The 72,089-nt window shown below is 42.2% G+C and overlaps 1 protein-coding gene across 3 annotated transcripts; it reads right to left on the reverse strand.

Moving 5' to 3' along the window:
* Positions 1-2,578: 2,578 nt before the first annotated feature.
* Positions 2,579-60,555, reverse strand: LOC111566130 (DNA-binding protein SATB1). 3 transcript variants are annotated; one of them, XM_023266550.3, is made up of 13 exons: positions 60,146-60,555; positions 47,119-47,357; positions 43,988-44,164; positions 42,929-43,055; positions 38,958-39,006; positions 33,084-33,195; positions 31,913-31,990; positions 28,402-28,901; positions 25,721-25,933; positions 22,232-22,303; positions 21,677-21,832; positions 6,666-6,872; positions 2,579-4,689 (listed from the first exon to the last, which is right to left on the reverse strand). In XM_023266550.3, the coding sequence occupies exons 2-13, from the start codon at positions 47,330-47,332 to the stop codon at positions 4,054-4,056; spliced, it is 2,541 nt and encodes an 846-aa protein (XP_023122318.2). In that variant the 5' UTR covers positions 47,333-47,357; positions 60,146-60,555; the 3' UTR covers positions 2,579-4,053. The 3 variants fall into 3 exon arrangements, with proteins under 3 accessions (XP_023122318.2, XP_023122314.2, XP_023122315.2); XM_023266546.3 differs by having other exon boundaries at positions 38,883-39,006; XM_023266547.3 differs by lacking the exon at positions 60,146-60,555 and adding an exon at positions 48,536-49,542 and having other exon boundaries at positions 38,883-39,006.
* Positions 60,556-72,089: the final 11,534 nt, after the last annotated feature.

Genomic DNA, 72,089 nt, shown 5'->3' on the forward strand with positions numbered 1-72,089 from the left:
TCACGGTAGCAAAAAGTAGGTAATGGATTAAAGTGAAAGTATTGTTTTGAATGATATCGAAATGTACCAATCAAAATGTGACTGAAGCACCAAGTATGCCAAATCATGTTACAAGTTGTTAGAGTCTTTCATCTGTGCTTAAAAAATCAAGGTTTGTATAGTTTATATGGCTAGTGGTGATATAATGATCACTTAAAGAAACAATACAGCAAAGTAAAAATACTCCATTTTAAGTAAAAGTTGTGTGTGAAAAATCCTGCTAATGTTAAAGTACAAAGCAGCAAAATGTAGTTACACTATGAAAGTATGAGTCCTGGTTTGGCCCTTTGACTGATACATTAATACACAAAACATCATTAGATTATTAATAGTGAAGCATCAGTGTGTCAGCAGCATGTTACTGGTAAAGCTGCTTTTACTTATTTATATCCAGTTTTATATACTGTAAATAAATCTGAGGGTTCGTGACATGATTAATAGAAGAGGAAAGAAGAAAAAGAAAAAGTTCTGCAAGACAAATCTTTTTAGTTTTTGTCTAATTTTTGGTAAGATATTAGATCATTTGAACATTTATTGAAATCATGTGAGAAGTTTAGAGAGAGAAAAATCCCTTTTTGGTGGCGCTAAACTGTGAGTGCAACGACACACTGCTTTCTTTAATGGGCCAAACATGCTGGAAAACTCTGTGTCGTATTTTAAAAACTTCAATCTTCATCCTGTAAGAATGTAGTGGGGAAGAAAGTGTAATATTTCCCTCTAAAATGTAGTAGCAGCAAATGGAAATACTCATGTACCTAAAAATTAGATGTGGGTATAGTACTGGAGTGAATGTTCCACTGAGTTATTTTCCACCACTGCTATGTGTCTTATTACGAGGTTAGATGAAATGTACGTCCTCCGTGTGTTTTTGCATACAGTCGGTACTTTCTCCAGCAGCTAAATATACACACCTGTGAATCTCACTGGGTTAAAATTAAACTTTATTTGGCGTTTTGACCTCAGTCGCTCCACCCAGCCCTCTGCCAACCGTCTGCGTCAACCAGAGCCTTTATGTGGAAATAGTTTATTTGCTCTGACACTGAGGATTTCTACAAATATCACAAGAAGATACTGTATCTGCTCGGCCTGCTTCTTTTCCCCCCACACTGAAGTGGTGTACCACAGCATGATGTGGCATCATCTATAGATGCTTTCTGAGAAACTTATCTTGTGTAGCCTGCTAATTTTTTAAAATAAGCTCCAGCATGAGGCGCCCGGGGTAACAGAGTCAGTGATTCATCAGTCACCATTCTTGTCGTAATTATGATTTCTATTTTGACATCTGGGAAAGTCTTTGAAGTGTGTTTGGTGCCGTGGAGAGCCAGCGAACAGCCAAATGGAGATGGGAGTTTAAAACCTGTTCTGTGCTTGCCAGTCTTCTCTGAGCAATCATCCATGATACCCACCCTTAGTGAAACTCCAGCGTTTAGCATAAAACTGGATTTTTTTAGTGGCGTTATCGAACAGTGGCTGTAAACCTTTTCAGCCCCTGATCCATTGAACTGAAGCCACGTCTCCTGAAAGCGCTCCACATGTTGGAGGGCACCGCTTTTTGTAATCTCTGACACCTTTTGTTTTTAGAATGTTTCTTTCAAAATTCTTTTTTCAGAAATCATTTTGTGGCCACCTCCTACACTGAGCACCAGTTATAGGAAAGTATTAGCCATCTGTGTCGAAAAACCTTTGGTAAGGCTGAGGCAAATATAGCTGATCCGTGTGAAAACAGTGATAATGAGGAGGAGTATTATGCTGGAGTTCCTGTTGTTTGTTGGTGCCTTCACCTCTGTTTGTCAATGAGTAAGCCATTTGTAGTGTCAAAATGAAGAAATAATGAAGCTTAATGGCGCCTCTTTACTCAGTGACGTGTGCTGAGCTCTTTTTCCTTTCACATGTGACATGTATTGGTGGTTTTCTGTTCCTCTGAACACACACAATGTTACACTCTGGCTTTTTATTCATGAAAAAAAGAGCAGAACATCAAGGGAACGCTGGCCCAGACAGGCTGGCACAAATCGAAGGGTGTTAACAGGGTGGGGGGTAAGTTTCCAAAAGGTGCAGACACCCAGCCTCACCTGGGGTTCACAGCGAGGTCAGGACACCTGCGCTGCTTTATATCTTAACTTCCTGCCATGACAGGTGTTCACACCTAACATTTATTTATTTCAGATTTCACAGGTGGTTTTTTTTTTTTTTTTTCAGATACACTCAGCAGTAGAAGTGGAGATGCAGTAGAAGATCCCAGGTACAGTCGCATCGAGAGGAAGAGGCACGACAGAATTCAATTTTGTACGGCGAGCTCTTCAACAAACTTCAAATATATTTACAATAATAAACAATCAATGATTCATAAGATGTGATATTTACAGTTATTACAAATAACATGTGTTCAGTGCCTGCGGCTGAACAAGTCAGTAACTGATATCTCTTAGCAGTAGTTTTTAAAAACAATTCACATTGATTCATCTTTTGTTCCCAGAGGAGGCGAAAACCCCTCTGGTGTCAAAAGAGTCTGGTCAAGTTAATGCCAAGAAATCTGTGGTACAATACAAACAGTTTAATTGTGTAATTAACAATCAATAACCACTTCTAGTTAGAACATTTCTGCAGAAAGGAACCGAGAAACACTTATAAAACAGTCAGTCGTAACAAAATAACTGGTGTTCTCATTGAAATCAACTCATAAAAAAGAAACACTTTTATACAGAATATTTATACAGGAGTAGCTTTTTGAATTGGATTGTTAACCAAAGGAAGACACATCGCAGACATCGATTTTCACACAGATTGCATATGTTTTTCTTTCTAAGGTGTTCTATAGGTTAGTCATTTTACCTAAGCTTATTTGCATGATAGTAAAAATTGCATACAACATTAATTGTGAAGCTTGTAGCATGAGTTGCTCGACATACAGCACTTTTTATAGGCAACCTTTAAAGCACATTTCTCCATTTAAAACGTTTAAGACACTTTTTGTTTTTACTGCCCATCGAAATTACATTTATAAATAGAAAAAAGGTTGGTGGAAATTAAAAATAAAAAGCGCTACGGAACATAAACTTTTTTTTAAAAAAAAGTAATTACATCAGAAACACTGCATGAACTGCAAATAAATAATGTCGGACAACATAAACATTGTGTAATTCACATTTCTAACTGTGTGGCAATTCAGAAAGTTACAGTGACAAAGGTTTTGCAAAATAATCTAACATCGGCAGTGCCGTATAGTACAAGGCATTTGTTGGCATAGTTTCTTTAAGACTGTGTTCTTTTTTTACAGTTACAATATAATGTCTATATATATATATTTATATTTCTTCCCTAACAAATAATATGTAAAGACTGAGCTATTCTCAGAGATGCACCTGGGCTGGGTGATCGCGTTCCAGAGTTTGGAGTGATCCATAATCACATTATGCGCTTTTTAAAAGAATAACTAATCTGCCAGCAGGCTCCAGACTTGATACCTCATAATTAAGGCCTTGTCAACCACTTGGTCCTTGATTTAATTTGCTATTTTTTAAAAAAAATCCAGTTTAACATCACATACGTAAACACCTATCAAAGTCCTAGCAAACTCCAGGGGAACTTTTTTCTTTTTGAATATAATCAGTAGCTCAAAAAGATAAAGTAAGTCAGTGTAAAACAACAGACATAGAGTGCAGTCAGCAAATATCCACGGCAACATACTTAGAATAATTTTTTGTGCAGATTATTTAAATGATGCATCAGTCTTTACAGTAAATAATACAAGTTTTACAAAATCCAAAAAGTAGTACTTGTTGTATTACTGAGTCTCAAATGGGCTTTCCAGTGTGTGAACACTCACTTCACATAGCCTGTAAGTCTGATATATATATATAAACACTCCTCATACAGTCCAGACACTGTACTGATTGAAAACACTACTGTTCTGTATTTGCAGTGTGGTGGTTCTGTGTCGGCCAGAGTGTTACATTTAGCACAGTCATCAGTCTGTGTGTGCACAAGAAAACTCTGATTCAGTCGGGGGGAGTCTTACTCCTTGGCCTCGTGCTCTGACTCTAACTGGGCCTCGGCGCCTCGGCCCAGCTGCTCCTCGATCTTGATGGAGAAGATGGTGCTGTTGGTCTGCGTGCTCTCGTCCAGCTCCTTCAGCAGCTCTCCGCTCTCCCTGAAGTCCGTCAGCTCCTCCTCGAACGCCGGGCTGCTGCTGCTGCTGCTGCTGCTGGTGTTGGTGTTGGTGGTGGCTGCCGTGCTGTTGTTGTTGTTGTTGTTGCTGGGCTCCTTGGGCGCCTTGGCTGGGTGATTGACGTAAAAGCGCTGGTTCTGGAAGAACTTGATGATGGTGAGCTTGGGCAGGTCCAGCTGGGCCGACAGCGTGTGGATGGCCTCCTCGTCGGGGTAAAGACCCACATCCTGGATGAAGCTCTGCAGGATGCCCAGAGCCTCCAGAGAGATCTTCCCTCCGCCGGTGCGGGACTTGACGCTCCCTCCACGGCTGCCCTCGTCCTCCGTCTCAGCTGGAGAGGCAGTGGAGGGCTGGCGAGGTGGCAACCGGGGGCCGGTGTTGGGTTGCTGCTGCGGCAAGGGCTGCTGGGATAGAAGGGGCTGGGAGGGGTGCAGGGACAGGGAGGGCTGGTGGTGCTGCTGCTGTGGCTGAGGCGGCTGAGCCTGGGAAGAAAAGTGGGGAAGAGAAAGGAGATGGGGATGTTATCAGTGAACACTTATCGGCGCCTTAATAAGGCCTTTCATTAAAATCAATTGAGTTGTGAGGAAAAATGGGCCTGCTGTGTATAGAACAGGCACTTGGTTGAAAGAATTTTCCATGTAATATCTTATTGAATGTAATCAGCTCTGCAGATATGATTTTTTTCCCCCCTTTTTTGCTAGTGAGAGATTGTGCCTCTCATTGTGGGGGTAGAGGCAACGGCAACACACCAGCAGAGACACACACAAACACACACGAGCTGAAAAGACACACAGCCCTACACACAGTGGGAATTCACTGGGAAACTGGCCTCTCTATTATATCCTCTGCTGCTTATCGGGCTCTATTGCCAGGCAGTGATAAACAAGCTCCCTGTGCACAATTCACGTTGCGATGGTCTGGCTGATTTGCTGCAGTGTGAGAATGCTATCGATGGCTTTCACTCTGCCGTCAGAGTCCCGTTAGTGTAAACACATGACACATTACTCGTAAAATGTCTCATTGTGTGGTTGGAGAGGGAGTGAGTGGGCAACTCGTGGTCCCTATTGACCTCGCAAAATGGGTGCTCTTTTATTTTCATTTCTGAGTCAGACACTGTAGATAGGTGTTTCATAATGAAGTTTGCAAAACAGCACTTTGCAGGGACTCTGCTTGCCAGCTGCATAAATGCACCCAAAGATGTGATTTTACTGTACCAATATACTGAGCTGTGATTGTTCTTGTTGAGCAAATGTGAGCTAATTTGGCTAATGTATCAAGTTAGTGAGAGAGCAGCACAAAATATTTAAACACTAGTCTCTTATGGACAGTGAAAAACTGCACCATTAAATCAGAAATAATCCTATTTGATCAATCTACAACCATTTCTGTTTGCATGCAAAGTATGCACAAAATTCCCCCATTCCATATCTGCTGCTGAAACTGATTTGTAAAAGAAATCCTATTACTTTATTTATATCCAGTAAATGACAGTCTTTGTGAAACGCTGGCCATGTATCCCAGTAACCAAATAACTAATCAACTACTCAGCTGTGGCTCAGACTTTTAATAGAAGTATTATTGTACTTCATTAAGATGTTTCGACCGTTAACTGAGCCTGTGTGTTATTTTCTATTCATCTGCCAGATGTCTCTTACAAAGCAGCTCTGTTAAATAAGTTCAGCCTAATGATACCTTTGAAAATGGCTTTTGCTGGAAAGTAAGAACTTTGAAGTGTTGCTGTGTTTCTAATTTGCAAGTCTTCATAAAAACTAAGTGTTGTTTATTCAAATTCCTGGGAAATTCTTTAAGAATAAATGAAAGGGGGGAAACTGCGCTCCGTATTTATTTGTTTTCCACACAGACATTTAGAAAAAGAAAAGAACTATCAGTTTTACCAAGACAGATTTTGTGTGCCATATGCACTCTGTATGATTTAGATGATTTACTGATTATAAAAATACTTACAGATTATCTTTATGTCTTTCTACTTCTGAATTAAATCAATGAATAAATAGTAGTTTTTAGGATAATCTGATAACAGAGAGGTTTACTACACTGGTGCCCTAAAAAGCAGGTCCCTGGTTCGATTCACAACTGGGGACTATTTGCTGCATGTCTTTCCCCTCATTTATTTTCTCTCTCTACTGCCACTGTAAAATATAAGCATAAAAATACCCCCCAAATAATCAATAATAAAAATAATTGTATGTATGTGTGAATGTGTCACCTCTATTTGAAGTGTGTGAACATTAAGCTTACAGGCCGCATATTAACTGATGTTTTGTTTGCGGTTTTTTTTTTTTACGTTTGGTCCTGGTTTTGTATTTTAGAAAATCAAACTGTAAAGAAGGTTTTGTCTTCAGTGTTTCTATATGATAAAAACATTTATTTTTTGAACAGATGTTCCAGAAAACTTGACACCTGGGCAACACAGTATGCTGAAAAATGTCCTGCTCACCTGTAGCTGATCAGCGGAAACATGGATCAAGTGCGACGGCCTCTCGTTGTGATGCTGCTGGCCAGCGCTGCTCTCCTGCTCGTAGATGGCGTCGCGTTCGATCTGAGAGAGGCTCAGGAAGCGTCGTATCATGGAGAGGTTCTCCCAGAGTGTCCGGTTCTCTGGAGACGGATCCTCCTTCCAACGCAACAGCTCACAGAGCCAGCCCTGAAAAGCAAGTTTAGAGAGGGAGGCAGGGGGAGAGAGAGTAGATCAGTAAAATGTGGTTTTTACACTAAAATGTGTTTTAATTATGGGAGGCACTCTCCAAAATGTTTCAGCACATTTACATCTTATTTTAGGCCACAGAATATGGAAACTGACTCATGCAGTCAGCACAAATATTTAAACCTGCTGCTTTGGGTGTTAAAATAGATAGAGTGGAAATAACACACAAAAAAGTTGCTAATTATAAAACATCAAAGTACTGTGATAAAAAAAAAAGAGTCACCATTTTAAATGATTTTCCAGAAACACTTTGCATTATGAAAATAAACAAAACTGCACACACAAAGCACACCACCGCTTCACAACGGGTGCACCTGCAGTTACTGTGTTTCTCTTCCACAGCAGAAGATGAAGATGTGAATTAGCCAAGGTCAAGCAGCACAGCAGGAAGGAACAATTTAACGTGACAAGAAACACACACTCGCATATTGAGTAGCACCCTTGGGAAAGAAGCGAGTGACTCCCATGTTTGAAATGCTCCAGCAGAGGGCCATGAAAGACAGAGCTGGGAAACAGTGTGGGACAATTACAGTCAAAAATGCTTTATTTCATAAATACAATGTGCACCGAGCCCGAACTTGTTCATTAAAAGATTCAACATGAGGTCGGGACACAGACAGCGCAGCACAAAAGGCAGAAAAAACTTGTGTGTAGTTTTGCATGTTGATAATGTACAGTGAAAGACGGATAGAATTACACATGAAAATAAAATTAAGATATCCTTCCAGAGGGATGTATCATGATGATCATTTCCTCAAAATTGTAATGATCTTCGACCTGACACGTTAGTGGTACATATGTTACAATCTGACTTTACTGTAATGAATAAAAGAAAGATTGTTACACTCGACAATAAATGGCTGCAGTTTTATATCAAATGAGGGGATGAAATTTTTTTTAATCATTTATTTTCTAACACATTTTTGTTGCAGTTTGTCTGATTGCTAATTAAATAAATAGATGTCATATGAAATGATATATCTATATATATATATATATATATATATATATATATATACACACACATATATATGTAATTAAAAAGTATTTGCTTTCACTGTTATGACATGTTACAGACAACACTATTAAATAATCAATTCAGAAAATAGCAGACTAATTAATTGTTAATGAACATAGTGCTAGATATCCATCTTCTTTTTTTTCTGTTTATTTTTTTATTTGAATCATGACTTCTAACTGAGGTCAGGATTAGAGTAAAATCTAAGTTTAGGCGTGAGGCAAGTAGGAGTATTCAGCTAGATTTTATGGAATAAATACAGTCACAGTTACAGTCATTAAAATGTGTGTTCGTGTTTGTTCGTGGAGCTGAGTGACGAGCTCACGACTGTACAGACAGAAGGGCTCCGTCGGGGCTGAGTGACGTGGTCAGACGTGACGACCTAAACCTCAGCCGTCCGCTGAGAGTGCGTGAGTAAGAGCGAAAGGGAATAACAGACTGTAGAGCTGTGTGGGAGAGCGAAGTGGAACAAGAGGGGGGCTGGCGAGGTGAGGGTGAGGTGGGCATGAAGTTGTAGTGAAGCTACAAGAGAGCTGTAAAGGAACAAGAGTGGATGAAGAAGAAGGAGGAGGAGGGACGGCCGGGGAGCGAAAAAAAACCAGCGAGGAGGAAACGTCAAAGAGAGGCAGCGAGGTGTGCGACAGTGTGTGTGTTACAGAGGGCTACTCTCTCAGCCGGGTAGTCTGTCCTGGCAGCGCGACAGAGCGGCGCTGTAATCTCCCGGCCAGTGCGCGGCAGCACCTTTCATTTCCACAGGATTACACCGTGCTGCTGGTCCGCACACAGACACACATGCACACACACACACACACACACACACAGAGGGCACAGCCACGCCGCCACACTGCATGCAAGAGATAACTCAGCAGTTTGGTTGTCCCCTGTTCCAACTCCTCCCATAAGCCACATCAAACCCAGGAGGGGTTTTGGAGGAAGCCGAGAGGGGGAGAAAGGGAGAGGGGCATGAAGAGAGAGAATAAGAGAGAGAGAGAGAGAGAGAGAGAGAGGGAGATTGGGGGGGAGTTGCGAGTAGAGGGGGCCATAAAGCCTGCGTGCCCACCTTGTTCCTTTGCCACGTTTATTGTTGCATTTTTAATTTGCATGCAGAGGGATTTGGACGGCGCTCCAGTTGGGCTGTCTGTGGTTTCAGCTGATTCGGTAGTGAAGAAGAACACACACACCCCACCCCACAAACACACAAACAGACGCGCACAAGCCACCACACACCATCTTGTCAAAGCCAGAGAAACAGTACCCCAGCCCAACGATGGAGTAATCCAACTCAAACACTCCCCAAACCAGCAGGATTAAACCCAAAGTAGCAGAGCCAATCAAACAAAGGCACGACGTGAACTCCATTTCAATGCCAGGAAGTCCATTTGATGAAATAAAGTACAGAGAGTTTATTAGTTCACAAGTGCGAATGTTTGTTTGTGCGGCTTTTTACTTTCCTGCCTGTGTTTGACTATTTCAACAGTTTGACATTTAGCTTTTATAGAAGGAGCTGAAGAAGAAGGAGAATCACGCGCCACAAAAAACAACTACAAAAAAACCCCTAACATTTGCTAAACGTTTTTTTATGTGTTGTACGCCAAGCAGCAGTTAGCGCTGCTCCCGGCCAGCACTGTGGACAGTGGACAGTCAGCATTTTCCATGGCAGTTTCAAGAGCTTTGTTTGTGTTTGTCTAATTGCATTGCTTCCACAAGCCAGGCAGAGGCAGTGAGATGGGAGGGAGAGGAGAGTGAGACAGGGATGGAGAGAGACAAAGAGAGTTTAAGTTAGCAGTTCCCTTGTTTGTCAGTAAACTTTAAAAGGAAAAATTGTGATTAAGTAAATGCACAGAATGTATTCCCTCTAAAACACAAAGTATCGTGAAATTAATTAGATTTAAATCTTACATATATATCAATATTTTCTACCACGTATTACTCCATCAACAAGATTTTATGTTAAACATTCCCACACTCAGCTGATATTACCATACTGTAGCAAATCTGTTTTCCCCTTTATTGTTTAATGTAATTTGTTGAGCCTCTCCACCGCAGCTGACAAGCACCAACTGCTCTTGATTGGATCATAGAACTTGCTGCCCCTGCCACTAAAGTGTTATACGGTCTAGAAAACAAAAATCTAGGGCTCTTCAATCCAGTGTACTCTGTTTTTGTTGAAGATCATTAAGGGCTCTCTATAAATAAATAGAACAGGTAGTTCAGAACAGGCCTAGGTGCAGACCAGCAGAGAATAGAGCACACACTCAATGTTCCACAACAACTGTTTTCTCATGTTTAACCATGCAGGCTGCAAAATACTGCAGCGACAGGAACCAAAAGTCTAGTGATACTTGCTGCAATGTCCATGACTGACAAGATGGATAATTAACACTTACAGAAAACATACATTCATATTAGAAACAAGAGATTTATTATTATTTGGTGGTCTCTATGGTTTAGATTCACACCTTTCATCACAGGCAGCAGAATAAGCAACCTAAAATTTGTCAGGATGTGCATGATGCTTAGACTCCCCTGTTTTGGCCTCCTATGTCTTCGTTCTTCCAGTAGTATAAAAAAAAAAAAAAAAAAAAAGTATAATCTCAAGGCTGGGCTCTAAAAAACTGAGATGGGAATTTTTCCTAATACTTTTTTTTAACACTTAAGGATCAATAAATTGCCTTTACAATCATTCGATGTTCAACTGACCTACTGAAATAACACATTTTCCTAACCAAGATGGCCTAAGAAATCACAGATTAAGTAGCAACCTGGAAAGGCAGTCCATTTGGATGCGAAACACATCTCTCAGTTGAACTCACAGATGCTGCAAACAGGTTCATCGAAGCAATAAGTACTGACAGGCATAGGATTATCTTGCTATGTTGGCGCACACCTGCAACAATATTGCACTGTAATCCACTGCCTCTAGGTCATTGTTGCTTAATTATTAATTAGTTTCAAACAACTGGACGGGCAATCGGAGGAGCCTTTCCTTGTTTTAAAGCCGGACACAGATCTGCGTCGAGGCTCGCGGAGTTCTGAGGTCATAAGTTGCCCAACTAAAAGGGCACCTTATGACCCCTGAGGTCTGATCCGACCAAAGCCCCATGTGCCTCAGCAGACTATTGTATAGACCTGGTATAAATAGCAAGCGGCTGTTCTGATAAAAATATTTTTCTTGCAACACAATAGTTGAATTCATGCGCAAGATTCACCCAGCTATGCAATGCAGTACACCGTGTATGTGAGTGCTGCAGTCACAAGCTGCCAATGAGAGCATAGGCCTGCTCTGTCAGGGAACAGCATGGTATTCACCGCCCAACCCACCCACCCATTCACCCATTCACCGCCAGACTAGTGCTGCAAACACCCCCAACATGGAAGCTCAGAGAAACACTAACAAAAAAGCTGGCTTTGCAGTGAGACAGGCAGAAGGAGAGAGAGAGAGAGACAGACAGACAGACAGACAGACAGACAGACAGACAGACAGACAGACAGAGAGGTCTGTCACACGGCCTGGACCAACACCTACCCCCTAATCTCATTTGCTTGTTATCAGCCCCATCAAGCTGACCTCGGCCACCGCAAAAATAAATAAATAAAATAAGCCAACAGATGTCCATCAATTTGCCATTTGAGTTTTTTTCTCCCCCTTCTCGTTCCTCGGATTACTGCGTGACCACAATAATGCCTCAGCTCTGACCAAACTAAAAGGCTGCGTACCGTTTGGATTTTGACCATTTGAACAAAAAAAAAGGCTGAGATAACACATCAAAAATGAAGAGTAAAAAAAAAAAAACACAGATGAAGAAATGATTGTGGCTATTGTTGTGGCTGGCTGGTTGGAGGAGAGGACTGTTTCAGAGGCAGCCAGACAAACCTCTCCTGTGTCTGAACAAGGGAAAGAGCTAAAAGTAGGGGGAAGACAATGCATTACTGTCTTTCCTCCTCCTTGAACCTGGCAGAGGCCCAGCACTGGCAGACACTGTGCAGATAAATGCAGCCGATAACACGGTATGTTCAAACCTGTTTCTCCACCCAGAGCACGCAAAAATCAGCGGCTGCACACTCGACCCGCAAGGTAACGTGCGCTGTGTTGTAAATACATTACGCCATGGTGGACGCCCATCTGCTGACGGTGGTGGAGTCTTGAAATGTTCCTGATGCTTGGGCATATGTGAATCTCCTGCAACAATAAGCAATAATTGACTGCACATTTCAGGGCCAGATTTTTTTTTTTGTTGTTGCTGCTAGTGAGTCTTTATATGCAAACAGAACAGCTCTGAGTGACGACAAATTGTCTTTGGCATACTGTGAGGAAGAAAGGGCAGGAGAAACGGGGTCAGCGGCCTTAATTGAACTGCAATGGCAATTGGAAGCATGGCAATTGTGTGCCAAAAAAGATAATAAGATATTAACAAACCAGCGATATGCCACAAAGTCCCATTCATTTGTCTATTAATGGTGTCTTTATTCATTGTCTTTGTGCAATTTCTCTTCTCAGGCGAGAAGTGAGCTATGCAAAGGCCCAAATTCCCCTAAAATAAGTCTTTCCAGCTTGTTTTAATGAAAGGACGAGTCTAAATCCGAATATATGCTCCTCTGTGGTAGTAATTCTACCATCACTGCTTAAAGGAAAGGAATTAATTTGTGGTTCAGCTAGGATTTAACACGTTGATTATCGTAGCACCGCTGCAGCTAGATGTATATGTCGGGTTATGTGGCATATTCATTATATACCCACAGTAATCGTGTTTATTTTCTTTCATTCGCTATGTGACAGGGAGATGATCAGGACAAGGGCAAGGTTTGCACTAAAAAATGACTGCTAGCAAGATTTTCACGTAGAAATTTGTCTCGGAGAAGATTACTGAACTGTGCATTCACCATACATCCAAAGTAATGCAAAGTAATCATGTTAGCATTGTTTCTTTCATTTAGGGTACAGTGAGGAGAAGGTTTGCACTTGAAATGGATCCATCACAAAATACTCACTTATCTAATGTTACTGAACAGAAAATGATGGAGCCTTTTTTGAACATGCTTCATGTCTTTGGCTTTTCTCTCTGTCCTGGTGTGTAGTCCTACTAGCGCAAAAATCCAACTTTACTCAACCATTAAATCCCAAGCTCACCTCTCTAACCATTTTCACAGACAAATGTCAACATTACAAAAGACCACATACACAGCATCAGAGGCAATGACATTAAGTATTTCATATGATTATGGAGAAAAAGAGTAATTTGCAGATAAAGAAAATTAATGTGATTCTAAAAATATACTATTTTGTTCATAATGTATCTAAGGCTGCTCACCATATGGCGTTCAAAGAGCTGAATTTATTGTTAAGCCACATTTTTATTTACCCCTGCATAATTTTTCATAACCTCGCCATCTGATTCCAATTCACACGCTGGTCCTGAGCCTTCATAAGGAGGCGGGCGACAAAATAAATGGATCAAACGGACATCGTTTGGATATGACAGGTAGGCCCTAAGGATGGTTGGATTAGAGACCACAGAGACGGATGATGAAATTTCTAGTGCTCATATGTACAGATCATGAGGGTGCTTCTCTCTTAAGGAAGGCTTTTAAGGATTAAAAACTGAGTCATCTAAATCATTTTAAACTTGCCTTTTAAAAATATTTTTTATTATTAAATCATGCTGATATGACTCTGATGTCTTGTCAGAGTGGATGCTTTCCAGATTGTGGTTGCCAGATTGTGTCACCATCCTCTTTTGTGAGGATGTCAGTGGCTGAGCTTTAGGAGAGAAATTTGCCAGTCTGAATCATACATGCCAAACACTTAATCTCTATTCGAGCTGCGACATGGGGAAGTCTTAGCCAAACAGTGAACGTTTTCTGAAGAGGGGTCGCGACCTCTCCAGATACAATAAGCAAGTTGACAACAATAACAGATTGACAGCTAACACGACACACATTGTGAAGGCAAGGCATGACTGTGCAGGAAATGGCCCTCTCTGTGTCAGCACTTGCTCCCAGAAACAATGCCGACTAGTTCTGTGTGGCAGTTTACGTCATGGCCGTCGAACCAATAAAGTGTTCAGGGAATTTTCGAGCAACCAAATAGAGGCAGATGGAGCATAAAGAATAACCAAAGGCAAATGACCAGTCCATCAAACAGGGAGCGCATTAAACATCTGTGTGGTTACAGTTTTTTTTTTAACCACGCATTTTATTCTTTTTTTCAGCAAAGTTCTTCACACACACAACTGCACATAACACAGAAACAATACTACAAACTGGGAGTTCCCCACAACCTCCTTCTCGGTAGGATAAATGTGTTGTTCAACACCAGACAAAAAGCACATTAAATTTGCATATCTGCAAATAAACTGCAAGGATCTTTAAATGTTTTACTCAGTAATTTCACTTTATATATCAATCGATATCACGTATTAGTGAATTTTTGCTCTCTTTGTCCAGTTAATCACTACAGATTGAGTATGTGTACAAAATGGCTGAAAATCGAGTCACTGATGATGCTACAGCACATGTGCCTCTTTGTATCAAATATTAGTATTGTTGAAATTGCACCGTAATCTAGTTTAGCCTGGTGGTGGGCTGATATTTGGGTACCAGCACTGTCTGCACAGCCACACTGAATGTTCAAACACTGTTCTCCCACCACAAATTTACCTCTTGTTTATAATCTTTTCCATTCAATACTGCTGAGGCAGATGGAGGATGAACGCACACAAGACAACAAACACGGCGAAGATGAACTACAGATAAACAACAACTGCAGCGACATTATAAACACAGAAAGCACCTACATGGAGTCTGATTCCATCAATTATAAGAGCTTGATTGAGATTTAATTCAAAGCTGGGGTTTAATTGCTAATATCAAAGCATAATTAAGCTGATAAATCATGACTGATCTTATTGAATTAAGGATTGAAATAGCGGAGAACCTGCAAATTGCCTATGTCAGCTAAATAAGTGTTCTTAATTGGTCTACAAGTTTGCTCCAAATACTAATGAAACTCAACAAATATTCATCCCCAAAAAGTGATGTCAGTAGGAAGTTTTCATATGCAGTTGTTTATTCAGTGCTACAGCTGTCTTATTAACTTTCAAGAAATGCATCTTAAGTTTACATTTTTGAACAAAACAATCTCAAAACCTAAAACGTCTCGATGAACATGGCTGAAAAGGCCATTTTTTCAAGCTCAGCGTATGCAGTATGGTGTGAAAATAGTGAGGACGGAGTGATGTGGAGGGAAATGCAGTGTTCCTTTGTGAAAGAGAAAAAGACTAGCAAAACCAAGTGCACATAAGCAGAATGAGGACTTGGATAGGTCCTAATATCTCCCCATGCAATTCCCTCTCACTCACACTCTGTGCGCAGACACACTCACACAGACACACACACACTCTCTCTCTCTCTCAGACTGCATCTGCCGGAGCTAGTGGCTGTAGTTAAATTGAAATATTTCCCGGCGTGTGTCAGAAGCATGCAGAATGGTAATTATGACAGATCTGATTAGGCGGGCCGAGTCGGGCGGCTCCGGGCTGCAGGTGCGACCTTGTGCATTCCTGCGTGTGTAAATAAAATTAATTACAAGCGTAGGGGGCGCGCAGCGCGTGACATCAGCGCGCACAGGGGGGACTCCCACGGGGGGCACCCTAATGGAATATTTTCCCCGAGTCTAATAATACAGTTGGTATTGACTTGAGGTAATTAGGGGGATCATTAAAGCGCTTTTCCCGGCGTATTTGCCTGCCTGATCAGATTAGCGAGAATGGGCCTCAGAACAAGCCCTGTGTGGTCTGTCAGGAGAAGTGGAGACAGTAGGAGTGGGTTAGCTCGCTAACATTTGGAGGAAAGGAAAAGCTAGCAAAATGCTGCACCTGTCACTGGAAGAGGAGCAACTTTTGCTAACAAGCTAGGAAACAGTAAGAACTAGTAAGGTTAGACCCGTGCCTAGAGGATGAGCACTGGTTAGATGTACTAACTGAGACAAGTGTAGTGAAATCAGAGAAGTGCTTGTTCAGTTATCTAGCAAACTGGATAACAGCTGCAGCAGAAAACATTTGTCATACGATAATGCATTAGAGGTGATGACGAAGAGACAATTTGGAGTCCTGACAGTCGGGCCAGATTCCTAGTTTGGACTGCAGGGTAGGAGGTAGGCGAGGAGGAGGGAGTGAGTTGTGCAGTTGAAGACAGATGGGGTGAGAGGTGGCACGTAAGGCGTAAGTGAGAGAGATGGCAGGAGAGACACAAAGTGCTCTGAGCATGCTCAGAAGGACCCTGTGCTCCTGCTAAGAAGGAGGAGGGTTCAACAAAACAGGCAGTGGAGAGAAAACAGGCTGGTGGGAATTCCACTGTCCATTAAACAATAAGAGAAAGGCTCATTTCAGAGGGAGGGGAAGACTTACCGTTTGCAAGATAATTCATTCGCTAAATTAATTATTCAGACAGCTGGGTCTCCAGTTCAAGAAATTGTGTCTTTAATAATAGAGGGGATCTGGCCTAGCCTGTTTCCCATGGCAACCTAATAACCAAGCAGGCACAGGAGATAAATAAATAAATCAATTAATAAACAGTCACGGCCCTTTTAGATCCCTCGGGGCTGTGATATGCTCGCTCTGATCTGCCTAATTTGAGACAGAGAGAGAGGTGTGGAGAAGCCAACAAACAAAAATTAAGACTTGATGTCTGCCTTGCAACGGCATAAAAACTAAAACTTACGAGAAGTGATGCAAGATTTCCCTGTGTAGCTGAGCCCATAGCCTTTGGCAGTGATCATCGCCCTGGCACAGGACCCGATAATAAAAAGAATCTGATAACACCGACACTGTCAATTTTACTATCATGTAATATGATTTGTGCATCAATCTTCATTCAAAACACGATTTTTGAACAAACTGACCCCAAGTGGCTCCTCAGTAACAGACAAACCTCTGAGCGGTCACAATCTAGAAACAGACACCGAAAAGGTCAGCCATCTGCCCCTCTTGTTACGCAGCCATTGGATGGAGCCGAGTGGAACAGGCAGTATGTGTGTGTGTCACCAGTTTGGTTTGGGTGGGTGGGTGGGTCATGTGATAAATATCTGAGATTTAACTGAAGCGTTCATTAGGTGGATTCTACCCGTAAAAGGAAATCTGTAACTTTGGATACATGTAGGAAGCAGTTTGTTATTCCGTCACCATCCCTTCCTGCTTTTATCAGTGTCCCCACCCGCCCTCACCAACCTCCACCCACTATCCCACATCTTTAGACGAACGAGGCACTCACTCCCCACCATCACTGCCCCCCCCTCCAACCCTCCACTCCAGGGACTGCCGTGCCAGGCGGGTGCAGGGTGACAGATGGCATACACCAACCTCCCCCCCTCGCTCTCCCCTCTCCCCCCTACTGCACCAGCCCCCCTGCTCGGCCCCCCCGGTGGCGCAGCGGCGGACCAGATCAGTGCCATTCTGTCTCATTAGAGCCTGGCTAATTAGCGTAGCCTCTTCCAGGGGAGAATGAGCGAGTGAGAGAGAGGGAAAGAGAGAGAAAGAGAGATGGGGAGGGAGGGCGGTGGCGGCGGCGGTGACTGCGTTTTGTACTCTACTGGTCATTGAGGAGTCGGAGGGCTTTGAGCCCCGCAGTGCGCAGGGCTCCCAGGGTGCTTGTTTTATGACAGCAGGGACTCTGATTCCATCCATTGCACAATTCCTCTCAGGAAGTGCTGGGATGTTTAGACATAAAAGTCATGTCAAAGGAATGCCCCCAATCCGCTCCACCCCCACCCTCAGCTAACCTCCCATCGCTCAACTGAACATTAGCTGCCCTCTCTGCCAGGCTAGCCAACACAGCAAGCATCCCCTGTTAACACGAATGAAAACAAAGCACTGCAGCTCGCTAGATAGTGTTCTAGCCCTACTGAGCCAGTTAATAATGTTGACATCAACTCCAGGCTATCCAGATCATAGCTTGCACCTCTGCAAGCTAAAATGAAATGGGCTCTTTGGCAAATATCGCTACTTCTGGCAGTGTCGTCGCTGGATTCGAACCAGTAGTGAACAGTTGCTTTCTCCAAGTCTGACATCTCCTGAAGCAAAATGGAGATGGAGCATTCTTGGAGCATTCGATCAGTTTGAATCATCGAGGAACGGATCATGAATAATGATTCTGATTTTATCAAAGAGTAAACACAATATCTGTCCTAATAAATCAGAACGGCTGCACGCGTACTTAAAAAAATATGAATGCTCAGACTTGAAGTGAATAGCGACCATTAATCTGATAAAGTAATACGGCTCGGGTTAGATTCACTGCTCTATAGTTACTACTCTGAATATGTGGCAGTAAAAAAGTGATTGAAATGCAACATTGAATATGTGAGGGAGGGGGGCAGTTGAGGGCTGGCAGAGGCCTGCTGTGGTTACGAGCCCTAAGAGAGGACAGAATGGCTGCGTTCCAGAAACCCCCCAAACACACATACACACTAACAGCCATAAACACACACACTGGAGTACACAAACACTGATCCGCACATTAAATGTGCCTGCACATAAACGCATATTTGATGCACAGAAAAGCTCACAGACACAAATCTATATACAGTATACACCTAAGCATACACTCGGCACCAATCAGTAAATTTCTGTTTACAGCTTTTCAAACCAGGAGACCAATGCTGCCTGTGACCCCCTTCAGGTCCACATCTCCCGTCTGTCTCTTTGATTTTCACTTCTATTCTCCTTCCCTCAACTGAATCATCTGCAAATATGCTATACAAAAATGCTAAACACACTCAGAAACACTGCATGGTGCGCACCCACACCGGACTGATACCAGCAGATCCTCGTCACCTGATTCTGTGCTTGCGTAAGCATGCTGGGAAATCCTAAGCTGAGTTGAAGAGGCAGAGTTTGAACTGCACACCAAGCTGACGGGACAGTGCCAGCTTCAGTGATGAGACCTCGTCCTCCCCCTTCCCCTCCCCCCATGATTATTTCCCTGGACCCCATATGGGCATCCTGCCAGTCCAGCCCATCCTCCATCCTCATCACCAACCACATCCACGCTGCACTCCCAAGCTCAGTACCAGCAGTCTCTGCTGGCATGGCGCTCTACCCAAGGCTTGGATGGTTATTTTTTGCCTGCTAGGCTGCAAACCTCTCTTGACCTAAGCTTTAGTGAAGATGCTGAACATTGCAAATAAACTCATCTTGCATTTCCTCTTACCAGCTCACTCTATGATAAGCTCATGAATATTTAAAACAATGACAACACTCGATATCTGAGAAAAAAATGTCCTTTTTTTATGGAGTGACTAAATAGCCAGAAATGAGCAGTTAGCCTGAGCAGTAACATGTAATGTGGCTAAACAGGCAAAGACAAAAGTACAAATGACTTTCAGAAAATCCTTTAGCTTCCACATGTATGGGTTCTAGAAGAAATTCCCACAATTTCTGAAGCTGGAGCCAACATTTTGGAAATGCTCTCTATACTAAAACAAGCAACATCTAATATTACCTTAAAGCCAGCATCGCCTAAAATAATTAAGGTTATTTTTACTGTGTATGAAATTTTATTTATACTAGTTTATAGTGTAAACAGAGTCAAGGTTGACAATATCCATAATCAATTAATTATTATTATTATTATTTTCTTGATGGTTGATCGGTTCAGAAAATGTCAGAAAACTGTGAAACATGCTCATCATAATTTACAGGCAACATTTTAGCAGAGAGTTGTTGCTCTTTTTATTGTTTATTTCATCCAAGGAATAGGCCAAAACACTTCTACATTACATTAACAATTGTGTTAAACAGAGAAGAGCACAATTGTTCACACTGAAGGAGCTGAAACTGGCAAATGCTTTGTACTTTGTCTTACAGAAAAGCTAAAATGACTGATTAGCAAATCGATTATTTGACGTATTACTGCAGCTCTAGAATTGTCCAAATCCTGTTACTTCTATGCATGGAATGGACAAAATACATAACATCAAAGTAACTGATATCTCACTCCGACCCACAATGTTGCACTGACATGTATTTGGGGAAGTAAAAATTGAAAAACTGTTTGCCAAAAGCATAAAATTAAAACTACAATCTTGTCCCACATTAAATACAAAAGAAATCCAGGATTTTAGAGTATTTTTGCAAGTGGAGACTGGGTCCTAGCTTCTGATTTTAAAGGTTCGGGGGTGCTGTTGGGGAGGAGCAGCCACTGGCCTGGCGGTGCTGGTAGCTGTGGCAATGCCGGCTGGGTAGTAAGGGGGGAGACCAGCTGCCCGGGGAGCACCCATTACGAGATAGAGCCAGAGATAAGTGCTCTCCCAGGCCCCTTTTCAGAGGCATAATTAGCACACTTCTTATCTGCTGCTCAATTCACATTCACACCCGCCTGCCATGAATGGAACGTGAAAGAGAGGCAGAAATCAGGGGAACGGGAGAGGTAGAGGGGCAAGACAGCGAGATGGGAGGGAGGTGGAGAAGGCACGGTGGAAACCTGTTCCCAGACAAACCGTCATTTGAGAGGAGAGAGACAGGAGCGAGTTAATACCGCGACTGCCTCACTCGCCCCCTTTCTCTTTCTCCATCCTTCCAAGGAGTCTTTGAACTCCTTAACAAAAACAGTGGTTTGTGCATCAAACTGCAATTTGGTAAAACAAAGCTATCTGGGGGTATAATCATCCTAATCAGCAAGAAAAAAATAAAGCCTTTGCAGATATTTCAAGATTATTCCGCCCTTGGTGATCTATTTCTCCCCCCATCTTCTTCATCAAGCACAATTGTGAAAATCTTTCCAACTCTGGCTGAGACAGACACATGAAAACCTTTAATAATAAGTCCTTAGTGCTACATTTTTTAATTGCTTTTAATAAAGAGTTAAACTGGTGGTATGCTTTCTCCTGTATTTCTGTTTCCATCACACAGACTTGCATTGTGTGAGCTCTGTGCTCTTTGTGAGAAGATGACAGGGGCCCCCCATCATATTACTGAGTGGATCTAATATAAACAGGTTTGTTTGGTGTTGAAACAGTGTCGACTGCTAAACTCCAAACCCCACAATAAAGAAGACATGTGTCATTATGTCTATAAATCACTGCAGCAACACACAGAAGCGAGTTCTGTTAGACAGATCTCTTCGTCTTAAACTTTTGCACATTTTGGTGTTATGTATGTCCAGCGCTGGAAGAGTTTGAATCTTGACATTATGTGTGTGTTTTATGTGTCTGTCAGAGCTTCATGAAATGCTCCTCAGGTCAAAGATTAGCTTATTTGGACACAAACAGACCTGTCTTAAAGTGAAAAGATCTTTACTCTCTTGCTTTAAATTAAGTCTTCTTCATTTGTGTTTTTCTGTGTGTGTGGACATTTTCAACAATTATATACACAGGTCTGGAATTTCAGGTTTGGCTACATGGCACATCAATACAGCTCAAACACAAGCTTTATAATGCAAGCTTCCATGAGCAAATTATTTTAAAAAAAATCAAGGATAACTAAATGAACTAATAAAGACAAAGATACAATGAAGATGTTTTCTTAAGCTACAATTTTTTGGGGAAAAAGAAAAAAGAAAACACTTTTTTTAAGTTATGTGACTGAAGTTTGGAGCAAAAGAGTAAGAAAACAATGACTGCAACAGTGCTGACGGCACTGAAAGACAAACTGGCATCATAGTTTTTTTTGGTGTACGGCAAACCTTTCTCCCTCTTTTTATTCAGTGAAGTTTCTAGTGTGCATTTTGGTACCTGGCTCTTGGAGGCAGCCACCTTGGCGAACAGGGCTTGGGAAACTTTGGCCCTCTTCATCTCCTGCTGGATCTCATCATAGATGGTGGAGTTGATATTGAGGATGCAGCTCTCTGTCTTGCCGTTCCACTCGCTGGGCAGAGGGGATGGTTTAACCTGTTTAACAAAGTGAAGATGAAGAAAAAACCATTGATTCAAAGCATCCACACAGTTTTACTTAAATCTCTACTACTGTGTCAGATATAGAATTCTTTTTGTGTTTGATCTTGGTTGTGTTTTGTTCTACTAAATGCTGCATATAATTGTTATTCAACTGAGCATCGTGATTTCAGTATAAATTAGACTGAAACACCTACAAAATAAAATATTAGTTTTCCACATGAAAGATAAATTGACATGTTGCTCTTGTTTTACTTTGTTGCTTCATAAACATGTAAATACTGAAATGACAACAAACTGTATGTTGGGAGAGAGTGTGTATTGTTTATGAGAAAGTATTTGTTCAGATTGTCAGTGTTGGCGTTGCAGAGGTGAGGGTTGAAGTTGTTTGCTCACAGGTGAAATGCCCACGGGGATTCGGGGATTCCAATCCTCAGGCCGAACGCTGTTACAGTCTTCCCTTCGGGGCTACAGTGTTGAGAACACAACACAACCATATTTATTCAGGCTCGTGTGAGGAAAAATAAAGAGAATCTGTCTAAACACAAGCACGCACACACACACACACTGGAGTGTAGATTACACCCACACACAGCGCTGGCGTTACTTTGCTCAAAAACACTTAGATGTGTTGTGTGAAATTTTATTATTCTTATGTCAAGCTGGTGATTAAAAAATAAATGCAAGTCAAGTGAAATCAAATCATCTTCATTCAACGGCTTGTTGCATCTTGACAAAAATCCTTTGACGAGGTAACAAGTATCCTAATAAAAGCATTACCCAAGAACCATTAGCATATGAATCATTCTATACGAGTCTTTTTGAAAGGAGGCATCGACAGGGTTGGGTATGAGTACCAGTAAATGGCATTCAAATAAACCATAATAACACCAACAGCTACCAACTCGTGATAGAGCCCGTGATTAAAAAACATATATATTCAAGTATTTGTCTAGACACCTAATACGAGCCCCTCTATGTGTTAAAAACAATCACATAATCCTAAAATTTGTGGTGAAACTGGAATGTCTGAACGTTTCGGGGCCTTTCATCCTGTTTTATGACAGCTTGACATGGGCTTGTCAGTCTGAGCAGTAGGATACCGTGTCAAGCAAATTGTTAAGGCCGGGACGTGCACTAACTGGCTTTGGGGGAGTCGAGTCGACCCATCAGCACACGTGAGAGAAACATACCTCTGCATCTGTTTTTATGAGGCCAATAAAAACCCTCCTCTGTCTCTGGCTCAATTGCCACCCTGGCTGATTTATGTGCTTAAATTCACACCGCATTGCTCCATAGGAGAGGTTGGCAGATGGCCAGGTGTATGAGTGTGCAAACGTGTGTGTGTTTGTCGGCGTGTGTGTGTGTGTGTGTGAGAATTGCCTTGTGAAAGAACAGGTCTATATGATAAATGTCAATGGGTTTAAGTCATACAGGTGAAGTATATTAGGCCTCAAGATAATGCACTGATGTGCCAACAGTATTCTGAGTGATGGGAAAATAAAAATCACAAACCAGAGGCTTTGAATTTTGTATGCCATGTTCCTCACTGCCTTTATTGTTCACCTTGCAAATCTATTCCTGTTTTGTTATTTTTGTTTTGTTATGTACCGCCACAGCTCTGTAAGCTGATTTCAGATATGCTAAAAAGGCCTTGTTAGATTAAGTAAACGATTTACTTCAACTGATGTGATTTTTGAAAACCTAAAAAGAGGTCAAAATCCTGAGCTCGGCTTCAGCAGTGTTAATGAAAACCCTAAATAGATTTTTCATGCGTAGCTTTTCACTTCAATAAGTGTTGTAAGTTCTTGTACAAAGGTCTACTCTTTTGCTCTGAATATCTGTCCTGCACTGACACAGCCTCTGATTGTAAAGATGAGCCGTGAACTGCAAAGTGGCCCTGCTTAAGTTCAGCACGGCTAATTCAGAATACCTCTTCTCCTTTGTAGCTTTGTACAGATGGAAACTGCCATCCTGCTGAGGAGTTTCAGGGGGAGTCTCAATTTTAGAGATGGGTGGGCCTGTGCTTTACTCCTCACCTAAATAAAAGCCAAATCTTCACTGAGGACAGGACAGAGGAAGCCTTTGTCTGCCCCTCTCACCTCCCAGATGCAGCTGACCGCACTTCAAATGGGCTTAAGTGGTAGAAAGTTGCCACATACCTTTCAAATGAGGGACACTGATTTGCAGCGAGGGTACAAAGTTGCGCTGTGGTATGCAGTGATTTTGAAAGAGGCACCGACTAAATGATGTTTGATCTTTCGCAGAGCTTGTCATCACTGAGTGAGCTTTATTTTTGAAATGGGAGGGCTGTTAATGCTGCCTAATGCATGGTAAAAGGTCAAAATTAGCACAAAAAATTATCCATCATTTGTGCACCATTCTCACCTGTGTGGTGAGGGCGGGGATGATGCAGAACTCATTTACATGCAGGAAGAATGTAAACTATGTTCTCGGGTGTTCGCATTGACAGAGTGAATCAGCTTTTATTTGTTCCACGTGTTTCTAGACAGGTTGCAGCCTGATACAATGGAGGGGAATGTGAGGTGTGTAACAAAACAATGGGTGGTGCTTGTATGAATACTGGTTGTTGTTACATATGAAACACAGTGTCCTAATGTGTATATGACTGCATAAGGTATTTGTGTTTGTAACTGGGAAAACTGTAGAGACATTTTTTACACTAATAGATTGAATCTTCTGAATAAAACACAAAAAAGAAGGACATTTTGCTTTACCACTTTACGTGGTATGTGGCAACCATGCTTATGTCATTAGGGTTGTTACGTACATTCAATCTATGATACCACAACAAAAATAGACAGAAAATTCCAGCTTTTTGAAATCACCTGCTCTCACACCTGAAAATATTTTCTCATCGCTGACTACATGTACATTCTTACAATGCCACCAATATCTAGCTCATAGGAATAGATGCCCTCACGCATACAGCATTAAACGCAGATTTAACTGCCCTGTTCTTGGTGAACATTTCAAAACCTGAACCGTACTTTTGCTCCAACTCAAAATGTTCTTGTCAGTTAAAGGCACTTCAAACAACTAATAGTTCTGTATCACAGTATTCCAACATGGTGCAGAAAGTCTTGTTAGGTACAGATTTTGCTGCTGGAGGGAGAAATGACCTCATTGGCACTCAATGGGCGGAGCCAACAGCAAAGCTAACTGGAAGAACTGAATAGCTTAAAATTGCAAAGAGGTTTATTTAGCACTACCGTGGAAATAACAATCTGTTTGGTTGGTAAACTGACTTGATTCCTGCTCCCCAGACTGCTCATGCAATCACTAATATATGTGCATCGGTTTACAAGCTACCCAGAGGGTAACATCTGGGCTACAAGGAGACTGCAGGAAGTGCGAGTGGACCTTTTGGATTGGGCTTTGTGTTTTTTCTTTTACGTCCTCACCACTGACAAGGTTTGTTGATAACTTGGAACAATTGATAATCTTTTCCTTTTCAGTCACAGCAGGGAAATTTGTATTGAGTGATTTAGAAAAGAATTTTATTACTTCCTGTCTTACATGTTCTCTTTTAAGAAAGCAAACAAAAGGATGTAAACATGATCATTTTAGGTGCAGAAATAATCCTTAATATTCCATTACAATGTATGACACAATCAGTCAGTGTTGCAATTGACAAACCATAAATCCTATCCTCTGCTTCTGACAATCTTGATGGATAAGTACAAAGCTTGATTTTATCCTGAACTTTTCTTCTCTGATGCTACTTTCTTGTAAAATTTGTGTCTTTGGTTCAATGCTTTCAGATTTATTTCAATCTATTAAATCTTTTTCTGCCTATAGAGCATCTCCGTCCAAGAAATGTTAGCAGAAATAAATTTAGCAGCAACAAAAACAACAAAGTACCTGTACAGGTCGACTGGGTGGGGTGCTGATGAGTGGAGCAGAGCCCATTGCAGAGGCTGCCGTGAGGCTGCGCTCCCTCTCCTCCTGATAGATGCGGTCACGCTCGGCTTCTGGCAGCTGCAGGAAGTTCTGCATGGCACGCAGGTTGACCAGCAGCGACTGGGACGCTGTCTTGGGGTCTTCCTCCTTACGGAGAATCTCAGACAGTAAGCCCTGCACAATTAAACCACACATAGTAAGAAAAGATGGAGAGGGGGTGATGGTGCAGGAGAGGGGAATTAAACAGCAAAAAGAATAAAAAGAGAAAGACAGGAGCTCCCAGGGAGGGAAATAATTGGGTGGTGGGGGTCAAGGTTGCAACCAACAAGGAGAATAATCACATTAGGGGATTTTTAAATAAAACAGGAAAGCGTAAATGGAGACTCTAATGACAATGGAGATGTGACGCTCTTACACCCACTTAAACTGTAAACTAATATTGCCTTTTAAGGACTTAAATAGAGCCAGGTGGAGTCACAGGCACATTCTGTGCATCTACTTTTCTGATTTCACTGAATATAACAGTGTCTCCACCTCTCGGAGACTTAGTTTTCTCTACAGACAGCAGTCATTTTGTATCTTCCATTATTAATGGTATGAAATCATCCTATCAAAGAAAACCTCACAGTGTTCTCTTTGACTCTCTACAGAGCTTTTGTCTTGAAGTAAAAAAAGATCTTGCTCTGTTCTTTGAGTCCATAGCACCTCATCAGAGATCACTTCATCTACTTCACCGAAACTTCTGTGAGGCCTCTGAACCCGTCACACTTTGTTGTATGAATTTTTTTTCACATCTTGGACATATTCTTCTGTTGCTTCAGATAAGAGCCGCAGCTACTCGCTTGAAATGTCTTGTCTTGTTCAACGGGCAATCAGTGTATCCTCCGTTTACTTTTCAATAGCGCTCAATTCCATCATTATGAGACAGCGATGACTCCATTATCAGAGACGTGTGATTGGGCCTTTTCATCAGCTCTTGGCCACACACTGTGCAAACATGGCTCCGTTTCTCTCACCATCAATAGGTGTGATTTGGTAATAAAACAAGGTGATGGGGAAAACATGCTTATGCTTTCAGTTTATTTTTAAGCATTTAGGCCCTCTTGGGCTACTGATTAGCACTGCAATATGTGACAGGTGGTGGTGTTGTCTGACTATTAAAATGTATGTAGGTATATGTGTCATGTTGTGGTATTCAGACAAGTGGGAACCAAGTCAGATATTTTTTTAGTCATGAAGACTGTACATGTAATGTACACAGGTTTCCTGGGACAGATTAGTGGCATTTCTTTTTCATGTTTGAAAGGCGTGTGTTTGCATTCTTCAGTGTGTGCACACTATCACTCTTTGCCATCACCCCTTGCTGTCTATCTCTTTGGTCAATCAGTTTCCTCCCCATAAAAACAGCGACCTCAGCTGCTCCTCCCCTCTGTCTCCTCTGATCCATCTCCTGCATCGACAGCAGCCCCTTCATGTCACTGTTCGACACCCCTCCCCCCTCTTTTTATTAATACTGGCTTGTGGAAAAAACAGAAACCTAATAAATAATCCTCCAAAGGCAAACTCTCCAATGGCACATTGGGCTAATTCCTCATATCAGCCGCAGATAAGACTGTGCTTGTGTGGGAGCATGCCAATCTGCAGAAAATCATCACTGTCTGACTCTACCATGTATCATATTTATGCTTTTTTTTTTTTTTTTTGGGGGGGGGGGGGGGGGGGCGCTGTACGCAGTTGTTCTAATAGATTGTAATCAGTCTTTTTTTTCCTATTCTATACACAGCAACTTCAAAGCAAATGGAGTAGTAATGAGGTTTGGTATCACCCTTCAATATAGACAGTAGGTCTTAAGACATTAACACTTCCATCTGTGTGTGTGTGTGTGTGTGTGTGTGTGTGTGTGTGTGTGTGTGTGTGTGTGTGTGTGTGTGTGTGTGTGTGTGTGTGTGTGTGTGTGTGTGTGTTGAGCCTCTGACTATGAAGTGAAATTATATATTCTGGCAGAGAGAGAACGGATGCCATGACCGAACCTGGGTCTTTCACATGGCAGGCTGCCAGCTGTCTTCAAGTACAGGAGAGGTGCTCGATTACTGGAGTGCATGAGAATTATGAATGAGATATAAGCTGCAGATTCAAACAGGAAGCCTTTCTTAACGTTTCTTAAAAAAAACACATGCTGTGAAACTGTTTTACAACTTCCTTAAAGTGATGTAATTCTGTTTCGAACGTGATGGCGTGTGGATTTCAAGACAGCGAGGGATGCACGGTGCTGGTTATAGAGGGATAGGCAGCTTGATCTCTAAAGTGTGAATGCTAAAAAAGATCATTAAACTTGTAAATGAATAAATTCCTCAATTTTTCAGAGCTGATCATTAGTAACCCAGACTAAATCATATCCTATTTCTAATAAATTTGATTCATGTTAGTGTCCATGACAAAGATCAATTCCATTAATTTGCATTATTATTTATTTTGGTTCAGTCTGAGACTACTTGACCTCAGTCTGCAGCTAAATCAGAGCTCAACAGAAACACAGAGCACAATTAACTTTAAGTACGGCCAGTAATTTTAGCACAAATTTCTCTTTTGTCTTTTTGCTGTTTATAAGTTAGGAATGCCCCCAACCTGTTTTCTGTACTCACCTGGGTTCTGTTGAAGGCCACACGAGCGAAGACAGCCTGCGAGATTCCGGCCCGCTTGAGCTCGTCCCGCACCCATTGGTAAATCTCAGACGAAACCTCTGTGTTTGATGCCACCTGTGGCTCCAGGGGTTTGCTGTGGGAGCTGCGGTTGACAGGTGGGTGGTTGAGGTACTGCTGCGACAGGGACTGCTGCGCCAGAAGCCGGTTCACTGCATATTGCTGGTTGAGGATCTGTGCCATCACAAGCTGCTGGTTGACCAGCTGGGGGCTGATGGGCGTGGACACCAAGCCCGGGTGGTGCAGACCGGGGAGCTGGGGCTGCCGGCCACCTGTTTGGCCACTGTGTGGTGGTGGAGCATGAGGCAGCGGTGGCACCGGTGAGGAAGGAGTCTGCTCTGCTGTGCTGCCAGGGATCGGCTGCTGCTGCTGGGAGAAACCCAGGTGGTTGTGGTTGTGGTTCGAACCGGGTGGGGAGAGGTCAGACAGGCCATCCATTTCCGCTGGAAGAAGACAAAGAAACACATACACGGACAATTTATTAGTCAATCACTGATTTAAAGGCTAACTAAAACACCACAAAGAAAACAGAGGAGGACAAATAGCTTCTGAGAAAGAGGAGCAGACAGACTAGCAAAAACAGCGACTTCAATCTAACAATCGTAAACATCAGTTTAATAGCATCATAGCCATAGTCTCTAATCAGAAGAAATGAAACAGACCCGGTCTGCATCCCATCAAATTTTTGCCTCGAGTGAATCTTAGCCTGTCAGCTAACATTCCTGTTTACTCTCTGTTGGAAGATGGTACATTTCTGCATCCAGCACATATCTACAAAACCAAACTGCTAACAAAAAAAAACAGGAGTTGAGTGTTTTCTCCCTAATCAGTGCCCTTCACAGGCCTCTTAGATATGACAGCTGATCAGCCAACAACTGGTTAAAAAAAGGAAAAAGATGGAAATGGAGATAAAAGAGCTTCATTGTATTTGACCTGTGTCTTCCAGAACCCATGCCTTCAAAATTAAGTTCAGAATGTCTGTGGCCTCATCATGTGAAAAAAAAAACCTTGGTAAGACAGTAGAGAGTGTGTGTCTGTATGTGTGTGTGCACAGAGGCAGAAGCAGCATCGCTAAATCTGATTCTCTCTTTGCATCGTTAATTCTAAAATAAGGAACACAAGCTAGCCAATATGACATTTTTAGGGGAGGATGGTTTAAATATAAATGTAGAGAGCAGTGAACACAGACAGAAAGAATACATTGGAGGATAATGTGTGTAACCTGAGAAAGTTTCCAATTGGAATGCACTAAAACAGATTTGTCTTGAACTGTCTGGAAGGAGAAAAAAAAAACACACACTATGTGCCGTCATTTAATGGCGTTTTGGAGATTTTTGCGGCATCTCTTGCTTTGGGAATCTTTAAGTCCATAATGGCTGCTGGGGAAGATTTTAAGACAGGTTTAAATTATGTGCTTAGAGGATGAAAACAATGATTTAACATTCAAAGTACTACCCACAACGAAGTGAATGAGCATTTGGGGCAGCTGAATGTTTTCAGGTTGCTGCCTCATTTAAGGAATTCACATATGCTGAGGCTTTTTGCATGTACTATGCCGAGTGAGTGAGGGGGCAGCATTTAAGAATTCATACGGATGGCAACATTAACACCTCAGAAGTGTGCTGCGGCCTCCACATCCCACAGAAAAGCATCGTATGAGATTGTGAAAAGTGTAAATTGCTGTTAAGGGAAGGGATGGGGGGCTGGGGTCTTCAACAAGCTGAATTTTTCAGCAGATGAAAGATTAAGTGCATGGATGTTTTCCAAAAATATCCACAATAACCGTGTGTTTGAGCTGCCTGTTTCTTAACTGTCAGCAAGTACAAAACACCCGGCCAAGACGGGTCTATTGAGTGTTTGTCGAAAACAAATGATGTGGAGAGGGGGGGACAAAACAAAAAAATCTTGGTAATAATCACATCTCTTCCCATAATCCTTGGCATTCCCTGGCTCTGATGGTATGGCGTGCCTATTCACTCATATGTGAATGTGTGTGTGTGTGTGTGTGTGTGTGTGTGTGCATATGCTTGCTCACACAGACTGCTGGGGGGCATACTCACAGCACACAAACACACAGGCACATGGAGGCATTTCCATGCAAATTGAAAAGAGAAGGGGTGACAGAAGAGCATGGCAGGCCCTGGGAGAAAAAGGCTGCCACAGAAGCGGGAGTCCTCGTGTGGAATCCTGCCACAAAAGAGCCCCGGATTAAACACACAATGGGAATGGGATGTGGGCTGAGGGAAGGAGGGAGGGAGTGTGTGTTGGTGACTGTGAGTGAGAGAAAGCAAAAAAGGGAATGAGAAAGAGAGACACTGACCCGACTCTCGCTCCTATGTTGGCTTCTGTACACTAGCGGGGCCACGTCAAAAGAGGCAACAGCACACTTGCTGGCGGCCGGTAACACCACTTCAGCTGACAGAGAGGCAGAGCAACCTGCCAGTACCTGTGACCAGGTACTTATTCCCCTTGACTTCAGGCTCAGATTGCTTGCTAAATGCAGTATGGTGAAGTAAATGCAGAGTCAGATATGACACCATTGCCAAAGCATAAAAGGATGGCCGTGCCACTCTTTCCTTCAGCCTTCATACTTGGCATTTCACCAGCGCTTTCTCCACCCTTTTTGCGATTTGTGGCAGCCAGTAATAAACACTGAAGCTAAGGGAGCTGACACAGGCGTGTGGTGAGCACCTGAGGCTCTTGTGCCAAAGCTTTGAGTCTGAGGTTTTGGCTAACATGACGCCTGGGTGCTTGAGTTTCTGTGAATGTGTGTAAGCACATCTTGAGATGTTATCACTGCCTTTGTGTACGTGTACATTTGTGGTTCTGTTCTTATCATGAACTGATTTCCTTCATAGCGAGTGATACAAAGAAAAACAGTTCAGCAGTTAATGTTTCCTTTAAATCAAGATTAAATGAAATTAATAGAATTATTCAAGTTGAAAAGTTGTTGAGGGTGTGACCCAGATGGATGGTTCTAAGAGTTACAAATGCTAGCATTTTAAAAGTTACGCAGTAGGTTGAGATGAGAGAAATGCCAAATAGAGAGTGAGCGAACAAAGTGAATCATTTTTCATTTTAATGTGACTTTTAAATGACTATTTGTTTTTGGGATTAAGAATGAGATTATAATTGAGATTCAGTGCAGGGAAGTCAGGTGGTTACCATGAAGCATTTAGTTTAGGCATTAGGGAAAGAATGCATGTCTCAGATGTATCTTCTTGTATTAATTTGAGAAGTCGCATTATGGTGACAAAAACCTGGTTCAGACAAAGTAAAGTGCAAATTGTCAGCCAAAGCTTGAGCGAAGATTAAGGTTAAGTGCGCAGTTGTTACAGTTACGGTCATGGTAAGTATCCAAGGAATGAACTCGTGCCTATGAAGCGTCCTCCAAAGTGACAAGACACCAAGGGTGTGTTTATGTGTTTGTGTGTGTGCCCATGTTGCAACATACCTAGTGCATTGGCACGCGGGCTCTCACGGAGGACACACGTCCCCAGGTAGCCCTCCAGCTGGGAGGGTTGGCGCATGCCTGCACAGTTGGATGTCAGGGCACGCACATGCACACACCCACAGACACACACACATACATACATACACACACAGAAAGAATACATTGTAAAGTTGTGAGGAAAGAAAAACAGGGTTAAGGCTTTCTCCAGTTTGTCTCTCCCACTCCAGCTAAGCAGAGATATGACATTTAAAACATCGGCGTCACCGAGGCCAGACTGGCAGCTGCAGCAGTTCCACTTTTGAGGAACATAAAACCAAATAGAGAACAACTGTGACAGAAAATGTGTAGGAGTATGCAAGAGAATACACAAGTACATCAGGTCTGAAGTAAATAATGTTCCCAGTGTATGTTGCCACTTTAACAGAAAAAAAACCCTCAGATAAGATATGATCACAACACGGGATTTCCATGGAGGCTGTGAAAACATTTTGATATAATATCTCATTTGTCATCACCGCGAGTAGTAGCACACTGGCAAAGAAAAAAAAAGATTATGTTCAACAGATTGCTAAAGCTAGTATCTCAGCATTACACTGCCTTATGAGTATCACAACAAAGTGGTGTTCTGCTTAATCAAAAGACATAAAAATATATCGGAATTCTATCTCCAACTTGGGGTGCTACTGGTATTATATAACCTCATTTCCTGGCGGGTCAAAGGGGATTTTTTTTGAGATTATATAAAGAATGTGTTGGCAGAGGGTTGATAAGAAAATCTAATTGAATTTTAGACTAGGCAGTGGCTGGCTGAAGCCACGCTGTTTTTTGTGCATGGAAAACTAAAGTGTTATACACACACACAAACAAACAAACAAAAAAAAACAGTCAGCTGCCTCAATTTGGCTCTCAGATTAGCATTAGTTAAAGCAAAAATGGATAACTCAAAGATAACTCTGTGCTCAACTGCAAAACTGTGTGTAGTAATCTTGAATTATTAGATAACAAGATAAAAATGTATTTCTGCTTCATGCAACAGCAGGAAGACAAAGAGATGGTTGGTTAGAGAACATATTGTAGTGGTGACTGGTGTGTATGCGTGTAAATGTGTGTGTGTGTGTGCAAAGAGACAAAAGTGTGAGCGCCATACTTTGCGCCCCTCCGTTTTGCTTACCCATCATATCTTTTGTCTTCTTGAAATGTTTATACCAGCGCCCAAATTCCTGACACTTCGCCGCCGACACATTTGCATAGTAAGTGCTGTTCACAATGGAGGAAATCATACTCTGAAAGAGAGAGATTGATTGAGAGAGAGGGAGAGAGAGTGAGAGAGAGACTTTAGATTCTCATTGTGGAAAATGCAGACATAATATTAAAGCTTGTGAAACATGCAGTAACACTGTAGCTTGTCAAAACAAATAAAATATAGGGACACGGTAAAACCCAGCACTAGAAAAAGCCAACTGAAAAGCATCAGACATGCAGAAATTTGGGATTTGTTCCGCTAAAGGTAAAACAAATTACATCAAACATCTGTTCTTTTTTTCTTTTTATCAAATGCCGTTGAGTTTGTCTGAAGTTTGTTTTTCAGAGTGGGTGAATTATAAGGTCAACAGAGTTCTACATCTGTTGACATCAAGAGCAAGCGGCAGGAAAGGATATTTACCTTTGAAAAGAAAGAAGATAGTGGCTTATTGAATATCACCACCTGGGGAGTTGGGCGATGTAAACAGATAAACCTCTTTTATTTTTCAGCTCTTTATTTATACAATCTGTTAAAGACAACAACTTCAAGCAGATCGAGGGCCGCACTGAGCATGTCGTTCTCCGACGCGTATGTGCTCCCGTCTCCCGCTATACAGTCGGCTCTTTGCCCTCTCAACATTTACTTCAACCGTCTTCCTTCGCCTGAGAAAAACAAAGAGCCGTTTTTTTCCCATCCAGTTTCATTAAAATGAATGTTTTAACACCTTGCCGGCCTGCGGGTGAATAGCGAGGTTGGTGCAGGAGAAATTGTTTTTGATTGTTATAAATATTCAAAAGAACCAAACCATCTGTTTTCAAATTATAGGTATGCCATCTTTATCATTTTCTATAATATATGCGCTTGGAGGACGGTGAAGGAACCTTCTGGCAGGGTAGCATGGCAGCATAAATGAACTGCTAAAGGATGATTCTGCTTTTCTGGCTCCAGCTTCTCTGCACAAAAGGAGGGTAAAGGGTGGCAGCTGTGCTATCGGAGAGGTCAATCAAACTGTGAACTCTTGACCTCTCCGTGAAAGCACCTTATGCAATAGCACCAGCGCAATGCAGAACACACCAAGAACCTCGGAAATGGCATAAATGCAGACAAGGTTGATGGGAGGATCCAAAATTAACAAGGCAGATACAAGTTCGCTTTGTGAAAAAGTAGCAGGAAAGCACCAGTCTGGGGCTAAACTAAAACAAGAGCAGAATTTTTTATCAGTTTCATGAGATACCTTCTCCTACAAAGGGTTCCAGGATGAATAATTTCCCTTGGATGTTTTGGGGCCAATAACATCACACAAGAGTTTATAAAAGCTCAAAGACATTGGCTCCGCTTGCCAAGTCTTGGTGCAATAATATTAAAGTCTAGCTAAAAGGAAAAAAATGCAATTAAATTTTGAGGAAGCGATCATTTATTTGTGTTACTGTTCTTAACAACACAAATTACTAAAGACACCGACACATGATTCTTACTATATCCGTTTGCATCAGGTGAAGTCAAATGTTTGTAGTTGCATTTTGCCCCACATACATTCAGCTGCTTATTTTTTCAAGGCAAATATAGGCAGCTGAGGCGAGTCACATTGGTGACTGCAGCTGGGTGTGAATTTGTGCCAACAATGCTGTGGTGCATCATCCCGTCACGGTGAAAAACAAGAGGGCGAAGAGGTCTGCATTTAGACTCGCACAGTACGACAAAGCAGTCTTTTATAGATATATTGAAAAGTCTTCCTTCAATAAAAACCCTGATGGAGTTCACGGTAGGGTTAGGAAGTCAGAATTACCCTTTAAATGGGTCATACATTTATGCATGAAGCCTTTCCTTCTTTTGGATGTATGCAATATCAGTATTAGGGAATAATAACTGCAAGTTCAACCGTCTACGGTCTTAAAATGACAATTCCTCTCTGTTTCTTATGATGTGTAAAAGCCAGAGCAAGTAAGAATGGATGGCTTCCCATCTGATTTATTGCCTCAGGAAAAAAAGTGAATATTTTGGATGACAACCGGTAGAGCAGCAAACCGCACATTCCAGTTTAACCTGGTTCCTGTTGCCAACTCCCCACCCCAAGATCCATCTGAAAACCATATATTTAGAGTAAGAAGGCTTCTCCTTTAAGTCAGGGGGATAATGAACTCCTCTCCTCCAGCCTGCCATGTTTTATTTACAGTATATCTGGGCTAAGGCGGCTCCAGGCAACAAACAAGAGGCCTGCAGAAGACGGTGTGCCTTTCTCTCTCTCTCTTCCCATGTTTCTCCCTATCTCTCTCGCTCCCTCTTTCTCCGCCATCTTTGACACAGATGTTCTAATAAACGCTCCTCATTAATCAGCCCTCTCCCTCAATACATCACTCTACCTCTCACAGGGGGCCCTGCGTGTGTGTGTGAACGAAACAGTACACACACACCTATTCTCTCTCCGCCTCTCCCCACTGCTCTGTCACACAGACATGCATACGCACTAAGTGAAATCAAGCAGATAACCAGAGCCTCTGCTGCCACTGCGGTGCCAGCAGGAGGGCTGTGCTAGGGCTTGTCAACAGGTAGCATGGCTGTGTGTGTGTGTGTGTGTGTATGCGTCTCAGTGCGGCTGAGTTTGTGTGTGTGCATGAGCATGTGTGTGGACCCTTTAAGTGATAGCCATCTGCAGCACAGAGAGCTTATCAGCAAGACCAGGAAGTGGCACTGGGCTGCTATCGGTCCCCAACATCTACTCCACTCCCCAGCATGGAAGACAGGAAGAGAGAGAGAGTGTGCGTCTGACTCCGTGTGTGTCTGTGTCTATGTAAGTGTGTGTGTCTAAGTGTAAGAGAATAGCGGTGCAGCAGGCAGGTACTGTAGGCACCCAGCTGCCAGCGTTAAAGTGTGGTACACACTGGCAAGCACACACAAAGTACAACCCCTGCAGACAAACACACATGGTGCCATTACACAAACTCACACATGCAGATTAACACACACACACACACACACACACACACACACACACACACACACACACACACACACACACACACACACACACACACACACACACACACACACACACACATTCCAACTTAGCCTGATGTCTTGAATCAGCTGGGGAAAAGGCACATCCCGTTTGCAACACTGAGCCTTGTCTCTCGCCAGCATCTCGCAGAGCTCCATTATGGCACACATCCACCTCAACTGGGATGACCCTCCCCCCCTCCAATGCCTTCATTCTAACACACACATGCACATACACGCACGCCAATGCGCACACGTACACTGGCAACCAGGTTGCGCCTGTGGCAGCCGAGGTGGCGAAGGCCTGCAAAGATGGCATTTTGATGACTATTTGCTGCTACACAACGCAGCAGCTGGTGCATCAGGGGCCGCCCAGTGAGAGGGAGCGGGGGGGTGGGCAAGAAGAGGTGGTGGTGGCAACGGGAAAGAGTGGGGTGAGCTGGGTGGTGGGGGGGGATTCTCGTTTGTTGCCATAGTTTCTGCGAACATGGGCAAGGAGGTTGCTAAGCTTGGTAGCAACCTCAGAAACAAATAATAAGCCTGATTGGATGATTAAGGCAGAATCAAGAGAAGTTTTATTTTTTGCAGATGCTTCTCCGAGCTGTGCATCTTTCGGCAGGCTTCTTATGTGTGCAGGTCAGAATCAGTTCCTCTTGCAGAATGACAACTGCCATGAGTGAATACATTTTCTCTCTGGGTTTCCTCATGTCATTTGTAGGCCAAACACACAAAGCATGACTCCCAGCTACAAAAGAATGAAACTAAATGTTTGACAAGGCCCCGGACAAAAGAAGCATTTCACAAAATACCCCCCTACCGCCCTCCCCTCTCTGCTCTGCCCCCCCCTCTTCTCTTCAGAGCCCTGTTCAGAGGTGGGCTAATTCTCTTTCACTCACAGGCAGTGATTCTCTCATCTGTTAACCTCTCTTTTGGGTCTGGGATTACGCAGCAGAATATCAAGGAAACACTAATCCTAAAAAGGTGCCAATCTTCTGTTCCCTCCTGCTATGCCCCTTTCCCCTCCCACTCATTTCACTTTTTTTGGACAACTCAGAAACCTCAGAGGGTGGGCCAAATGCTTCCTGGCTTCTCACCTTCCCATGACACTACATGCAGGCGGTGGCATCACTGCTCATAAGGCAGGGGGTCCATGTATCGAAGCACTGTGTGGACATCCCTCCAACACGACAACCCATCTCATAAACCAATTGGGTTTAGGCGGAGCAAACCACCGCTCTATGGGTGTAGCACGCCACATGCATCCCCACAGAGTAACAGATGTCAAACACCATCATGGAAACCATGTTTCAACAAGGCAGATACAGATACATGAAGATCATCAGATTGTGAAGCAACAACACAGTAATGCAGCCAAGTTACATTAAAAACTTTAAAACTGGATTAGTATTTTTAAGCTTGGTGCCTTAAGTTTTGACTGAAGCTACCACAAATCTACGATGTCTGGCTATGAGTTTTGCATGACAGTAAATTTAATGTAATTTACATCAGAATTTATGGCCAAACTGGCTGCTAAAATACATGCAAGAAAGAAAGAAACTGATTCAGCTGAAGGTATTTTAAGGACCGCCCTCCATCCTCGCTGGAAAACTAAAACAATCTTCAATTTAATTTGAGACTAGTGTGTATGTCAATATAGCGAGTATGTGTCTGAGGGAGAGTGTGTGTGCTTGTGTGTTAAATCCTCTGAGCTAGCGTGTGCTCTCTTCTGAGCCGTCTTCACATATGGACCGTAAACAGGGTGATTACCAGACCGGGCTGGGCTCCGCCTGAACGCCACCCAGGGACTCTTTACATCATCAGCGCACTGCTCATGCCCGGCTAAACACACAAACACACACACGCGCACACACACACACACACTGAGAGCAGGCGCTCACACATACACGTACGCACACAGCGCAAATGAGGGTCTCCAGGTGACCATACGGTGGCCTAGGAGGGGAGCTGGCTTCATACCGAAGGCACCTACGCACATGCTCGGAGCTAAACACACACACACACACACACACACACGCAAAAACACAAACAGCACTTTCATATAGACGTCCTGTGCATTGATATACATTTCACAAGAAAACACACACAGACACACACATATCTTCTTGTGCTGTAACTCACACGCATACACGCTCAGACACACACACATTATTGGCCCCTGTGAGAGATATACTGCCGTTTCATTCCATTCACTCCAGAGCTGCCTCTATGATATACCGACTACGCTGCCTGTTAATACAATATCTGTGCTAGTGCTTTCTATCCAACCTCCCAGCCGCCAAAAAAAAAAAAATACAAGTACAGAATATAGCACCTAACACACAAATGTATGATCAGAATGAACTAAATGAGAGAAAGAACAAAAGCAATCCGGATCGTTTTGGGCTGGAGCCAATGTTTATCTAACAATAACCATACGTTCAACAACACCTCTGCTTTTTGGCTGCCATTGCATACGAGTCTGTGTGTCGTGGGCGGTACAAGAAAGAAAAAAAAAATCATGCGGCAAACAAATGACAATAGCCATTGATTTGGATTTTCTATGCCGATTCTCTTTCCCACTTGATCAAACTCAGGGCATTTGATAACTGAAGGATAAAAGAAGGAGGTGATGGAGATAGGAGTGTTTGTTTTGTTGTGCAGTATGGTAGCAAGGAGGTGGGGTTGGGCTTTTTTTCAGGTTTTTTTTGGAATAAGCAGATTGGGCTTCAGCACCTGTGATAAAGGACATTCTTTAGCCAGAGAGCTCTGATTCATGTCTTTGAGTAACTCCTTGAGGGCGTTTCTTACTGTAGAGTGGCTCCATTGCTCGGGCGGCAGGTCCTCCAGCTTAGGACAACTGTGAAGAGAGAGAGGAGACATACAGGGGTGTGGGGTGGAAAATACAGGGAGGGTAAGGATGGGGAGACAGGGAGTGGCAAGAGAGGGGAGAAGGGTGAGGAAGGGATGGATAGGGATGCAGAGAGAGAGAGTAGAGCATGAGAAACAACTCAGATGGGGAAGAGACAGAGATCGAAAGGCCAGCAGCTCTGAATAAAATGATAAACCACAAATTCAGCAACACAACAATGTAATTATTTAATCTTGATTGTAACCATTCTACATTTCTGCCATATGTGGAGCAAAGGGGTTTGACTGTCTAAATCCCAAAACTCGCCTGTGGGTTTGAAAGGCATCTAATCTTTATAGAAGTCACTAAAATTACACTATTTGTCAGTGCAAGAAACTGTAAAAACACAAAGACTTGATGAATTTCCTGATCAAGTGGGATGTGTGGTTCTGTTGGTAAAACTAACAAAATCTAACATTACAATTATTCACTTTACTCAAAATGTTTCATTTAAAATTTTGTCAAAAATAAAAGGCTGGCTCTAACCAGATTCTGTAAAAAAAAAATAAATTTTGGGCTCCTCAGCACAGCTGAGAAGTCATTAGTAACTCAGCTACAACCAACAGTCACAGGACAAAAAAGAATCAGGGACTATTCAGCTGAACTGCAGGTAATTTTTTTAAAGGAAAATAGGAAAATATCATCAGTATGTAGAGCCTTCAATTTTCCAATGCTAGTAACACCTGTGCGCCCTTGGAAAAATATTAAACATGTTGATTCCAGGTTCTAGCAATTCTTGTAAAATAAACAATAAAGAAAATAAACTTTCATTTGCTTTCTTCTTTATGATTTGTGGCACTCTGCACAAAAGTCATATTTAAGTTCTGTTGTGCAGAGATGATGAGGTGTACGACTTCACATTGCAGTGAAAAATGAACCCACAGTGAGGAAAAATGTGATAGAAGCATAAGCACTCAGAGACTGCTTGATTTAGAGGGTAACAGCAACTAGGAGACATCACTCTGCAGTGTTTTTTGTTTTTTTTATATCAAACTGGCAAATTTCTCATGCAACATCGCAGATGTCTAATTCAATGCTACCCAACAACCTGGTCCTACAATTGCCTGAAAATGGTACATGTAAAACAGATCACATAATCAAGTAGTGTAAAAAAGTATGCAAAATATTAAGCAACTAAAAGAAAACTTAAAGTTGTCTTTTATTCTAATCAACTTTAAAAATCTCAAAGGTATTCAATTTCCAACCTTATAAAAAAGGGAAAATGCAGCAAATCCTCACATATTCTTGATAAATGACTTCAACAATCAATTGATAATCAAAGTTGTTGTTGACTAATTTTCTCTCGAAAGACTCATTTGCTAATCGACTAATCATTTCTGCACTAATCAAGTATTGAGCTACAAACTGGCAATATGGGAACAAATTAGTTTGTGCAAAACAAAGGTGTAAAGCACGGCTGCAGTATTAGTCCAGCCCTGCTTGAAGAATATATTGATAAATTGGCCACCTCACATCAGATACACCGAGCAGCACAGACAGAGAGGAAACCAGAGAGAAAGGGGAGCTGAACACATACGGGCCTCTGCTCGTTTTTCCTGCTGCAAGCGCCCCTCCAAGACAGACAGATTTCATTTGGCGCATCAAGCAGATGCATCTGGAGATTGCTCTGTCTCTCTCTCTCTCTCTCTCTCTGCCTACCTCGCTCTCTCGCCCTCTTTCATATTCTCCCTCTCTCTCTCTCTCTCTCTCTCTCGTGATTGTTCTGATTAGTTAATTACTTTATACAACACATCTGCTGGATTGATGCATGAATTATACATCAGCTGCATGTGGCGACTATTATTTCGTGTTACTTCTACCTTCCTGGCTTGTTGTGCTCGGCGAAACAATTTAAGGTGTTACTGGCTAGATTTCTGCAGCAGTCGGGGCGGAGGGGGGTTTAAGGGGTTTGGCACGGTGGGAAGAGGAAAGGGGAAAAACAAATACAAAGCTACATATATATATGTATATTTGATATACATAGATAATATATGGAGATAATATATATAGATAATAAATTGACTGCGTCAGAAAAACAGATTTCTGGGTTTTGAAAATGACAAATGAATTTACATGGTGGGGGGGGGGTGGAGAGTAGGTCTCCTGTGACAGAACCCAGTTCAATCTGGATAAACACTTTATGTGTGCAAGACATATGTTTGATGTGTTTCGCGTTGCACTTATCGCAGAATTACTTTTTGCTAAACCTTGCTTGACACTTGTCAAGTGAGAGAGATGAGAGATTGAGTGAGGGGCGATGAGTCCCCGAGTGCACAAGACATTGTGTGTGCGCCTGTCCATAAATCTGTCATTTGGTGTGTTACAAATGCTATGAGCAAAGAGATAACAGCAGAATGGAATAGAAAAGGATGCGTGCAACGGTCGAGGCTAACATCTGCTAGTAAGGAAACGTACTGCCTCACACACGTACTCTAACACACAAACAATGGATTTTCCAGAACACCTTAAACTGCTCCAGCAGCTAGAAAGCCTCTGGGGAGAAGGAAGTGAACACGAGGAGGGAAAGAGGGATGAGACAGACAGAGGGGTAGTGGAGAAAGAGCTTTCCATGCATTCAGGGGCTAGCAAGGCGGAAATAAACACAACCTTCTGTATTCTGGCTGGTCGACGTGTTCACATCAGTCAGTGCATGTGTGGGTGCTTGATTGGTGAAGGTGGGTGGTGGTGGTGGTGGTGGTGGTGGTGGGGGAGACAGAAGGAGAGGGGAGAGAGAAGGTAGAGAGAGGAAGAGGCAGAGCGAGGTAGAAAAGGAGTAGGAACAGCTCTCCAGAGGGTTGCAGAACACTGGGTTAGCGTGCAGCTGGCACAAGCCTCCACACCACCGCCAGTCGGCTGTTTCTGTATGTGTGTGTGTGTGTGTGTGTGTGTGTGTGTGTGTGTGTGTGTGTGTGTGTGTGTGTGTGTGTGTGTGTGTGTGTGTGTGTGTGTGTGTGTGTGTGTGTCCATGAGCATATATGAGCCTGTTTGCGTCCATGTCTATAAATGCTCATATGCTCTTGCTGTGTGTATAAATACGACAAAGCCTCACACCTACGGAGAAGAATTTAGCATACAATATGGTGAACGATGGCAGCAGACAGCTAGCAGTAATCAGGGTAAGAAGGTTTTAGCTTGCTAGTCTTCCTTACCATATGCAATGTTGATTTAGAAGAAATATATTTCACTTAAAATAGTCAGTGGAGTCAGATTTATTTATGGGACTATTTTAGATGAACAACCTTGCATTCATCTGTTGCAGTCATTTTTAGCTGTGCAGTCCGACCACATTAAATTTTTTCATGAAAAGAGCTTAAGCGGTGCTTTTTCCCAAATACTATTACAACATTATCATATTTTATTTTACCAAGCGTTATCTGCACATCAGTTAACACCACTTACCAGTTACATTTAGAGCAGTAACAAGAGCTAAATCTACTTCACTGCAGTATAAACTAAATCGACAGCAAGGACACACGGATGGTTTTGGTATCCTATCAGTTAATGGTTAAATTGACAAATAAAACAGTCTCTGCGTTGCTGTAACTCACTGGGTGAGGAAGTTTTGGTTATTCAAATGGGTTTTTCCCATTTCCTGGGAACGGTCAGTCTGCTGCATGTGTGAGTAATAATGCTATTCTCAGTATCAAACACACAGACTGCCACCTGCTTCTGGACACACAGTATGAGTGTTAACCCTGGAAGTATTAATAGGTCCAACTGTGCCTTTATATGCACTAAAAAAAAACTTTTGTGAGTAGTAATTGAGTAAAAAATATGTATGACGTCATGTATGAGCATATATGACGGTAACGCATGGTACAGTAAAATGTGACATGCCTTCAGTTGTGTGTGTCTATCTGGTGCTTCTCACCTGTGCAGCTGGATCTTAAGCGTGACCACGTGGTAGACATCCTGCAGCATGTCGGCCACTGTGGCGTCCGGAGCATCTGTCACATATGACAGAGGGACGGGGTTCCACTTCCCCACCTGAATCATACCTGAATGATGCAGACACACACACATACACAGGTAAATGTGTACACGTGACAAGGACACAAGAGCAAGACATACATTTTGTCATCTTAGTTCGCTGTCACTGTTCATTTTAAGACAGTCACACGTGCGCAGCGATAAATAACGGCATGTGTAGATATCGCAAGAGCATTACAGTGCCATAAATGCTCTTCATTTTCTTTACTTGTGACTAAAATCGCAACGACAATGCAGGAATATCATCTGAGATGGCCTTAAAAACAGTGGCAGCCCGCACAGCAGGTACCGAGAAGGAAGACTGCTTATGAAAAAAGGTGAACTAGGATGTGTATGTAAGTGTGATGGACAGGCTGTAATAAAAGAGCACACAAAGAGGCACCTTGAAGCAGCCACCCTCGGCCTGCGTGTGTTCAAGTGCAATTAGCAGACCTTTTCCTCCACCTGCCCCTCCCATCTATTGAGTCACTGAGTGTGTGTGTGTGTATAAATATATGCAGTACAAAATGTGTATGCACAGTAGGAGCATTGCATATGAACGTGCATGTAAACATTTTAGCGGGTAAATCTGAGCGTTGAGGCTCTGTCTGAGCGAGTGCATATCTGTGTGGGAATGTGTGAGTGTGTGTGACCCCTGGGAGACTTGAGCATCTCCTGTCTGGGATCAGTGTCAGGATGTGTTACTGTGGCTTCAGATCTGCTGGCGGTAGGCTATTACGGTCACAGAGTGTGTGTGTGTGTGTGTGTGTGTGTGTGTGTGTGTGTGTGTGTGTACAGCATGTGTGAGGCAGAAGGAGAGTGTGTTTCAGAGTGTGCAAAAGTAGCAGAAATTAATGAAGAGAAGGCAATAATGAGCTTTAGAGAGAAAAGGAAAATTAAAGAAAAGTGACAGATCGGGGAGGAGAATGAAGAGACGATGATGAGAGTCATCAGCGGTTACCTTTGGCCTGGGCTGCCGAGCTGTGGGAGTAGCCCAGTGACAGCAGGGCCATCTCGATGAGCTGATTGAAGAGCATGTCCTTACGCACCAGGACAAATTCGGCGTGCTCCTCCTTGCTGTCAAAATCCATGGGATTCTCGTAGTGCTCGACGACACAGAACACGGGCAGCATGTTGCCTGAGGACATGGAGACACAAGTGAAGACTGAGAGGGTTCACATTTCTTCACATGCAAACTCCGACCTTCAGTATTCTGTTTGCGGAGGGATGAGATTAATATTTAGCCCCAATGATTAAGTTACACTGAGGTTGAGTGTCAAGGGATTATAAGTGAATGACTCGATTGCTGCAGGGTAGAAGCTCTGGACAAAAAAAAGGATGAGTTTGGACTACAAAGGCATATTTCATCTTTTATGGGGCAATTTCCATCTAAACCTTCACCTTTCTGTCCCAATGCCAAACTCTCACGTCTCCTTGGAGAAATTAAGCATTACAGAAGTGCACGACTTCAGACACTGAATCTGTTTCACATCTTTTTGTCTATTTTGCTGTCTTTCAATTCGAAGGATCTTCCTCCTCAAAGATGGTTTTGGTCCCTGTATTCCCATTTTAAGATAATTCTTTATCAGTAACTGTTGGAGGATTCTTTCCTACAGCCATACGCTTTAAGATGATGATGTAATACTGCATACGTGTTGCACTAAGGCCTGCAATGACCAGTATGAGTTTTTAACAAGTGAATATGTATGTTATAGACAGAATTGTAACCTTTAGCTCAGTGTCAACTAGCAGCCACAAAAATCCTTGAACACGTCTGTCTCCTTTTGGCACAATATACTGTTTATTCGCTGTCAAGGTGCTGGATCACATTAGCCTTTTCCACTGCCTGCCAACCCAAAATCATCTTCCCATGATGCAGCGCTTCAAATCCCGAGCCACCTCTGCGCCCTGAGGTTTACTAGACTGTGTTAACAGTTGCTCTGCTGTTGGGTGGAATGAACAATCCTTGTCCAAAGACTGTCAAATGTTTAAGGGACCAACTATGCAAATATCACCCAATATACCATTTTTGTTAAAATAACATCCCTGGAATTTAAAAAAGTTTAAGGGCACAAGGCAATTTGGTGTTTTCAACGTTTAAAATCCTGTCAAAGTGTTGATGAAGAAGATATCTATAGCTTACTGTACCTTGCACTGTTTATGAGGTGCGCTGTTGCCCTACTTTCTCACAATTTCTCCACTCTGCTGTCATCTGGACAAATTTCTGTACATTTATTGTCACTGCCGATAAAAATGATTCACATTCTAATATTTTCCGATCCCCGGCATTCCAGAAGATGCACACAGCTCTGGCAAAACAATCAATAAGCCGACAGATGCAAGGGAATGTGCTGAAAGAGCTGCTTTTCTCCTCCCCTGATTTTAATAGATAAAGATCTAACAATAAAGACTGCTGTGTAGGTTCATTTGGGGGATCAATACTGGCTTTGTTTCCAGGGAGCCCAGAGAGGGCTGCGGTAAATATTGTTTCGGGCTCGGACACAATGCCCACTGTGGGCCCTCTGCGAAGCCTCCGTGACGGCCCGCCCGCCTCCCTCGGCTACTTCACCCTTTGCTAAACTGAAAAAAACTGAAGCGAGGGAAAGGGAGAGGAGGGGAGGGCAAAGAGGAGGCTTGGAAGAGGAAAGTGGTCAGAAGCCAAAAGAGGCAGAGATGATGAAGGTGAAAAATTAGGCTCTCAGCTGGGGTGCAACACGTATATAAAAAGGAGCAAATAAGAGAAACGGCCCATCCGAGGACACTCACACAGTCACATTCCAAGAGTTCCTGAGTCCCTCTTGGCCAAAGAAAACCAAACCAGCCAAACAAACAAACAGCTGAGCGTTCGCGGCCAAGTGCTATTACAACTCCATACCTGCAGGTTTTAAAAATCATTTCCAACCTACTAAAAAATAAGAAAACACAATCATAAAAGGTTCTTATATTAGATGGCTATGCCTGCCGTGTTTTTCACAAGACGACACCAGTTATATTAAAAAGCTATGTCATAATCTCAAAGTAAAGGTCCCCTTTAAACAGCAATGGCTCTTAAAGGACTGAAACTTTCCCTTAATAAACAAATGTCAGAGCAGGAGGGCTGCGGCTGGAGAGAGGAGCAGTGACACAGCGCTATGCAGCACCACACAGGAATAATTCTCAGTGCGCTTCTATTAGCTATTGTCTGAGCAAATAAGTGGGAGTGTGTGCAGTGTGTGTGTGCTGAGATGACTAAAGAAGCATTGTAAAAAGGTTTAAGAGTTTTGGAGAGCATGCAGGGGTGGTGGTGGGTGGAAGGTGATGTGTGTGTAGGTGGGAGGGGGGCTATTCAAACTGCATTTAAATTGCTTTCCTCTATTTACAAGGCTTATTTTTCTCGTGCTCAAATGCACACAAAACTTATTTAAACTATATTTGTTTCATATTCAGTTGATACAGGCTGCAACTACCCATTAATTCTTTTGTTGATTATTTTGTGAAGCGTCTGATTAATTAACGAAGCATGTATGTGATGTCAGAAATTAGGGCTGCAAGTAACGATTATTTTAATTATCAATTAATCTGCGGAAAATTCTCTCTCGATTAGTCATTTTGTCTAAAAAAAATAGCAAGAACAGGAAAATTTCCCAAGGCCAGTAGCAAGCATGTTTAAATTACTTGCTTGTCCCACTATCACTTCAAACTCTCAAATATTCCATTTTTTGTCACATGAAACAGGAAAAAGAAAGAAGAATGTTTTCATACTAGTGAAGCACATCTTTTGTGTTTCTGCTTGAAAATGTTCTTGTTTTTGGCAAGTTATTAATTTTCTGTCAATCAAGTAATTGATTAAGCGACTGGGTGCTGCACACAGTTTCCCAGGACCCGAGGTGAAGTCTTCAAATTGCCATTTTTCTCCAATAAACAGTGCTCAAAACCCCCGAAATTTACAATTGCAGGAGTCTGAGAAAATCACAAATACTGACATGCTGGAAGCTGCGACTGTTTAGCATTATTAGCAATAAATCAAACTAATTTTCTTTTGACCGACTGGAGGTTTGATGAGCTAAACGCTGAACGGCTGGTCCAGACTCGCACACACTCTGTCCCTCCTACCTCTCTTGTGGCAGGTCTTCAGCAGGTGGCTGGTGGGCTTGTACGGGACCCCGGCTAGTTTGGCCCCGGTGCTGCCCAGCCTGGCCCGGCCCAGGGGGCTGCCGTTCTGCTCCAGCCGTGGCAGCTTGGCCGGTGGGGCTTTGGCGTCTGCCATGCTGTTGACCAGCTCAGAGTTCTCCTTGCCCAAACACGTCTCGCTGAGATGTTCCATCATTCTCAGCACCTCTGCTCACTATCACCTGGGGAGACAGAAGCACAACCATTCAGCTGTCAGCAGAGATGTGTGTGTGTGTGGCAGCAGAAATATGATACAAGGGGAGCAATGAGCCCAAAATCTTGTGTGTTGATATCACTGACATGTGAAGACATGAGGGGACATTTTTATAGAGCAAAAAAAAAAAAGTGCTTTAAGTAATTGAGACCTCTGAGAACAGACCTATTACAGCAGTAACTGTCAATTCCCCTCAGTTATAATGACTCGGTCCACAGTGACGTTTTCGTGCTGCTGTAATGTTCCCATTTTTCAATGCATGCATTATGTATGGGTGTCCCATGCGAAAGGGGGCAAACAAGCCCTGGTTTTAGCGCAAACACATTCGTTTGCTGGGAGATTCCACTTGAATGAGTACAGTGAAGTTCAAGGAACAAGGTTCTGCTGCGGTGCACGCACAGAGGGGGAAACTAACGTAATTCGGTTTGTGAGTCACTTCGTGTGGCTTCACATTCATGACGCAGCTCGGAGGGAAAAGGAGGCAAAAAGGCCGCAACGTCATTTTGAAGTGACAGACGGAGAAACGGTGACTTTGTACAGGTGTGAAGTTGACTTTCAGATTTTTGCAAGTGCAGCACAATATCCATGGCAAGCAATGGGTTTACAACTTGAGCTTGAGGAAACTCCACAACAAGCAGCTGCTGACTCATGAGGGTAGTCATCAAAAGTTAAAGTAGGAAAGACAGGACTGACAGAGAGGAAAGATAGAGGATGGCTGCTGCACCCACAGGTGCTTTAGTGCACAGACACAAAACTGAACCACGACAATTACCAGAGCTGCAGGGAAAACTTGAAGATTTGACCACTTACAATATGAGATACTAATGTAATTATGCATGCAGTTGAATGGGTCCTGATGGCCATGAACTGGAATGCTGTTGTCAATGAGTGAAAAGGGCAAAATCATCCACCCCCACGCAAAAGATCATGAACTCCCCCATTCATAACATGCAATGAGGCAACTAATTCCCCACAAATAGGGGGGCAAAGGAATCTAGACCCGGATGGAGTCCGGATCCAGGTCAGGATTTTTAAATGACCTTAAAAACACACAAAAAAACGGAGCAATAGTTCAAATGGACACATTACCTCTAAAGGGGGAGTTAAGAGAGGACAAGTTGAGTAAAAAAAAAAAAAAAAACCAACCTGAGACGCAGCACTTCAGCACTGGAGAGCATAAAACACCGCCTGGAAAACGCGTCTTCTTCAAGTTTGGCCAGGGTAGAAAAGAAAAGAAAAAAAAGCAACTCCCGGTTCCTCTCTTGTTGTCTCTCTACGTTTGCATGACAGCGAAAGGTTATCAAAATTTTAAAAGACGCTTTCTCCTGCTCTTCTTAGACTGGCAGGCGGTGCGAAAAAACAACAAGCCGGGTCTGTGGAAGGGACGACGAGGTCGAGATGGACCGCGATAGGCGAACATTGGTAAGCGGGTTGTGTGTCTGTGTGTGTAGCTCTAGCTAATTCCGTCCAACCGGAGGGGGGGAAACCGTCCAAACCGGCGACATTTAGCTTAAAGTGAGCGGTTAGCCGCGTCCATCGGTTACAAGTGAAGGCGACTTCGGCTTTAGTTCGCAGCACAACATCCGAATCGGCGAGCAGGCGGAGGTACAGTTCAGTTAGCAGCCGCCAGCATTGAAGCTCAGCACCTCGGACACAGTTGTGGTAAAAACAAGCGCCGCCGAGACCCAATAAAACCCTCGTTGTGGATGAACAAGAATAGCTCAACGTCGGCTTAGCTACCGGCAGACTGAAGAAGAAATAATAACAATAATAACCGCTATGGAGGCGATGTGGAGGCGATATGCGGACAGTCGGAACAGGTTCGCAAAATAAAACAAGGAGAGGGGGGTCAAAAAGTGCGGTTTACTTTCCGACGTCGCGGATAAATAAGGCTTGCTGTGGATGCATAAGAGAGCTGCCTGCGATAGTAATAGTAGGAGGTGTCCTGTTGGTTGGGGATTGGCGTCCGGACGGAGCTCCTCTTTCTTTCTATCTCCCTCTCTGTCTCTCCCCCTCTCACTCCGTCTCTCCCTCTCTGTCCCCATTAAATTATTAGTTGTATTGACTCATCACTCCCCCCTCTCCTCTCCTCGCTGCTGGTGCTGCCGCCGCCGCTGCCGCTGCTGCTGCCTGCGCTTTCCCCCTTTCTCCTCCTCATTTCAGATGGCGTGGTGGAGAGAGGGGGTAAAAAAATAAATAAATAAAATGTAAAAACTGAGGGGAAAAATAGAGGATTTTATACATGGGGAAAAGGAGAGAGAAATAATCCCCTCCGTGTTAGAATAAAACACCGCGATTCCTCCGCATGTCAGGCCGGAAAAAGTCCTGGCGGAGACAAATAAAGTGGAGAAAGTGGACCGGGAAGAGGGGAACCACACACATGCATAAACACACATGCGTGCACGTACACACCACACGCGCGCGCGCGCGCGCACACACACACACACACACACACACACAGACACAACGGGGAGGAACGGTGGTGCGATTTGCGGCTGTGCGCGCAGGAATTTTTAATCAGCTTGATTAGAGTGAGGCGGTCCTGCATTTATTACCGGCTAACACACACACACACACACACACACACAGATGCTCTCTCTCTCTCACACAGACACACACAGACACACACACACACACACACACACACACACACACACACACACACACACACACACCGGATACCTTAATTCATGATGTGTTTATTTGAGTGAAAATTACGTGTAGTTTTTATTTTAAAAATCAGTTCACATGTAGTGATTTGGCTGCAAATAGCACAAAAAAAAGAAAAAAAGAAAGTGAACTACCTGATCTGCACTTTCAATGATATAAACATGACAACAAAGTAAAGGTGAGCATTTAACAGGTGGTAACTTAAAAAGCTCTCATAACTTATGTGTATTTGATTAAAAATCAATCAGATAGTAAGTGTGATTTGTCTTATAGATTCTTATATATGCCATGAAGTGATGTCAAAAGTCAAACATAAAGCCATCAAAGTGTGTAAAGGCATAAATCAAATGAAAAAATGACCAAAAATATACTAAAATATACTGAAATCTGCATATTTATACATATATGTAGGTATTATTTTACATCTAGCACTCTTGAAAGACAGCATCATGGCAATAATATTCAATATCCAATTTGATCTAATGCATATTTATGATGTGAGTGACATACTTTAGCTGGACAGCCAGAGTCAACATTAAGCTGCAGTGATTTCTCAGTCTAATATTTACGTATTGCATTGTAAACAGCGTGATGTGATAATTATATTTTCAAAAGGGTGCTGATTTGTGTTTTCTCCTTTTTGCTGTCTTGTAATTTAGGTCAGCTTGACATCACTTAATGACAACGCAGTGAAACAAACAAAAAATTTTAAAGGTGCCCTTACACCACATCCCTGGTCAATCTCCTAAACTTTACCTCCATTGCAAGTTCTAATGTGTTATGTCAAAGTAGATTATACCAAAATATTAGACAAGCTAATCCCTGTTGATCCTGTCAACAAAACCTTGAACTGTCAAAGTGGAGAGAGACGGGAAAGGGATGTTTGGTGACCGCTGGGAGTTGATGTTAAGCTATTGTTCTTATTTTGTAATTATTTCATGAAGCTCTCCAGAGCAACGTGCAAAAACATCAGAAAAGATAATCTGTTGATATTGTCAATAAAAGCCTGACATGACGTTTGCACAGAACCTCAAGGTGGCCACTCTAATGTGGACACATACATAGAGACACAGGTGACAATAGATAAACCGATGCTGTCTGCTAGCGTGAGATGTATGTAGATGTTTCTGGCTCTCCATCTTTAGCTTCTGTGAAGAGCCAGAGGGGGGAGTGTGTGAGGCAAATGTCATTTATACACATATCAAATCTACTTTTATCTTAAAAATACCACACGGTATAAAATCACTGAAAGGTTATACCACATAAAATTTCATTAATGCTTTACCACTGTTCCACAGATTTAATAATAAGCACATTTTTCGAATTTGAATTGGCTTACACAAAAAGCAAGTTGTGGCTTTCTTATCTAACTCACCAAGCCAATACCTAAAAAAAGTTTTTAAAAACGCTACAAGTATGTCTGTCCAGGTTATGTAAGAACAAAAACAGGAAACCAACAGAAAACAGGAAGTGTGTACACCGATCACAGTGACAGAGCCAGAGGTTGTGAGCCGACCGTGGAGGTCAGGCGCATGTGAAAAGCTAAATAACGCTATATGCTTACTAATAAATCTTTGCAGGGTTCGTAAAGCTCATCCCTCTGCGTGAGACCGTAAATAACGTGATGGCAAATCATCTCAAACAAAGCTGCTGTTTCATAAACAATGCAACCCTGCAGATGCGAGCTTTGCAGCTTAGCCTGACTGTAACCACTGACAACGGCGATCGAAGAAACTCTGCAAAGCAACTAAATGAAGAAAATCATATAAATTCACAGAAGGTGCTCAGTTTCAGGGGAAAAAGTGGAGCCCTTTAGAATAAAACGGTAACAGATTAACTGACCGGTTATGGAGAAAGTGTATATCTAGGCAGCAGAAACAGTACAGTTACACCTCTCATTCAACCCCTAGCTGTGAAACCAAATCGCTGTTCCACCCACCTCTGTGAGGTCGAAAGTTTCTTCATTTCACAATACGTTTGTGTCCAAAAAGACTACATTAGTAATTCACAGAAGAAGGCCAGTGGTGAAGCTTTTAACAGAAAAGTATAATGTGAAACTAACCTTTTGGACCTGAGATGGAACAACGTCTTGCAATATAGTACGAGTTGTAAGTTTTGAGGGGGCGGCTTCATTTAAAAGGGTCCCACGTCTGTGGTTTTCTAACAGGAAATGGAAGAGTTGTTGAAACTGCTTGTACACGACCCTGACATGTTTGAATTCACGTGCAGAGGTTGCCACACAGATTCACCGATCAATTCTTATCTTAACCATTCTCTGGGTTTCAGTGAGCTGCCAACACTGTATACTAAACACAGCTGCGGTGTGCAGTGTGGTTAAATGGCTCTGCTATGTGTCTGAATAAAGGACCCAAACTGTGGCGTAATTAGAGACTCATTTCAACATTAGATATTATTCAGCATGTGAAAAATGTGAGAGGGAGATTGTTACCCAGTCGCTAAAGACAAGGTAGAAAAATCACAAATGAATCCAGTTATTGTCAATATTATTGAGCCCTTTGCTGCACTATAGATACTAATGTCCTGCTACTATATATTTTTATGATAAATGATCAGTATTATATGTTTATAGTGAATTTTAGGCAGTTAATTTTTTTCCAAAATCTGTTCATGTCCACTGTGATGTGCAGCAACATGACAGACTGCAGCCCCCTACACCTAAACCTTCTCCTCAGCAGACTGCTGTTCATCACCTAGACTTGCACAGCATTGCTGCACAACATTCTGCGTGTTGACATGTTTTCCGCATTTGACATGTTTTACATGATGTTTGCCACAGCTCCTGTTTCTCTCACTCTTTTTTTTTTCCTTGGCTGCAGTTAGCAGCATTCGGAAAACAGGAGCGATGGTGAAAGCGAGCCATTGTCGGCAAATGCTCTTTTCTATCTGGCATGACGCAAGCAGCCGCAGTCATTTCCACTGTGATTGTCGGGCACCATCAGAGAGCATCGATAACCCCTGCCAGGCCTTGGCACCGCCAACAGGTGCCGGCACTGCCAGCTAGGTTGGCACCGACGTGGCTGTGAAAACCCTCTGACATCCAGAAGGGCACAGATTTGCACTGAATGCACCACTGAATCAACACTGCTGATTATCAATTAACATATACCGTTTTGTATCACACAGAAAAGAGGGAAAATGGGTTTTGAAACACAGAAAGCCTGTTTAAAAATACTAGCTGTGTGCTGTTATAATCATGTGCTGAATACAGATTTAGCTCTGTTCAAGGTGGGTTTTTACAAGCCTGTGTGGCTTTGTGTTGGGGAGATACAGCATGTGGTGCGTTATGCATGTACAAGTGTAATTGTTCAGGCAGGATTTTGTGCCTGATGGCTACATTTGTAAAGAAATCATGAAAAATGACATGACAGACTGGATGCTAAATTGCAACATGAGACACCTCATATTTAAATCATATTTAAATACATTTCACCTTCTGTGTGTGCGTTATCACAGGTACAGTGTGTTTTTTCCATAACACACGTACCAAAAGTATCATATCTGGCCCGATGCTTTTTAAACCACACGCTGGTGTCTGAGAAGGAATGAAGTATTATGTGTTTTTCTTTAAAAACGACACTAATAATCAACACACAAAAGGGACAGAAAGACTGAGAAAGAATAAGAAAATGTATCATTGTTGGCTCAGCATCGAGAAGCGTCTTTATTTAGTGTGTCAGGCGAAGCGGCGCCATCACTTACTGTACGTAGGTGTTGTGATGTCTTCATGCTCGCCACTTGTGATGCTTCTAATGGGCATTAATACGATTATTTGGTTACTAATACAAATTAGTCTGCGCATCCAGTCTGAGCGAACAGCATGGGGGTAAGCACTGTCACCGGTTCGACTTTGAGCTCTTTCTGCAAGTGTCTCCCACAATAAAAACACACACATAAACATAATAGTATTATTAGAGGCTGCAGAGGATTTAATAATCTGTCGAGGAACGTGTCACAACACGCCTGCATGAGTGTGGGTGCACTCAGCGAGACAGAAAATGTCATGTACAGTGAAGAAATGAAAACAAGGGTGTTGTACAGTCGATGCCGTGCAAAACCAACAAGCAATTAAATGAGTAGTAAAAGTGACAAAAATAAAATGAATCTTTTGTCTGAACAAAAGCACTGAATTTTTGCAGAATAAACAATATTTTATGTGGTTTAATTTTTATTATGTATAAATTGACACGGAAGGGGGGCGGTTGACTTTTGGAACTTGTTTAGTGCTTTTGATGTTATACATATATGTAGTGCGAAACACAATATTATGTTTCCTAGAAAAAGAATATGGTAAATCTTTCAATCTGAATACAAGCACAATGCGTCATCATTTAGTTAGACACCGTCTCACTTTCTTTGCTGTCTTCTCGGAAATGTTTTTAAAAACAACTGATTTTCCCGCACAAACACGTTTGTGTATAGAGTTTGGGGCTGTGGCGGTTTATTAATATTTCCACATGCAAGAACCGTGAAAAGTTGCTTAATCAGTTACTACGAGGTAAGCACAAATCGACTAAATATTCCATTATGAAGATACCTTCAAATCAAATTAGTTTCATGTTTTCCATTAGCCTCGCATACATCGAGTGTGGCTTTCAATTACTAGCAAAAGAAGGTGATTTCTACATTTCTCATATGTCCATGCTTTGGTGTGGGAGGCTGCAGAAAAGAGAGAAAGAAAGAACAAGGGGGATGTAATGAACTGAGAGTCGGCTCCTAAGTACTTAATTGTTTTATAATCACATGAAGTCGACAGAAATAGAAGCGGAGCAAGTGGTCTCCACCTCAGGTCTGCTGACAGGAAGGCCTAATGCCAGTTCGCCTCAGCGGGTTTCTGCGTCGCCGTGGAAGACCAACACTGGGACGTGTGTGGAACGACCGCTCTCTGCTGTTACCCTTTTTCCTCTCACAACTCTTCACTCTCAGCAACTACCCTTATGGTATGTGGTGCACACTGTACACAATGCAACTCCCACACAGCTGCACGCCACACAGACAGACACATGTACATCCGCTCGGCGGCAGCGGCGAGCATGTTTCCACGCTGCATCTGACGAGGCCTCTGCCCTCAGGGGTCGGGCCTGAACCCCAACACTACAGTCGTCAGGTTACCGCCGAGCCACACCAGGTCATTTCAAGCCCTCCTCACAGGGATCTGTATTAAAGAATCAAAGCCACATTCCCACCCGGCCTCGCTGAGAGGACCCTTCTCCGACCTTGTTTATCAACTCTCCTCGCCTTTATTGAATTATAGAGGTGATTAGTCGTATCAATCAACAGGCATCAGAGGCAGTGCCATTTTTAAAGAAACAACTTTTCTGTCACCGCTCGCTGGACCCCTGCTCATCACATGACCAAATAATGAAACTCTGATTTCTGCCTCGTGGACGGCTACAAATAATAAATGGAGTAGGAAAGACAGGAGTGTTTGTGTTTAAGACAGAGAAAGAGATACTAAAGATGGCTTTGTGGGAGAGAGGACAGACTGAAGGGGTGAGAAAGGTTGACGTGTCCTGCTGGGCTTTTCCTCAAGTGGGGGAGAGACGGTGAAGGGCAAAGTAAACCGGCCTTGTAGGGAGTGTTTGGGAAATGAGGGCAGGTGAAGGGATGTGTTAGTCGCCTCAGTATGCAAGAAGTGACGCTACACTGAGATGAAGGGAAAGATGAAATATAGGCATGTGGGGAAACGGCTCTTAATATCGAGGCTTAGGCGGAAGTATTGAATAAGAGGCACAGACTTAAGGATGTGGTTCTTTATCTACATATTTTTCTTTGCATATTTAATCCCTTGTCAAAGGATGCATCATCCATCCACTGACGAACAAAACAGTTGATAAGGCAACTGTATGTGTGCGTGTGTGTGTGTGTGTGTGTGTGTGTGTGTGTGTGTGTGTGTGTGTGTGTGTGTGTGTGTGTGTGTGTGTGCGTGTGTGTGCTAGACAGACAGAGAATACAGTATCTGTTGAAATTGTTTCATTGGGGTATGTGGGTGGGTATTAACAACCTGATCTTAGCAGGATGCGCTTTCCTCTAAATCGCTCATTTTTTTTCTCTGAACAAAGGATTCAGAAAAACCTACACAGATCGGATAAAGACAAGCATCGGAATAAAACACAATGAGTTTTTTTTCCTCTCCAGAAAAAAAAAACATACGATGAGACCTGTAATAATGTGATTTGAATCGTGAAAACTTGAATACGTCTTTAAATTGTATTTGTTACAGTACCATGAAGCATGCTAAATAACAACAACCCCCCCTAAAAAAAAAAAAAAAAATCTAACATAGGAGGGATGTCATTTTGTGAAAGCGTGACAAAACCAACATGACGGACTTTGGGTTTTTTATCTCCCGGGGAGGACACGCCAACCCTTTCAGCGAACGGGGCTGATTGTGAGGACCCAAAAACAATGTGACACTTTTATCACTAAGCCAAGGAATCTGGATCAACAGCATGCAAAGCATATGCCAAAATAAATGCAGTCCAACATGCTGGGACAACATAACCCCCCTACTCCACTCTCTCTTTTTCTTTTTTTTTTATAAAGAACTTTCCAGATAATGACAAAATGAGCTGTAACTCCTGAATCACACACTAAGCATGCACCCAGGGTGGTATGTCTGCAACTGACAGAGGTGGGGGGGCTTTCTTACATATTTGAGCCCTGGAATGCAGCAATCATTATTAACTCACCAACCTTTTCTTTCTCCAAACTAGTTGCAACATGCCATCAAAAAAGAGCAGGGAATCATTGTTATCTTTCTCCTCTATTAGCAATCATAACAGAGCTATTTCATACAGAGGAGGCATGGCGGGGAGTGTGGAGGGATGGAATCCCCAAAGAGCCACACATTAAAAAACGAGACAGGCCTCTTATTTACTGGCGACAGTCTAATAAATACATTTGCTGGCAGCTAAACAGGTATTTACTCTGCTCCCTACCACAGGTATAATTTCACTGTTTGCTGAGCTGTTATTTTGCTACAGCGATAATTATCGAGGTGGTAAAGAAAGACGATTAATGGTTTTAGCCGAGATATCAGTCTCAGCAAAGTGAGGCACAGCCCAGTTCTAAACTCCCAGCAAATACTCAGCAGTAGGGGGTTTTAATAATCTGCATCTTTTGCGGCAGGAATTCAAAGAACAATCCCAAGACAAAGCTGAGACGGCTGCGCTGTCGCAAACATACACAGGTTTCTATTTTGTGTGTCGTGACAACAACCTTCCCTGGACTTTTTTTTTTCTTTTTTTTTTTTTTTTTTTTTTTACAGAAAGCAGTGATTCAGAGAATAATTAAATTTTAAAGCCAAGTGATGAGGCATTCTTTATATAATTTCTGAGAAGACTGCGTAGCAAAAACAACAACAAAATCACAACCTGTACTCTCCAATGTGCAGCCTAATTGGTCTCTCAGGGTCACAGAACAGGACTTTGCTGTCAGCTCTTGCACTCATCTGACAACCTGTTCTTTAGAGTCTGTTAACCTGAGTGAGAGCTCGTCACACCGATGCGCAGCCACGGCATTGTACTTAACTAGTATGGTCTGAGAGGTGGTTTAACTGCTGCTACACAGATCTTGTCATCCCTCCAGTTTTTACAGTTTTCTTGGGATGTAGGGACAGTTAACGGGGTTGTGATGCAAAAGTGTGGCTGGGATTTAAAAGTAGCAGAAATCCTTCACTGTTTGTGAGCATTACAAGCTCATTTCCTGCTATTACACTACTACAATACAGTAAATGCTGTGTGCACTAGTTTCGATAAGTTGTAATGAAAACAAAACCAGGCTCTGAGGGGGAGAAAAAAAATCAGAGTAAAACAAGGCTAAACCTGTACGTGAAAAGAAGAAAGATAGAAAGGTGGAAACAATTGGGTGTTTTCCCAGATCACTTCCTAATTGTAAATCACAGTAGGGTTATTGTAAGAGCTGTGAATACAACAGAATGCATTCAAAGAATTTAATTATGCACTAATAAGCTGTGACAGATGTTTAGACTTTACTGCTGGATCTGTGTGACCTGGCAGACGTACGCAGCACCGCCGCCGTCTTCACACTCCGATTCTTATCATTCCTGCTAAACAAGTTTACGTGGAGAAATTTCGCCCAACATATTGACATGCTGCCGTGGATATCTATGTGAGCATGTTTGTGCCACCTTCCCCGCCACAAACTGATAAAACAGTGGTTTACAGTGGAGGCTCAGAGCCGAGGAGTAATACCGAGAAGTTTTGTCTCAACGTTCACAAACTGCCGTTGAGGCTTTCTTGTTGTCTGAGGACTTTTACAAGAAGTGACACATGGCAGCCTGAGACAGGAAAAGGGCTGTGTGTCACTGCAGTCAAAGGCACTGACCAGATAAGCCACAGCACCTTGAACTGCCACAGATCTGCAAAGATAAAAGGAGAAAAAATCACCGGTGTTGTGCCATAACCTCTTTTTTTTTTCCCATGCAGAATACCAATGCTTGATTGCAAGTGAGCGAGCAACGCACACAGCCTGAGAACAACAGGCGAAATAACAAACAAGCGGCGACACCGAAGGCCAAGGATTATTCCGAGATAATTGTCCTTTAACTGTCTGATTAAGTTTCCACAATGCAAACCTCTTTACCAGACTTTATCGCGATTTTCTCTGCACTTGATGGTGATTTTTCATACCGTCAGAATCAATTACTCGGGTTATATCTACAATGCAAGGCTCCTCTCTTTCATACATGAGAGTATTTGTGCTGATGTCTATATATAAATAAGCTCGAATATCAGAGTGAAAGCCACTGGCCTTGCTGCTGTGTGAAATGTCAGCTATTTTCTAAAGGAGCAGAGTGAAACCTTTAAAAACCTGCAAACCACAGAACATCAGCGCCCACGCACTTTTAAGATGGCAATACATCTTCTCATAACTGCTCTCTATTCTGTATCTCTCTATCAAACACACACACACACACACACACACACACACACACACACACACACACACACACACACACACACACACACACAGGTCTGGTTGTACCTGACATTACTTTTATCAGCACTGTGACGAAAGCCATCAGGCAGACCAAACAGCATCACACCATCTCTGTATCATCACGTCTATCTGACTGCCTCACACCAAGTCAGGCAGAAAGAAAGCTGTAAATTCATCAACTGTTTGTTCCCGTTGTGGGTCTAATACACATTTTATTTGAGTATTTTGTACCTTGTTGGACTGAGGTGGTGTGTTTCTGAGCGTTACACATGCTAAGCCAATAAAAGTGTTGAAGCAAGTTGACACCTAATTAAATAGTAAGTATATGGAGAGAATAAATGAAGTGGCTCTAATGGCCTAATAAAAAGTAGTAAAAGTAGATGGGCAATAGATTCAGCATTTCTAACAGACATGTCAGCTGTTTTAGAATTTGTCAACGCGCACTTTGACTCCATCAGGATGGAATGAAGAAAAAGGCCTGCTTTACGGTTAACAGTCCTGCTAGGCAAAATGCAAAATTAAGATTCAGAATATGAAAGAAATTTTGAATAAAATAAAAAACTACACATGCCATGGTTCTCTAAAATCATCAGGCCAGGAGCAGCGGTGTGCAGCATCACTTCTTGCTCCTCAGCTGCGTGCTGAATAAGTTGTTAAATGAATTAGATGAGATGGATGTACTTAACCCCGCGAATATCACGAGTGCATGGTTATTTGTGCAGAAATGACACGGCCCCATTTAAAATTAGAAAGGCAAAAAAAAATTTTTTTTTAAAGTTTGAATGCGTGCATTTAAATTGAGCACTAAGCATGTGCGTTCAGATTCTGTATTTTATTTATTTTTTCTTTATGAAATATTAAATCCCAGCAGCCACTTTTGGACTGTGTGGGTTTTAAGTGATTTGGAAGATAAAGGTCTGTAAATTGCTTTTAATTCATTTAGACGGCAGTAATTCATCCTTCTCGTTCCAAGGAGACGCACCTTATTTTTTATGCAACAACAACTAAAGTAAAAATGTGATTTCAAATATATTCAGAGACATAAAAAAAGAGTGACAGTTAGGGGACCCATGAACGCTGTGCGTAAAAGCTAGGAGACCGTACCTTTAAAGTCAGCAGTCGCCCGACCTCTTGTTTTCCATCAAAAGTTGAACAACCTCTTGTCACTGCTCCACGGCGAGAGATCCAAAAATAGGCAACTTGCTCTGTGGGAGGAAAGAACTGTTTTTAAAAAGTCAAAAGTCCTGCGGATGAGGAGGAGGGGGTCGTCTTGTAGAAACCGCACTGGCGGAGGTTGGAGCGAAGTTGGGGGAGCGCACACGGCGGGTGGAGCGCAGAAAGACGCGAGCGAACCGTGCGCTGCGGGCAGCGGGGGTGAAGTAGAGGAGAGGAGAGTAGCGGCATGTGAGGAGGGCTGCTTTGAGAGCGTGGCAGGTAAATGAACCGCCCCTCCCCGTTTCTGATGCTCAAATCGATGATTTGCCAGCTGTGGCGCAGCTTGTCTCATTGCCCCACTTTGGTTTTTACAGCCGCTCCTCTCCGACGCGCTGCTCTCCGGGGACAGAGAGAGAGAGAGAGAGAGAGAGAGCGAGAGAGAGAGAGAGAGGGGAGGGGGGGAGACAGAAGTCACTGCCAGGAGAGCTCTCACACTCATTCATTTTCATATTTACACGCCACATGTTTGCATGTCAAGAAGAAGAAGAAGAAGAAGGGGGAAAAGTCTGGTAAATACTCGATTCCGCGCAGCGGCGTGCGTTTTGCCCCGAATAGAGTCAAAGCTGTTGTTTTAGCAGCGGAGGGCAAACTGCCAGCGCTGCTCCCCGCACACCTGAGCGGAATATGAAACCATCCAGCCGCTATGGTCCGCTCCATACATCACATGCTCTTACCGACATAAAGGAGCTGTTTATTAAAGCAGATGGGTTGATTTGTTTGAAAGCCTAAGTGCGCAAAATATAAAGAAGAAGGAAAAAAAAACTTTTCAAGAATAATTAAGTTTGAACAATGCTTGTTGAAAGACGTGTTAATACTGCAGTCTGTTCTTTTTGCTGTTTGCCGAAAGCTATTTTTTCCAATTAATTTCGCCAATTTAAACAAGGCTTTTAGTGGGAAATAATTATTATTCTGACTATTCGGCAGTGAACATTTTTAATGCATCATTACTGAACCAGACTCACTTTTATTTTATCAGTGCAAGCTGTTGCTTTTTTCCCCCTCTTGTAACTTAGTTTAACTCCGGCCATCACACAAACAATCTCTCCACATTTTAGGAATCCAATGCGGGCCTATCAAAAAACAACAACATAAAAAACATTAAAAATCCACGCTAAAGGAATGCAAATTTGAAGAAAAAAAATACGCGGCGAGCAGAATTTGATTTGATTTTCCTCTTTTCTTGGACATTTTTAAGAACACAGCCTGAAGCTGAATGAGCCGAGGCACCGGACAGGGACAGATAAAGGAGGGGAAAGAACCTTTTATTGCGCCCTCATAATGTCTATATGTATTTGTGCTATTCTAAATGATTTTCAGCTGTAACTAGGATATATTGACTGCTGTATAAAAAAAGAAAGTCGCTTTTTCCTGCCAAAGTCTGAAACTGGACGGGAAAAATGCAAAGTTTTAAATGTAAGTCTTAATGGAGGACATATTACACCCAGGGAAGGATTCAGGATTTTTTGTACCTGTACATATTGTATATGAATACATTTTTAAATCAGAAAAAAAAACAGTGAAACAGCTTCATACACGGGTGAATTTATTATGTGTGATCATGTTAGTGCATGAGCTGCTGCTACACATGAGTCTATAATGTGAGTGTGTGTCTGTGTGTGTGTCTGTGTGTGTGTGTGTGTGTGTGTGTGTGTGTGTGTGTGTGTGTGTGTGTGTGTGTGTGTGTGCACAGTGTGGAGAGGATGTGTTTGTGTGCATCATATTATTGTGGTTTGCATGCACATTTTTTTATTTGTGTCATGTGTGTGAACTTTTGTGCACCCTGCACATTTGTACACATTTACGGTGCCTTTGTTTGTGCATGGGTGTGTGTGAAATGATTGACAGTTTGCATCTGCACAGGCTAACTGCTCTGCACTAGCAGGTGTGCAGGAGCCCACAGGTAATGCAGCTGTTTACTTAGAATATGAGTGTGTTTCTTTTGCCGGATTTAGCATAATAACACACTGAACCATTTACATTTACACTTAATTTACACATCCCATTGAAAATAGAATTAGTGGAGGGGGAAGCAACTGACAGAAGATGACAGAAGGTGAAAGCTGGAGGGAAGGTTTTGGTTTTGAAAAAAGAAATCCTGAAAATTATTGGGCTTGTCCACAGTAAGCTCATTTATCAGAGAAGACACAGAAGGACTAGGAGCCCTTATCGTAAGCTGATATGTACAAATACTTCTCAGAAAAGTTCATTTGTTGTGGTTTTGGGACTCCACAAAAGTTTCATTATGAAGTATCTGAGATCTGCATTAAAAAAAAAAAAATCACACATTCACACACACACAATCTCTGCATATGATTCACACCAGCTCTCTCCTGGGAGATTGAAAGGGAATTGAAAAGTTCCAGTAAAGAGATTCAAATTTGCTTTCTGCATCATTATAAATTCATGCTAAGTTAGGGATGTTTTCATCATTACGGACAACAGCTGGTGATTTCAATGCAGCCTCTGTTTTATCCACCAATTCAAGTTGCAGCCTCCCAGAGCCCACATGTGCTGCAGTTGTTGTTTTGGCCACAAGGGGGACCAGTGAGTCTCATCTCAAAGAGTCAGCAGAGCAGACAGTTGCTGATGACCCCTCTTCATAAAACTCTATTTAGACTCTGGGTTTCATATGTTTCCATTCAACACATTGAGCCAATATTTCTGATTTAAAAGCAGCAAACCCTGACCTTTGCATTCAAACACACACACACACAAAAAAAAACCATTATTAGTGCAGCAGCGACGCTTGAGAGCCGTGGATGTGTTCCAAAACGTTAATGCAAATTGTTAATGTGCATCTATGCTGCTGAAGCATAAAGAGGGCACGCACAAAAAGAGAACCAAATGTGTGTGAAGTGTAAACAAATCAAAGCACATCTTGAGCAGAGACATTTCAATCGTCTGTACTTTTTTTCCCCTCTGAAAACAATAAACAGCACTTGGAAAATTACAAGGGTTATACACCCCAGAATTAATCTTTCCAACCCATAACTAAATAGAGAGACACTGTTGCCTCTCCATCAAGTGGGTATATTTTAATTACAGGCTATTGACTACTGAAAGTAATTTGTCTCAGAAAGATGCCCAAGAGCTAAAAGACAGGCGTCTCGTCTAAATCTGGAATGCTCAGCCACTTTTTTTTTTTTTTTTGCTCTGCTTTTGTGGTTAGCCTTTGCAACTTTCTTCAGTAGCTCTTTCATAAGTGTTCACCTTTTAAAGATTAACAAGGATTCCTGAGAAGACTAACACTCGTCTACCGGCTTTATCGGGGTAAGCGCTGGATTTCCAGATTTTCTTCCCTCTGATCACCTGAGCAGAAATTAAAACGTGGATTTTCTCTTTTCTCCATGCTTTTCCCTACAGCAACACTTTGGGTTTTGAAACAGAAGTTCCTTACAAGCTCACCTCTCAGATGAAATACTATTAATCGTCATTTGCTTGCTGCCAAGGAGGACAGTGGAGATGAGAGCCAATCAGAACAATAAAAGCCGACCCACAGCGGCGTCTCCAAAGCGCACACGCCTCCAGCTGTTAATGGGATGTCAGTCAGCTGGGCGAAAGAAAACAGCCCAGAAGAGTAATTACTGTCTGGTGTGAACTCTCCCATCAGCTGTGGCAGCTTAATGTCACTTAGTACATTACTGCATGTGGCGAGCGTCAGCTGAATGTGGGTGGCAGCTGCCCAGATGTTAGAGGACTCTGTGATCAGAAAGTTACTTCAGATACGCTCCTGTGTTTTTGCAACACTCTAAAGATCATCTGTCAATCACAGTGAGTGTGATACTGTGATTTCTTTTCCTTTCAATGAGATTTATGTTTAGATTCTTTGCTCTTGACTGAAAACAAATCACATGATCAGGTGGATCAACAAGGATCATTTTTAGGCTTATGGAGTTAAGAGTTTGGTGAAACCTAGCTGCTTGTAAATTCATGTCAACTGATGCGAAATGAGCCTATTGATCCCCAGGAGGGAAGCGTCTTGAGAGAATTTTAATTATGATAACAGGGATCAGCTGCTACATTAATGGGCATCTTTTAATTGATTTCTCTTGGTTGGTTAATTCCTGGGCGCTAATAGCTAACTAACTTAATGTAACAATTTCTCTTGACCATAGTCATTTTAATCCTAATCCAAACCCAACAGGTCCTTCAGATTTTGTTAAAACTGGACTGATGTCCGGAAATGATGGTGGACATAGTTAAAAGAAACCTATGTTGCTTGTTGGTAGGAAACAGAAATGTATGTTTCCTGAGTTTAAATCTGTTGTTTTATGGGCCCATCCATCGACCCCAACCACCTCACTACCGTCACCTGACTCCTTCTTACGTTCTTTATATAATTATTACAGTGCTCTGTCACTTCAGTGCAACCAACATTGTTTTGGGGCAATTTGCAGTCGTTCTTCTTTAAGGAAATCTTTTTATAGGTTACATTTCATGCATTTCTGTAATAGGTACGTTTCTGACAAAATCTGTCCTATCCTGTTCTCCATCCCAAAAATACTCCTGTTGTTCCATGTGCTTAATTTATACCACTCTCTCTTTGGAGACATTTATATGGATCCTGCTGCTGTCTAATGCTGCAGATATTTAATGAAGTCAGAGAAAAGGCTCATATTGACAAGTGGAAGCAACAGACTAAACTTCAGTTCCTGTTAATGTTCTGTCAAACCAGGATTATATATTTATCTGACCTGTTACAGGCTTTTTCTTCTATTTTTTTTCTTTACAGGCATTTCACTTTGTAATAAATAAAAAAGAGAAATTGTAGAGCAAGTGAGTCACAAAGGTGCTTTGTAATTTTGGCAGGAAACAGTGTCTTTTGTGCTCTGTAATGTTTCCGGACAATATTGTTACGAAATGTGGAAAAAGATCTCCCCAAATCATTTTGCAAATGTAAAGCTATTTGGTTCAGAAAACTACATTGTTAGCACCACACTACACATGAATGTAGTTAAACTCTGCTACTTTTAGTGATGCTGTGAGATAGATAGATAGAAAGATAGATAGATAGATAGATAGATAGATAGATAGATAGATAGATAGATAGATAGATAGATAGATAGATAGATAGATAGATAGATAGATAGATAGACAGACACTTTATTAATCCCAAGGGAAATTCAAGTAGACAGTTACTGAAGAGGCCGCCATTCGTGACAGCGCTGGAAGCAACAGTGTACAGTCACAAGTATTGCTAATGCAATGTTACTCACATGGTCTGATTTTGTGCAGAGTAGCTGATAATGACCCCTCACTTGTATTTCTGCAGAACTATTAGTTGTAATTGAGTATTATTACAACGCAATATTGGTGCTTTTACTTAAATAAAGGAACTTTTTCCCCCACTGGCACTTAAATAGTGCTTATGTGCTGCTGAGATCATGTGTTTGGTGTGAATCCACGGTTAATTTTAAACAAAGTGCTTTAAATGCAGCCAGAAATATAAAACGACTGTACTCTGTCTGTCTGGGGAGCAACCAGACAGCAGGTGTTAGGAACTTCTGGTAAAGGGTTCATTAAACAGGCAATATGTTGCAATAAAGCAGGCATTTCGATGTATGTTAATATCACAGATTATTTACTATAAAGATGATACCACCTGCGCACAAGGACTCTCAGATTTTCTGTCTGGAGGGAAGAGACTGCTAAAGACGTTGCAGAAGCAACTAGACACCAGGAAAGCTGATGTTAAACATTCCGCAGGCATTCATCTAGCGTTTAACCTGTAACTTGTTCGTGTCAGGCTTGCAAACATAGCTGGGTGTCAGGCACGTCAACCAGCACAGAGCCATGGGAGCTGCAGCGACTATCAGGCCTCTGTGTTTGACATGCATCTCAATGCAGTGGCGCCGTCACAGTGAGACACCCTATCTCCTGGAGAGTCTATTAGCTGTGCTTAATTAAACAAATGTGATTAGACTGATCCAAACTCACACAACTGAATCCCCGGTAAGGAGTCAGCCATGAGAGGCGGCTGCAGAGAGAAAGTCGAGTCACGCATGGCTTGGCTTTATTAATAGCGCCTATTACACACTAATGCACACCACTGCGAGCTGCAGAGTTAAACGTGTGAGTAATGTGTACGGGCAGCAATGTTTCAGGTCCACTTCTGAAGTTTGTCAATCACAGTTTAGTGCTGAGTGTCAAGAGAAAATGAAACTCTTAGTGTCAGGATAAAGTGATAGCTAATAACAGGTTGATTACTGGTAATTTAGTGCGAAATATGTGGGTGGGATTTAGCTACGGCTGTCTGTCGTAACCAGGTGGAAAGCAACAGGGAAATTTTCACTAACTTGTAAAAGATGAATCACTGACAGAGACAGAAAGATGAGAGAGAAACTCAAGTAACTTCATGTGCTAATATTTTAGGGGGATTTTAACTGTGAGTCATTTCAATTCACCATCAAGTGTAAGCTGTTTCTGTCAAAAAAATATTATTTGCTACTCAGCAGTACTTTAGTAGAGGGAAAAAAGTAGCAGAAAGATGCAGAGTTTGAGAAACTCAGTTAAAGTTTGAACTCTTTCTGCCCTCTGCATCTCCTGAGTTTGATTGTGTACTCATTACTCAATCAGAACAGAGACATCCAGCGCAGTGCTGTTTAAAACAATGGTCTGTCTATGTCTGAGGGAATTGAAGGGTTCTGATTAGCCTCTCCAGGTAATATGTTATTGGGTCAATGCCAATTCAAACTAATGAGGTCTTCAATGGTTGCTTAAAAAAGTTCAGGTAACAGTTCACCAAGTTTACTTCAATTACATGATCTATTGAAACTTTCCTCTTTAAAAAAGCTGAATCCTTTTAGTGTCCGCTATGTTTGCAGAAAAACTATTTCATGGATCTGTGTGTGTTCACGTCTACACAGAGTCCTTAAAACCTGAAAGGTGGACTTTGATTTAAATATACTTTTACATGCATTAAATTGTTGAATTGTGTACAATCATATCTCAGTTAAAAATCTTACTATATGTATACCCGAACATAACATAAAGTACTTTGAGGGGCCTTGAGTGATTTGGATTTCTGCACACACTGTGCAAAGAGCAATATTACACACAGTTTGGAGATTAGTGTCTTTTTCAGTTGCTTTCCTAAAAAAACAAATGTATGAGTCTAACTGGTGTACTACCTATAGTAGTCAAGCTTTACCACCTTATTGGGGAGCAGCGTCACTGAGTGGGAGCAAAGATGATTAGCAGTTTTAGACCAATGTTTCATTTAGGTTTAGTGAATTAATTAGAAACATTGAGGCTTTTAGTGCACTGCAAAAGATTTTCCAGTGATGAAATTCTACATTTTCCAGGGAGACCATTTGTTTGCTAACATTCACATGTATATCACTGATTCTCCTGTTTTATCTCAGAGAGTTAGCCTTGAGAATAATGTTGGAAGGAACCAACACAACAAAATCAAACGACTTGGGACAATCAAGAGAAGGTGCAAAAATTTCTGAGAATGGTCTCCTAATCATCCCTTTCAGTCTTTCTGTTTCCACTGGGGTTCAAGATCCAACCACTTTGACTGAGACAGTTGCTCAGAGTACACCAAAACAACGACAAATAGTAATGACTGAAAATCAAACAATAGAGGTTTGTTATGTCAGCTTATATGGAGGATTTTACCGTACGGATGATGATGTGAGACAGAGAACACTGCTATCTCAGCAAAGACATCAAGAAGGCAGAAAAAATGCTGCTTGTTGTCCTCACTGACTTTAAACATTCAGGGTCAAGATCAGCACAGCAGTTCTTCAGGGTCACTCAGAAGAACCTACAGTAGAATAGATACTTTTTTCTCCCCTAAAAATTACCCTGAATGAAGTTCTACAAAGGATCATTGCGACTTCATTAAGTGAATGATTTTCTGGCTTACAATGACAGCATGCTTTTGTAAATTACAGTCATTATATTGGTAAATTGTATATGTATTGTGGTAGAATAGAAAGTTCAACAAATGTGGAAACCACACTGACTAGTGTGGCTTAGTTAGAGGGCACAAGAGAAGCCAAGGGAAAGGACCAATTGTGTGACCAGGATGGGCTTTTTCTTTCAACTCACAACTACAGATGTCATGTGACCCAAGCAACTTTTGAAACAACGGGAAGTTAAACCACAAAGTAAAAGAGTTGTCTCAATTCTAATACACCTCTTCATCATCAAATACACTAGTCACAAAAAATTAGGGACATTCGGCTTTTGGGTGAAATTTCAGGATGAACCTAAAATGCACTATGACCTTTAAATGTGAACTTAATGTGACCTTCTTTAAACTTTTGAATGCACATGTCCAACAGTTCAGTGTTTCTGCACAACTTGCTGTTCTCTAAGAAGGAGCTTAACAGCAACATTCACAGCGGGTGTTTGATCCATGAATCCACTAATACATTTCCTGGTTCAATTAGAATATGTATTTAAACAGTCCTCCTCATCATGCTGTTCACATTTTCACATCATGAGACTAAGACAATACCTAACAATTGATCAACAGTACCTTGCCACTGCGAGGCTTCAAACAGGATGTTCTCAGACGGAAGTGGCCACTGAGCTTAGAGTGTCACAGAGTGTCATCAGCAGGTTGCAACAGAGATGCAGAGAGACTGGAAGAGTCACAGAAGGCATAGAAGCGGGTCCTTTGGCCACTGATGACCACTTCATTGTGAACAATGCCCTGCGAAACCGGATAATGAATGCCACTCAACTCCAGGCACATTTAAGGGAGGTGAGAGGCACCTAAGTGTCACGTCAGACTATTCGAAACCATTTACATCAGCGTTGTCTGCCTGTTAGATGACCTGCAAGGATACCTGACTACACCACCAGGCACAGGCATCATCGTCTTGGATGGGCCAGGGAGCATTTACTCTGGACAAGGGACTAGTGGGCCTTAGTGCTGTTCTTTGATGAAAGTAGATTCACGCTGAGCAGAAATGATGACCACCAATGATGTTGGAGACGTCAAGGACAGCGCTATGCATCAGTCACTGTCGTCACCAGACGAGCCTTTGGTGGTGGTGGTGTTACAGTGTGGGCAGGTGTTTGTAGTCAATACAGACAATGCTTCAGCTCATCGAGGTCGCATCATTAGGTCTGCTGGAGACTGGGGTACCTCAGATGAAGCGGCCTGCACTTTCTCCAGACCTGAATCCCATAGAAAACCTACGGGATCAGCTGAGTTGCCGGGTAAAGGCTCGTAACTCTGTACCTCAGAACCTCAATGACCTGAGCGCTGCCCTTCAAGTAGAGTGGGATGCCATGCCTCAGCAGACAGTAAGTCCACCCACCACTGTTGTTGACTTTTGTTTCAATACATTGTTTGACATGAGGAAATCACCAATTGCATGCTTCAACTTAAATGCCCTACTTTCATGATATAATACACCTGTAGTGTGACCTTTTTACGTTTTCCATAAATTTCACCAAAAGCCAAATATTCCTAACTTTTTCTGAGCAGTGTAAATCAACAGCAGCCTTTAAGTTTGATTATGTGGTTATATTTTCTATATTTACCATGTCATACGATTTTGTCTTTCTTAAGCTACCTGATTGATAAAATCAGAGTACAGTAGGTGGATAGCAGCAACCCCAACATATGGTATAGGCAGCCTGTGCAGTGGAGTTGCACTGTGCAACGTACAGAACACTGATGTTGGAGAAGAAACAGCATGAACAGCTCGGTGTGGAGAGTTTAGTGTCAGCTGATGGGGTAAATGCTGTTGAGGAAGTCTTTGCACACTGACAAAAATAAATGTGTTAAATGTAAACACAGATGTCTGTTCGTATTTTGGCAGTAAAAAAATAAATTACTTGTGTATATATATACGTGTGTGTGTGTGTGTGTGTGTGTGTGTGTGTGTATATGGAGAGAGAGAGAGAGAGAGAGAGAGAGAGAGAGAGAGAGAGCTGCATGCATCAGCCTTCAGAAATCCAGATTGGTCACATCTAACTTCCACTGAGCACTTGGAAAATATGGAACAACCTGTTGGCTTCTCTTACAGTGCAACATTGGGGGTGTTTGCAATTGAAATGTTGAGCACAGTTCAGCAAAGAAAAAAAAGAAATAAAAATAAACAGTACACATTTGTAAGGCAAATACGAATTGTCAAATGTCATTTTTTTTTTGCTGCTTATAGTCTTTCCTCACAAGGTAAGTATCGGTATATTGGTAAAGATGCAAAAAGGGGGATGGAAGATGTATTTTCATGTTCTTGTTGGGTTCACAAAATAAGTCATGGTATCTAACATGACAGGTAGTTAAGATATAACCATTGCAGCATATGTGGCTGGTGCTGATGTAAAAGAGAGAGTTTATATGTGTGAGGACCTAACTACTTTACTAACACGGCTCAAGTTTGAGCTTCACTGGAGACCTCAAAACACTGAAACAGTGAAATTCTTATTCAAGTATCGTTTTTGTCCAAGTGAGCAATACTGTAAAGGCACAGTGGTGTTAAACTGCAGAGTGGAGAGTATGTTATAGGTGTGCAGTATGTCTGCTAAAAAAGGTGAACTGCATATATAACCACAGACACCTTCTGTTGCTGTTTCATGGATTTAACTGCACGACTGAAACCATTTTGTCCTTTTGTTACAACACACCTAATGCACATGTAAGTCATTACCATTGATAAATCTATTCATTGCAATTTGATGCCGTTTGGTGATATTGAAGAGCCACAATCACTCTGTATGAGAAGTTTCCACTGCACTAACTCCATTTGAATTGGCATTGGTGAAGCTCTTTCTCCAGTTGTTTTTATTAACATGGATCATAGACGGTGGTTACGTTTATCTTTAAAAGGCGCTATATCTGTACTCAACCGTTTATCCAGGCCGGCCATGCCATTCTGTACTACATCCATCACATCACCATTAAGAATTGGAATGCCTTTAAGCCTCTTATGCACATTTCCCTTTTAGCCACCATGGCTTTTTTGATACCACTGCAACCAGAGTGGAATCTCTAATTCTGCATAATTTTTTGAGCAAAGCTTGGCTAACCTAATTGTGTTCTTAATGTCTGTTGCTACACAAGTGGAGACACGGCAGGATGTGTGAGGTAAAGAATTTATGGTAACTTATTGTTTGGTGACTAAGGTATAATGGCACCTGTGCATGAATTCAAGACCAATTTAACACACACTGTTGCCTGTTAGCAAAGCTGTACAAAGCGACCTACAACACTTAATGTGATGGGATAACGTGGAACAAATGCTAAAAATGTAACCGTGGGACCAATTACCAGAATAAAAACAACGATGCAAATGAATGTTAAAGAGCCATAACTACATATTTAATGTGTCTGACCCTGAAACAACAATAAGTTTTGGGTTTAAGGATCAATTCACTCTATTTACGGTACACAAATTCTGTGCTTTAGGTTTTTGTTATCACACACATAACAATGAAGGTAAATGGAATTTGGTTGATGTAAGATGTAATGGCAACATCTCTTTCCATAAGCAGTTAAAATCTGTAAACCTCAGTGAAAAGTTATTGAGAAATAGTCTATTTAGTCACATTTTACTTTTGTGTTAACAACACAGTGATGAAAATTGAAGCAGCTAAGATATCGTAACCTTTAGTCTGTCTAGCTGCAAAAGCATTTGCTCCTGTGTTTGTCATAATGCGACTAAATACTGGCTTTCATCAGGTATTTTCTGCTTGATAAATACCTACATCTTTCACATTCCATGAGTTTCTGTAGATCTCATTTTTAACAAGAAATTATTTGGACAAAATTATCATCAGGGTTAGTCTTTTGAACTTCAAAAAGCTCCACCAGTGTCATAGAAGACACAAGGCAGGAGTTGCTGTAACATGATTTTACAGTGTT

This window comes from Amphiprion ocellaris, chromosome 9 (assembly GCF_022539595.1).
Source record: "Amphiprion ocellaris isolate individual 3 ecotype Okinawa chromosome 9, ASM2253959v1, whole genome shotgun sequence".
NCBI lineage: Eukaryota > Metazoa > Chordata > Actinopteri > Pomacentridae > Amphiprion > Amphiprion ocellaris.

What these genes read in the sequence shown, in the direction of transcription:
- LOC111566130 (XM_023266546.3), bottom strand. Translation starts at nt 47,332, where the DNA reads ATGATGGAACATCTCAGCGAGACGTGTTTGGGCAAGGAGAACTCTGAG. An exon ending in CTCGGCAGCCCAGGCCAAAG is followed by an intron (nt 43,056 to 43,987) that starts GTAACCGCTGAT and finishes TGCATCATTCAG; the next exon opens with GTATGATTCAGGTGGGGAAG. An exon ending in TTTCCGCTGATCAGCTACAG is followed by an intron (nt 4,690 to 6,665) that starts GTGAGCAGGACA and finishes TTTTCTTCCCAG; the next exon opens with GCTCAGCCGCCTCAGCCACA.